Source organism: Oncorhynchus clarkii, chromosome 18, assembly GCF_045791955.1.
Source record: "Oncorhynchus clarkii lewisi isolate Uvic-CL-2024 chromosome 18, UVic_Ocla_1.0, whole genome shotgun sequence".
Taxonomy (NCBI): domain Eukaryota; kingdom Metazoa; phylum Chordata; class Actinopteri; order Salmoniformes; family Salmonidae; genus Oncorhynchus; species Oncorhynchus clarkii.
In genome coordinates, this window is record NC_092164.1 from 51,123,130 (window position 1) to 51,193,089 (window position 69,960).

At 45.5% G+C, this 69,960-nt stretch overlaps 3 protein-coding genes across 7 annotated transcripts; 1 reads left to right on the top strand and 2 right to left on the bottom strand.

Moving 5' to 3' along the window:
• The first annotated feature begins 795 nt into the window (after positions 1–795).
• On the top strand, positions 796–7,980 carry LOC139373649 (zinc finger TRAF-type containing 1). Of its 3 annotated transcripts, none has more exons than XM_071114393.1 (6): positions 796–2,652; positions 3,382–3,476; positions 3,632–3,775; positions 4,303–4,523; positions 4,656–4,834; positions 4,904–7,980. In XM_071114393.1, the coding sequence occupies exons 1-6, from the start codon at positions 2,350–2,352 to the stop codon at positions 5,114–5,116; spliced, it is 1,155 nt and encodes a 384-aa protein (XP_070970494.1). In that variant the 5' UTR covers positions 796–2,349; the 3' UTR covers positions 5,117–7,980. The 3 variants fall into 3 exon arrangements, with proteins under 3 accessions (XP_070970494.1, XP_070970496.1, XP_070970493.1); XM_071114395.1 differs by having other exon boundaries at positions 4,303–4,514; positions 4,904–6,657; XM_071114392.1 differs by having other exon boundaries at positions 3,632–3,790; positions 4,904–5,116.
• A 3,416-nt stretch (positions 7,981–11,396) lies between these two features.
• LOC139373650 (cAMP-regulated phosphoprotein, 21) lies at positions 11,397–29,046 on the bottom strand. The gene is made up of 19 exons (XM_071114396.1): positions 28,628–29,046; positions 24,270–24,416; positions 24,104–24,148; positions 23,873–23,956; positions 23,580–23,752; positions 23,429–23,488; positions 23,166–23,303; positions 22,898–22,994; positions 22,650–22,748; positions 22,551–22,573; positions 22,381–22,434; positions 22,037–22,239; positions 14,589–14,681; positions 14,370–14,503; positions 14,114–14,167; positions 13,831–13,998; positions 13,434–13,521; positions 13,025–13,158; positions 11,397–12,092 (listed from the first exon to the last, which is right to left on the bottom strand). Exons 2-19 carry the CDS (start codon positions 24,402–24,404, stop codon positions 11,913–11,915), a joined length of 1,962 nt encoding a protein of 653 aa, XP_070970497.1. The 5' UTR covers positions 24,405–24,416; positions 28,628–29,046; the 3' UTR covers positions 11,397–11,912.
• A 14,058-nt stretch (positions 29,047–43,104) lies between these two features.
• On the bottom strand, positions 43,105–69,705 carry LOC139373651 (programmed cell death 6 interacting protein). Of its 3 annotated transcripts, none has more exons than XM_071114399.1 (18): positions 69,418–69,705; positions 61,724–61,778; positions 61,486–61,555; positions 54,994–55,121; positions 54,686–54,839; positions 54,494–54,594; positions 53,632–53,748; positions 51,585–51,807; positions 51,139–51,262; positions 50,278–50,455; positions 48,327–48,438; positions 48,026–48,195; positions 47,689–47,937; positions 47,418–47,552; positions 47,116–47,210; positions 46,783–46,900; positions 46,001–46,188; positions 43,105–45,858 (listed from the first exon to the last, which is right to left on the bottom strand). In XM_071114399.1, exons 1-18 carry the CDS (start codon positions 69,621–69,623, stop codon positions 45,633–45,635), a joined length of 2,649 nt encoding a protein of 882 aa, XP_070970500.1. In that variant the 5' UTR covers positions 69,624–69,705; the 3' UTR covers positions 43,105–45,632. The 3 variants fall into 3 exon arrangements, with proteins under 3 accessions (XP_070970500.1, XP_070970498.1, XP_070970499.1); XM_071114397.1 differs by having other exon boundaries at positions 53,632–53,763; XM_071114398.1 differs by having other exon boundaries at positions 45,392–45,858; positions 46,001–46,185; positions 53,632–53,763.
• Between the last annotated feature and the right edge of the window lie 255 nt (positions 69,706–69,960).

Sequence of the window (69,960 nt, forward strand, 5' to 3'; positions counted from 1 at the left end):
GCATGTCCCTTTGGCCAAAGACATGCTACGACCCTACGGTGCCTGATCAGACAACTGATACCATGACATTCTGCCCCTGCACACACACACGCACACGTCTAACAACCCCACCCACCCACTCACGCCGACATACACACACAAAACTGCAATCTCAAGTCAAACCCCTCCACACACTATTCAGACTACCTCCCCTTTCCTGCCCTGAGGATATCCTGGGTTGCTCAGCCATTTTGATTGACAGCTGTCACCCCCCATAAACACCTCACAGCAACTGGATTGGCACAACTGGAAGATGGGGGAAGGGACTGAAGGTTTCACTCTTGTGAATGAATATAGTAAAATACAGTAAAACAACATAAAGCAGTCAAATACAATAAAGAAAATGTATACAGACAAATACAGTAAATAAATGAATACAATCAAATACAGTAAAGAAAAAACAGCAACAAAAGAGTCCCATGATTGAAACTAAAGGAAGCCATAGATTTAACACACACACACCGTCCGCTTGCATAACTCAATTCTCAAACACATAAACCTAAATAGAATGGTCGTAATAACTACCATCGACACTCACAGAATTACACAACAGACAGACAAGGCTTACTCAAACTCTAACCCCACCTGCTCACTTTCTTCTCTGGCTCACAAGTTAATATGGGTGTTTCAGATACAAGACAAACATTTATGGCAAAGTTTTCCTTTGAGAGTCTTTTATTTTGAGTGACCAAATAGTGTAATAACAGTGTAATGATCCTTAACAAGATCACAACACCTGGGTCCTCTGGGGGTGGCCTATCACTGAATGTATCAGTCTATTAGCCTACATAATTTGACAAATGAAGGATAGGCCTATTGTTAGCACTGTTTGTAGGCTAGCCTACACTGTGTGTACAAAACATTAAGAACACCTGCTCTTTCCATGACATAGACTGACCAGGTGAATCCAGGTGGAAGCTTTGATCCCTTATTGAGGTCACTTGTTAAACCAATGTAGATGAAGGGGAGGGGACAGGTTAAATAAGGATGTTTAAGCCTTGAGACATGAATTGTGTATGTGAGCCATTCAGGGGGTGAATGGACAAGACAGAATATTTGAGTGCCTTTGAACGGCCTATGGTACTAGGTGCCAGGCACACTGGTTTGAATGTGTGAACATCCAGCCAACTTGACACAACCGTGTGACGCATTGAACATATGCCAGCATCGCCACATAACGCTTTCGACACCTTGTAGAGTCCATGCCCCAACAAATTGAGGCTGTTCTGAGGGCAAAAGGAGGAGTACAAGTACAACACAATATTACAAGGTGTTCTTCATGATTTGCACAGTGTATATTGTGCAAGGGCAGGGTCAACCAAGGGTTTTCTGGTAGCATGATGTGTCTGGCCATTTCTGGCTGTGTCCAGGAAGGTGACGCCATGCTGGTGAGGTGACGTGCTCCATTTTAGTTAAATTCATCCTACCAGTATATTCAGTCACTGGTCCGACCACGCTGACCCTGCAGACAGCCACTACGCATGCGCATCCCCCCCCCCCCAAGTCATCTGATACAACAAAACATTCCACTGATAGCCAATCCGCGATGCAGCCCAGGGACTGGCAAGAAAGGCCATAACAGCTACTGGCACAATATTGACAGTTTCTCCGAAACTCGGGATTAGTTATTTTGTGACCTTGGCTGAGTAACACCAGTAAGGATCGGAAATCCTTAGCGCCGAGCTAGGATTTAGTGAAGTCGGGGAGAGGAGGAGGCGACCGTCCGGACAGGAGAAAAACAAAGATGGCTGTGTAGTTAGAGAGTAGTCCCAGCGAACTGTCTGAACATATCTCTGCTTTTTCCAAAACTGACACTTCCCGGGGGCCGGTGGATAGTGAGCTGGTACAGGGGTAAAGCCATTAACCGATCTGCCGAACCGGGCAGTTGCTGAACGTCCGCTCACGCGCTGGCACGGCAAATAAAAGAATGGACAACACAAAAACATCTGACGGGGTGTTTTGTTATAGCTAGACAGCGGAGAGAACTGGAGTGTTTTGTGAGCTTGATACCTATAGCCTAGTAGCTAGCTGAATTTCACTTATCTGCCAACATCGCTAAATATCCATCTACAAAAAACGATAATCAAATAACAATTTAGGATATTCCAGAACGTTACGCGAGGGTTCGTGATTCTAAATTCCAAGCGCGTTATTGCGTAACATTGCCTACGAACAGGCACGCTATCTAGCTAGCCAACTGACCCTGAGCTGGGTGGCTTGGTTTTCCCTTGCCTGTGACGTTAAACCTGCCAGCTAGGTAACATTTGTGACGGGTAGCTAGCTAACGCCTGACAATCACCACCACCCACCATGTCCTCGGTGGAAGAGCGGGGAGAGGTGGGCGTCGCGGCCACCCCAGGCTCCTCCTCAGGCGGCCTGGGTGTTGTGGCGGTGGGGGCAGCCCTGGAGGCAGTCGTCGGGGGGCCGTCTATGCTGGAGGAGGTGAGCATCCGGAGAGGAGAGGGGCTCGGTCCCGAGTCGGATCCGGACGAGCCGCCGCCCAAGAAGCGGATGAGACTGCCGGAGGGAGAGTCGGGAAAGCTGGAAGAGAGGCTGTATTCAGTCCTGTGCTGCACTGTATGCCTAGACCTGCCCAAAGCCTCCGTGTATCAGGTAAATACTGTCACAAACACGCCTGTCCCTGGCCTACTGACTTTGGCCCTCTTGTCAATGCTAGCTAACTTCGTATGAAGTAAGCCTAACTAACATGTCTGTTAGTTAGCTAACTAGGCTGTCAGGCAAGAAGTGGGGGTTGAAGACAGTTTGTAGACTGAGCACCACCTGTCATGGACTGTAACGATAGGCGAAGAGTTGTACGGCCCAGGGCCGCAGCCTAGCAGCTACGTTAACTCTGTAGCTAACTTGTTCAGGAGGGTTAGCCAGAGCTCAGCGCAGTGCAGAGAGATGATCTGATCTATAAATCATCTGGATGTAGATAGCTAGGTGTCTGAAATGGCTGCCGATTCTATTCAGATTAGCCAACAACAAGACATGAACAGATACAGATGTGTGGATCCCAGGCTGCCCCCTAGGAGTTAGGAATAGGCAAACCCCAACACATCTGCATGTAACACTGAATTAACTGCCTGCCTCACACCCAGTTTACACCTGTGTCATTACTGTGGTTTGGTACTGAGTAGTATGCCCTCAAATAACACCTGCTCTCCCCACCCCCAAAGACTGGTTAGAAAAGATGGCCATTCACAAACATACACACACCTGTGTGTTTCTCTGTACTATGCATTTCTCTATAGCGTATGAACACGGATTTATAAAGATGACTATCCACAGTATGGACACACCAAACACACCTACATTAACTATTTCCTCTCTGCTCTACAGTGCACCAACGGTCACCTGATGTGTGCTGGCTGTTTCATCCACCTGCTGGCTGACTCTCGTCTGAAAGAGGAGCAGGCCACGTGTCCTAACTGCAGGTCTGTACACACAGTTTATAAATACAGTTGAATTGAGTGAGTGATTGACTGATTTAGGTGACTCTGTTTTAAGTGTGAGATTAGTAACCGCTTCTCTATACAAATATAATTGGATTGACTGGTTGATTGATTACACCCCCCCCCTCTCCCTTTAGGTGTGAGATCAGTAAGTCCCTGTGTTGTAGGAACCTGGCTGTAGAGAAGGCTGTGAGTGAGCTGCCCACAGACTGCCCCTTCTGTCTCAAACAGTTCCCTCGCTCCAGCCTAGAGAGGCACCAGAGAGAGGAGTGTCAAGACAGGTACTCACCTCATTGGTATTCACGCACACACACACTTTGTTTTTCTATCCTCGTGGGGACCTACAATGTATTTGTAGAAACGTGGTTTGCTTAGGCCTTGGGGAGGGAGGGGATATGACTTGCTGCTCTTCTGAAAAGAAAACAGCTGATCTACTTACTGACCAAACTGATTACAGGGTGTGTGTGTGCGTGCCTGTTCTGTTGTTGTTATGACGATCAGATGACCCTGCTGCAGGTGTTACTGACAACCAGCAGAAATGATACAGCCGGTCCCAAATCACTTCTTACCCCTCCCCCTCTGCCCTAACCCCTCCATGTTTGTAGATCTATAGGGTGATGGGTATAAGCAGTGCAGTGGTGGAGATTGTACCATATTCCTTACAGATCTGCAGAAACTAGGGGGTTGGACCAAGGGGGAAGGGTAGGAAGCAATTTGGGACTGGCTGATAGACACAAAACAAATTTGCTTATGGTCTTATTCCTCCTTATGATTGGCCCTAAACTCCCACCTCCTGATATGTTGCCAGGGTGACACAGTGTAAGTACAAGCGGATTGGCTGCCCGTGGAAGGGGCCGTTCCACGAGCTGCCGGCCCACGAGGAGGAGTGCTGCCACCCCACCAAGACTGGCACAGAGCTGATGGGCATCCTGGGGGAGATGGACCAGAGCCACCGCAGAGAACTAACCCTTTACAACTCTATATTCTCCCTGCTCTGTTACGAGAAGATTGGCTTCACAGGTAGGCTAGGTACACAGTACGCACTGTCTTACACACCATACCTGACTACCAGGACAATCGTTCCTATCGTTCTTGAAGGACCAGTCACACACATAGAAAACATGGATCTCTCTAATTCATTCCTCCCTCTCCCCTGCGCAGAGGTCCAGTTCCGGCCGTACCGCACCGATGACTTTATAACCCGTCTGTACTATGAGACTCCTCGTTTCACCGTGTTGAACCAAACCTGGGTTCTGAAGGCCAGGGTCAACGACTCTGAACGCAACCCTAACCTCTCCTGCAAACGCACCCTCTCCTTCCAGCTCATCCTCAAGAGCAAGGTACACACTCACTGACGTACACACACTCACACACACACTCTCTCTCGCTAACCCTCCTCCTCTCTGTAGGTGAACTCCGCTATAGAGTGTTCCTTCCTGCTGTTGAAAGGTCCGTACGATGACGTGAGGATCAAGCCTGTGATCCACCACCACGCGTTCAGCAACGACACCAACGAGACAGACTACGTCCCCCTGCCCATCACCGACTCTGTGGAGTGTAACAAACTACTGGCTGCCAAGAACATCAACCTTCGACTCTTCATCTTCCAGATCCAGAAATAGAGGGGCAAGAGAGGGGTAGAGGAAGGGGGAGAGAGGACCGAGAGAGGGGTAGAGGAAGGGGGAGAGAGGGGGAGAGAGGACCGAGAGAGGGGTAGAGGAAGGGGGGAGAGAAGACTGAAAGAGGGGCAGGGGAAGGGGGGAGGAGAACGAAGAGAGGGAGAGCTTGTTCACCCCGGAAGTTTGAGATTAAAGTGATACACCACTGAACCACTGATACCTCTTTACACAGACACACACACCACTGGCTGACATACTTCTGAGAGTTTTATAGAACCCTAACTTGGGGTGCTTTCATTGTTGCTATGAAGACAAGGTGGTGTTGCCAGGGGAATTTGTCTGTAGAGACTGACATGGTTCTTCCTATGGAGACAGGGATGTTGCTAGGGGAGAGAGGGTGTTGTTGCTATGGACTCGGTGGTGACACCTGAGTCTAAGGTAGCACATACAGTGCATTCGGAAAGTATTCAGACCCCTTTCCACATTTTGTTACGCTACAGCCTTATTCTAAAATAATTATTCTACACACAATACCCCATAATGATAAACCAAAAACATGTTTAGAAATTTTATTATAAATAAAAACTGAAATAGCACATTTACATAAGTATTCAGACCCTTTACTCAGTACTTCGTTGAAACACCTTTGGCAGCGAATACACCCTTAATTCTTCTTGGGTATGATGCTACAAGCTTGGCACACCTGTATTTGGGGGGTTTCTCCCCATTCTTCTCTGCAGATCATTTCAAGCTGTGGAGCAGGTTTTCATCAAGGATCTCACTGTACTTTGCTCCGTTCATCTTTCCCTCGATCCTGACTAATCTCCCAATCCCTGCCACAGATGGTGCCAGGTTTCCTCCAGACGTGACTCTTGGCATTCGGGCCAAAGAGTTCAATTTTGGTTTCATCGGACCAGAGAATCTTGTTTCTCAAGGTCTGAGTCCTTTAGGCAAATGGGCTGTTAGGTGGCTTTTCCTGAGGAGTGGTTTCTGTCTGGCCATTTTACCATAAAGGCCTGATTGGTAGAGTGCTGCAGAGATGGCTGTCCTTCTGGAAGGTTCTCCCATATCCACAGAGGAACTCTGGAGCTCTGGCAGAGCTCCAATCGGGTTCTTAGTCACATCCCTGACCAAGGCCCTTCTCCCCCGAATGCTCAGTTTGGCCAGGTGGCCAGCTCTTGGAACAGTCTTGGTGGTTCCAAATTTCTTCCATTTAAGAATGGAGGCCACTGTGTTCTTGGAGACCTTCAATGCTGCAGAAATGTTTTGGTACCCTTCCCCAGATCTGTGCCTCGGCACAATCCTGTCTCGGAGCTCTATGGACAATTCCTTCGACCTCATGGCTTGGTTTTTACTTTGACATGCACTGTCAACTGTGGGACCTTATATAGATGTGTGTGCATTTCCAAATCATGTCCAATCAAATGAATTTACCACAGGTGGACTCCAAGTTGTAGAAACATCTCAAGGATGATCAATGGAAACGGGATGTTTTGAGTCTCATAGCAAAGGGTCTGAATATTTATGTAATAAGGTATTATATTTTTTTTTAAAATGCAAACTTAAAAAATGTTTTCACTTTTGTCATTTTGGGGTATTGTGTGTAGTAGATTGATGAGGACATGTTTTCATTTAAATCATTTTAGAATAAAGACGTAACAAAATGTTGTTTTTTTTAAAATCAAGGGGTCTGAATACTTTCCGAATGCATTGTACCAACCAAAGCAGGATGGTCCGCGCGTGTTCCAAAGATGTGAATGTGAGTTTTGAATTCTGTTGACCACTCAGTTAGTTTGTCCAATGGAGAGGTAAAGGGTGTATGTATGTGTGTCTTTGAGCCACCTGTATACACACACACACACACTCACTTGCTCCCTGACCTGCTCCTAGTCTGTGTGTTTAGGACAGGTGTTCATTTTGTATCTGAGAGCAGCCAAGACCAGAGCCAAGATGGCTGTGTTTTGCCCTTTGACACACAGGAGAGGTGTTCTGCATGCTCCTTTTTAATTAGCCCTTTAAACATTAGTTGTGATTTATATATTAACGTTATAAGCTAACTTATACCAATTCATATTTACTTTTAACCCTGAATATTTAAATACCTGTGAACTTTTCCTTTGTAGTTAGTTTTTTTTGTGTGTGTGTGTGTGTGTGTGCGTGTGCGTGTGCGTGTGTGTGTGTGTGTGGAGACATTAATTTTGGGCCCAAGTGAACACATCCCTATAAACACACTTGCACACATGTGGACTCCTCCCTCTGCTCTGGTTGGTCTGTACTAGAGACCTGCTAGAATTGGAGAACCCCAGCTTGCTCTGAGAGAGCGGAAGCCCAGGGTTTGAACCCAGTTTGTCTGCGTGCCACGAGACTGTGTTGGTCCTCTGAGCTGAAGTGTAGGCATTAGCTTGGGGAGGTACCCCAAGTCTCAGATAAGGTTATTGGCGATGGGAGGGTGGTTCATCTCAGAGAGAGGGAAAATATAACCTGAATGGTCCACCAGCTCAACCTTGTTCTAGAGGACTAGACCATGACTCCGGTTCTAAAGGGGGAGAACCCTTTGGGGCAGTGTGTGTGTGTGTCTGTATAGGGGGTGGGTGTGGTGCATTACTATGGTGACATGTTTAGAGCGTTAGACTTACTTGAGTGACGCTATGATGATGAGTGACATTACTAAAAGTAGAATCTACTGTGATAGGTCAGGAGTAAAGACAGATCTATCTAGGTTGAGTATTTCGATAGATCTGTCTCACCTCCAGGCCTATCTAGGGCTTGTATTCTGTGTTTTAATGCTTTTTGTCTCTATACCAATAGACTCACTGACTCATCTCACTATGGCTGCCTTTTTATTAAAGATCATGGAAACTGAAAAATACATTCCTCTCCTGTGAGTGAGTGTGTGTGAGTGAGTGTGTGTGAGTGTGTGTGAGTGAGTGTGTGTGAGTGTGAGTGCACGTGTGTGAGAGTTATCCAAATTGTTAACTGCTGAAACTAGTGACAATGAGGATGATAACCCCTTTGGTCGGTCACGTATACTAAGTTTTGCTTTGCTTACTTCAATACTGTGGTGTGTATTATGTCCTTTTATGGAATTAGATGGCAGTGTTTGTGTTCCTGGGTCACTTCCTGGGCTATACTCACCAATGCCGACTGGCCACCTGTAGGGTGCCATGAAGCCAAATTGCCAAGCAGACAGCTTACATCCCTTTGCATTTTGAAAGACGGGGGGAGGGGAGTTGTGAGGTGTCTCCCCCACACTGACAGAAGCCAGGCAGAACGTGTGTGTTTTATCAATTTGTGTTTGTCTCATCATTGGCCATGTTGCATCAGTAAAGGTTTGTGTGTGTGTGAGAGAGTTAGTGATGGAGACCATGAGAGTGAGTGAGGGAGAGACAGATACTGAGCAGAAAGGGTGAACTAAAAAATTGCCACACAAAATGTCTTAATAGAGTGGTTTTGTCTTTTTTTAAACCTCACATCACTCTTTTCCTTTCTGCAAAAGGACAGCAGTGGTTATTATGGTAGTGGGTGTCCTCATCTACTACATATCCTACTGTCCCACAACCACTAACTCCTCGATGGACCCTTAAGAGTGAAGACAAGACTTTGGAGACAGGACCACAACAAAAGGTGTAAATATACTGAAATACAGTGCCTTGCGAAAGTATTCGGCCCCCTTGAACTTTGCGACCTTTTGCCACATTTCAGGCTTCAAACATAAATATATAAAACTGTATTTTTTTGTGAAGAATCAACAACAAGTGGGACACAATCATGAAGTGGAACGACATTTATTGAATATTTCAAACTTTTTTAACAAATCAAAAACTGAAAAATTGGGCGTGCAAAATTATTCAGCCCCCTTAAGTTAATACTTTGTAGCGCCACCTTTTGCTGCGATTACAGCTGTAATCGCAGCAAAAGTCGCTTGGGGTATGTCTATCAGTTTTGCACATCGAGAGACTGAAATTTTTTCCCCATTCCTCCTTGCAAAACAGCTCGAGCTCAGTGAGGTTGGATGGAGAGCATTTGTGAACAGCAGTTTTCAGTTCTTTCCACAGATTCTCGATTGGATTCAGGTCTGGACCTGGACTTGGCCATTCTAACACCTGGATATGTTTATTTTTGAACCATTCCACTGTAGATTTTGCTTTATGTTTTGGATCATTGTCTTGTTGGAAGACAAATCTCCGTCCCAGTCTCAGGTCTTTTGCAGACTCCATCAGGTTTTCTTCCAGAATGGTCCTGTATTTGGCTCCATCCATCTTCCCATCAATTTTAACCATCTTCCCTGTCCCTGCTGAAGAAAAGCAGGCCCAAACCATGATGCTGCCACCACCATGTTTGACAGTGGGGATGGTGTGTTCAGCTGTGTTGCTTTTACGCCAAACATAACGTTTTGCATTGTTGCCAAAAAGTTCAATTTTGGTTTCATCTGACCAGAGCACCTTCTTCCACATGTTTGGTGTGTCTCCCAGGTGGCTTGTGGCAAACTTTAAACAACACTTTTTATGGATATCTTTAAGAAATGGCTTTCTTCTTGCCACACTTCCATAAAGGCCAGATTTGTGCAATATACGACTGATTGTTGTCCTATGGACAGAGTCTCCCAGCTCAGCTGTAGATCTCTGCAGTTCATCCAGAGTGATCATGGGCCTCTTGGCTGCATCTCTGATCAGTCTTCTCCTTGTATGAGCTGAAAGTTTAGAGGGACGGCCAGGTCTTGGTAGATTTGCAGTGGTCTGATACTCCTTCCATTTCAATATTATCGCTTGCACAGTGCTCCTTGGGATGTTTAAAGCTTGGGAAATCTTTTTGTATCCAAATCCGGCTTTAAACTTCTTCACAACAGTATCTCGGACCTGCCTGGTGTGTTCCTTGTTCTTAATGATGCTCTCTGCGCTTTTAACGGACCTCTGAGACTATCACAGTGCAGGTGCATTCATACGGAGACTTGATTACACACAGGTGGATTGTATTTATCATCATTAGTCATTTAGGTCAACATTGGATCATTCAGAGATCCTCACTGAACTTCTGGAGAGAGTTTGCTGCACTGAAAGTAAAGGAGCTGAATAATTTTGCATGCCCAATTTTTCAGTTTTTGATTTGTTAAAAAAGTTTGAAATATCCAATAAATGTCGTTCCACTTCATGATTGTGTCCCACTTGTTGTTGATTCTTCACAAAAAAATACAGTTTTATATCTTTATGTTTGAAGCCTGAAATGTGGCAAAAGGTCGCAAAGTTCAAGGGGGCCGAATACTTTCGCAAGGCACTGTATATATATAAACGCAACATGCATCAATTTCACTGAGTTAGTTCATAAGGAAATCTGTCAATTGAAATCAATTCATTAGGCCCTAATCTGGATTTCACGACTGGAAATACAAATATGCATCTGTTGGTCACAGATGCCTTAAAAGGTAGGGGTGTATATCAGAAAACCAGTCCATATCTGGTGAGACCACCATTTGCCTCATGCAGCGTGACACATCTCCTTCTCATAGAGTTGATCAGGCTGTGGCCTGTGGAATGTTGTCCCACTCCTCTTCAACAGCTGTGTGAAGTTCCTTGATATTGGCGGGAACTGGAAGACACCGTCGATCCTGAGCATCCCAAACATGCTCAATGGGTGACATGTCTGGTGAGTATGCAGGCCATGGAAGAACTGGGACATTTTCAGCTTCCAGGAATTGTGTAGAAATCCTTGCGACATGGGGCTGTGCATTATCATGCTAAAAAAATGAGGTGATGGCTGCAGATGAATTGCACAAAAATGGGCCTTCGGATCTCAAATTGGCATCAATAAGATGCAATTGTGTTTGTTGTTCGTAGCTTATGCCTGCCCATACCATAACCCCACCACCACCATGGGGCACTCTGTACACAATGTTGACATCGGCAAACCGCTCACCAACACAATGTCATAAATGTGGTCTGCAGTTGTGATGCCGGTTGAACGTACTGCCAAATTCTCTAAAACGGCATTGGAGGTGGCTTATGGTAGAGAAATTAGCATTCAATTTCTGCAGTCATGTCAATTGCATGCTCCCTCAACTTGAGACATCGGTGGCATTGTGTTGTGTGACAACTGCACATTTTACAGTGGCCTTTTATTGTCCCCAGCACAAGGTACACCTGTGTAATGATAATGCTGTTTAATCAGCTTCTTGATATGCCACCCGTCAGATCGATTAATTATCTTGGCAAAGGAGAAAAGCTTACTAACAGGGATGTAAATAAATGTGCACAAAATTTGAGATAAATGAAAAATATCTGGGATCTTTTACATGTTGCGTTTTATATTTTTCATAAGTGTAAGACTTGTTATAGATTGCTCTATGTGAATTACATTCTGGATCTATCAACAAAAAAAAAACATCTGTTCAACAATTTAATAATTGTGATACAATCAATGCTAACAATGTCAGCAGTGTGTAGATTAGAAAATCAGATCAAATACTCAATGTGAACGAGACCACAGCCGTTAGAAAGGTGCCCTGTCAAAGCAGCCACATCAGTTTATTCTGCTCAAACACTACAATACATATATATAATCATTTCATATCCATACAAAACTCAACTGGAGTATATAAATGATGCTTTTAAATCAGTACAGTACCTCTGATACAGCTTTGGCACAATACATTGCCTGTGGTATACTGTGTGTGTGACAGCTTGAACACTGGTTGCATCTCAATCAACACAGTCCGGTGGGGTTGTGCAAGTAGAGGTGGGGGGGAAGGGAGGTCAAGTGTGTGTATGTGTGGGGGTTATGTAAGTTTAGGTGGGGTGGGGACGTGTTAGTATTTTCCCGCCCACCCCTGGCTGCTGATGTTGCTACAGCTGGAGGCATGGCAGCCGGTGTGTAGAGGGGGAGGGGGTATGGGACCAGGGGGACAGGTTGGAGATACCATGCAGCAGTAACCCCCCTCACCCCGCGACATGAGACCAGTCTGGGGATACGATACCCCCACACCACCCTGAGGGAGAGATTCAATTTAGGCATAGATTTGATTAGTAGCCTGACAACACTGCAACTTTAATTCAACACTGAGGAATTACTGTGGTCAGTTTATTAGGTACACCCATCTAGTACCAGGCCGGACCCCCCTTTGCCTCCAGAACAGCCGGAACTCTTCAGGGCATGGAAATGTTGCTCATTTGGTCTAATATAAGCCATTTAGCAGACGCTTTTATCCAAAGCGACTTAGTCATCCTGTAGACATTTGACCTTCCACACCATTACACCCCCACCACCAGCCTGTACCGTTGACACCAGGCAGGATGGGCCATGGACTCATGCTGCTTATGCCAAAGCCTGACTCTTCCATTGGTATGACGCAACAGAAACCGGGATTCGTCGAACCAGGCAAGGTTTTTCCACTCCTCAATTGTCCAGTTGGTGATTGCGTGACCACTTGAGCCAGCTCTTCTTGTTTTTAGCTGATAGGAGTAGTACCAGGTGTGGTCGTCTGCTGCAATAGCCAATCCGTGACAAGGTCCGACAAGTGTGTTCCGAGGTGCCGTTTTACATACCACTGTTGTACTCTCACCAAGGAGCTGTTTTCGCCCACAGGACTGCCGCTTACTGGATGTTTTTGTTTGGGCACCATTCTCTGTAAACCCTAGATACTGTCAAACGTGAAAAGCGCAGGAGTCCGTTTCTGAGATACTGAAACCGGCGCGTCTGGCACCGACTATCATACCATGCTCAAAATCACTTGGGCCACTCGTTTTGCCAATTCTAACGTTCAATCAAACAGTTACTGAATGCTTCGATGCCTGTCTGCCTGCTTTATACAGCAAGCCACAGCTACGTGACTCACTGTAGGAGCTCACCATTTCCGTGAACAGGGTGGTGTACCTAATACAATGGCCACTGAGTATATGACACTGTGGTTGTCATAGTTACCTGTGTTACACCACATGGGTGGGAGGAGCCAGGTGGATAAGAACCCAGCAATCTTTGGGCTTGGCTCTGAGGCAGCTGCAAACTCATCATCCCCTGGTAGGTCTGCTGCTGATTGGCTACGACAGGAGAGTAACCTACAAATACACACAGAGACAGATATACAGATAAATGCCCAGCAGATTATTCATAAAACATCAATCAATTGCTTGTTTGTTTAAAGCTAATTCAAAGCTGTATCATTTGCTGTAATATCTGACAAATGGAGGACTAGCAGCTAATCAGGATCTCTCTGTAGAGTAGAAGCAGCAGGAAAAGAGACCGGTTCACTGTGAGACCTCAGACTACATCTCTTACAGTGTAACGGCCCCCCTCCCTACTGCCGCACGCACGCACACACACACGTACGTACCTGTAGGCTGTATGGCCTGGGTAGGTGTGGCAGGTCTTTGGGGTGCTGAGGTAGGATACTGAGTAGTAGAGTAGTAATACACAGGCACCTACAGTACAGAGTTCAACATCATGTCAACACATGGGACTATTCTATTATTCTGTTCTATCATTCTACGATTATATGCTAACACATGGGACTATTCTATTATTATGTTCTGTCATTCTACGATTCTATGCTAACACATGGGAATATTCTATTATTCTGTTCTGTCATTCTACGATTCTATGCTAACACATGGGACTATTCTATCATTCTACGATTCTATGCTAACACATGGGACTATTCTATTATTCTGTTCTATCATTCTACGATTCTATGCTACCATTCTATTATGATTGTGTTGTGCTATTCCTACCTGAGTTGGAGGGGGTTGGCAGTAGCTGGGGGGGTTGTGAGGAGGGGGAGGGGCGGTATAGACATAACTCTGTGTGGGAGAGGCTAAGGGAGGGTATAGAGACGGAGCTTCCCCCAATGGCTGACAGCTCACAGTAATGTGACCAAACTGAGACGACAGGTCCTCGCTCTGAGGACCACAGAGAACATGTTAACAAAGACACGCAGACAGACATAATACATTTATACTGTTCATGCATACACTGTTATATCCACAAAAACACATGCATGAAAAAACTTAGTACCGTAGAGTATTGCAACTGCTGGGGAGGATAAGAGACGGACGAATATTGAACCACCTGAGAGAAAGCATTGTTATTGCCAGTCTTCTATTACAAAAACAGGCTCTGTTTATTGCTATTATCGACACGGCTGGAACACAATTTGGCCAATCGGGTTGCATGGACAGGACTGTTTATACATTTAGTATAACTAATGAATAGGTAGATTATTGTATTTGTATTCAAATTCTATTTGGTTACTGTGCAATCAGTGTTTTACCTGGGGGACTGTGTGGCCAGCCATTGGCTGCTGCGGCAGAGGGGCCTGCTGCTGAGGCTGGCTTCTTGTTGGCTGCTGGGGGTCGGGGGGGTTGTAGATGGCAGGACTTCCGTCTGGGTTCAAGAAGGGCTGGCCTGGGGTTAGAGGTCAAGGTTAAACTCACAATTGCCTTTTCACATATACATGTATGTGTATGTGTGTGTGTGTGTGTGTGTGTACCTGTATGTGGGTTCAGTAATATACTTCCTGGTGGAATCCCGTTCTCCATGGGCACCGTGAGGTAGTTGGAGCCTGTGGTGGGGGCATGGTCATCTGGGAGAGAGAGATACAGAGAGACAGATGACAGATGAGGAGGTAAAGGGAGAGAGGAGGAGAGAAGGTGGGAAAGGGAGAGAGGAGGAGAGAAGTTGGGAAAGGGAGAGAAGGTGGGAAAGGGAGAGAGGAGGAGAGAAGTTGGGAAAGGGAGAGAAGGTGGGAAAGGGAGAGAGGAGGAGAGAAGTTGGGAAAGGGAGAGAAGGTGGGAAAGGAGAGAAGTTGGGAAAGGGAGAGAGGAGGAGAGAAGGTGGGAAAGGGAGAGAAGGTGGGAAAGGGAGAGAAGGTGGAAAAGGGAGAGAAGTTGGGAAAGGGAGAGAAGGTGGGAAAGGGAGAGAAGGTGGGAAAGGGAGAGAAGGTGGGAAAATAAGTTGGGAAAGGGAGAGAAGGTGGGAAAGGGAGAGAAGGTGGGAAAGGGAGAGAAGGTGGGAAAGGGAGAGAAGGTGGGAAAATAAGTTGGGAAAGGGAGAGAAGGTGGGAAAGGGAGAGAAGGTGGGAAAGGGAGAGAAGGTGGGAAAGGGAGAGAAGGTGGGAAAAGAAGTTGGGAAAGGGAGAGAAGGTGGGAAAAGAAGTTGGGAAAGGGAGAGAAGTTGGGAAAGGGAGAGAAGGTGGGAAAAGAAGTTGGGAAAGGGGGAGAAGGTGGGAAAGGGAGAGAAGGTGGGAAAGAAGTTGGGAAAGGGAGAGAAGGTGGGAAAGGGAGAGAAGGTGGGAAAGGTAGAGAAGGTGGGAAAAGAAGTTGGGAAAGGGAGAGAAGTTGGGAAAGGGAGAGAAGTTGGGAAAGGGAGAGGGGAGGAAAGAAGTTGGGAAAGGGAGAGAGGAGGAGAGAAGGTGGGAAAGGGAGAGAAGGTGGGAAAGAAGTTGGGAAAGGGAGAGAAGGTGGGAAAGAAGTTGGGAAAGGGAGAGAAGGTGGGAAAGAAGTTGGGAAAGGGAGAGAAGGTGGGAAAGAAGTTGGGAAAGGGAGAGAAGGTGGGAAAGAAGTTGGGAAAGGGAGAGAAGGTGGGAAAGAAGTTGGGAAAGGGAGAGAAGGTGGGAAAAGAAGTTGGGAAAGGGAGAGAAGTTGGGAAAGGGAGAGAAGGTGGGAAAATAAGTTGGGAAAGGGAGAGAAGTTGGGAAAGGGAGATAAGTTGGGAAAGGGAGATAAGTTGGGAAAGGGAGAGAGGAGGAAAGAAGTTGGGAAAGGGAGAGAAGGAGGGAAAGGGAGAGAGGAGGAGAGAAGGTGGGAAAGGGAGAGAAGGATGGAAAGGGAGAGAGGAGGAGAGAAGGTGGTAAAGAAGTTGGGAAAGGGAGAGAAGGTGGGAAATAAGTTGGGAAAGGGAGAGGAGGTGGGAAAGGGAGATCAGATGGGAAAGGGAGAGAGGAGGAGAGAAGGTGGGAAAGGGAGAGAAGGTGGGAAAGGGAGAGAAGGTGGGAAAAGAAGTCGGGAAAGGGAGAGAAGGTGGGAAAATAGGTTGGGAAAGGGAGAGAAGTTGGGAAAGGGAGAGAAGGTGGGAAAGGGAGAGAAGGTGGGAAAGGGAGAGAAGGTGGGAAAGGGAGAGAAGGTGGGAAAAGAAGTTGGGAAAGGGAGAGAAGGTGGGAAAAGAAGTTGGGAAAGGGAGAGAAGGTGGGAAAAGAAGTTGGGAAAGGGAGAGAAGTTGGGAAAGGGAGAGAAGGTGGGAAAGGGAGAGAAGGTGGGAAAAGAAGTTGGGAAAGGGGGAGAAGGTGGGAAAGGGAGAGAAGGTGGGAAAGAAGTTGGGAAAGGGAGAGAAGGTGGGAAAGGGAGAGAAGGTGGGAAAATAAGTTGGGAAAGGGAGAGAAGGTGGGAAAGGTAGAGAAGGTGGGAAAAGAAGTTGGGAAAGGGAGAGAAGTTGGGAAAGGGAGAGAAGTTGGGAAAGGGAGAGAGGAGGAAATAAGTTGGGAAAGGGAGAGAGGAGGAGAGAAGGTGGGAAAGGGAGAGAAGGAGGGAAAGGGAGGGAAAGGGAGAGAGGACGAGAGAAGGTGGGAAAGGGAGAGAGGAGGAGAGAAGGTGGGAAAGGGAGAGAGGAGGAGAGAAGGTAGGAAAGGGAGAGAGGAGGAGAGAAGGTAGGAAAGGGAGAGAGGAGGAGAGAAGGTGGGAAAGGGATAGAGGAGAGAAGGTAGGAAAGGGAGAGAGGTGGGAAAAGAAGTTGGGAAAGGGAGAGAAGGTGGGAAAGGGAGAGAAGGTGGGAAAGGGAGAGAAGGTGGGAAAGGGAGAGAAGGTGGGAAAGGGAGAGAGAAGGAGAGAAGTTGGGAAAGGGAGAGAAGGTGGGAAAGGGAGAGAAGGTGGGAAAGGGAGAGAAGTTGGGAAAGGGAGAGAAGGTGGGAAAGGGAGAGAGGAGGAGAGAAGGTGGGAAAGGGAGAGAAGGTGGGAAAGGGAGAGAGGAGGAGAGAAGGTGGGAAAGGGAGAGAGGAGGAGAGAAGGTGGGAAAGGGAGAGAGGAGGAGAGAAGGTGGGAAAGGGAGAGAGGAGGAGAGAAGGTGGGAAAGGGAGAGAGGAGGAGAGAAGGTGGGAAAGGGAGAGAGGAGGAGAGAAGGTGGGAAAGGGAGAGAGGAGGAGAGAAGGTGGGAAAGGGAGAGAGGAGGAGAGAAGTTGGGAAAGGGAGAGAGGAGGAGAGAAGGTGGGAAAGGGAGAGAGGAGGAGAGAAGGTGGGAAAGGGAGAGAGGAGGAAAGAAGGTGGGAAAGGGAGAGAGGAGTAGAGAAGGTGGGAAAGGGAGAGAGGAGGAGAGAAGGTGGGAAAGGGAGAGGAGGAGAGAAGGTGGGAAAGGGAGAGAGGAGGAGAGAAGGTGGGAAAGGGAGAGAGGATGAGAGAAGGTGGGAAAGGGAGAGAGGAGGAGAGAAGGTGGGAAAGGGAGAGAGGAGGAGAGAAGGTGGGAAAGGGAGAGAGGAGGAGAGAAGGTAGGAAAGGGAGAGAGGAGGAGAGAAGGTAGGAAAGGGAGAGAGGAGGAGAGAAGGTGGGAAAGGGATAGAGGAGGAGAGAAGGTGGGAAAGGGATAGAGGAGAGAAGGTAGGAAAGGGAGAGAGGTGGGAAAAGAAGTTGGGAAAGGGAGAGAAGGTGGGAAAGGGAGAGAAGGTGGGAAAGGGAGAGAAGGTGGGAAAGGGAGAGAAGGTGGGAAAGGGAGAGAGAAGGAGAGAAGTTGGGAAAGGGAGAGAAGGTGGGAAAGGGAGAGAAGGTCGGAAAGGGAGAGAGGAGGAGAGAAGGTGTTAAAGGGAGAGAAGGTGGGAAAGGGAGAGAAGTTGGGAAAGGGAGAGAAGGTGGGAAAGGGAGAGAGGAGGAGAGAAGGTGGGAAAGGGAGAGAGGAGGAGAGAAGGTGGGAAAGGGAGAGAGGAGGAGAGAAGGTGGGAAAGGGAGAGAGGAGGAAAGAAGTTGGGAAAGGGAGAGAGGAGGAGAGAAGGTGGGAAAGGGAGAGAGGAGGAGAGAAGGTGGGAAAGGGAGAGGAGGAGAGAAGGTGGGAAAGGGAGAGAGGAGGAGAGAAGGTGGGAAAGGGAGAGAGGATGAGAGAAGGTGGGAAAGGGAGAGAGGAGGAGAGAAGGTGGGAAAGGGAGAGAGGAGGAGAGAAGGTGGGAAAGGGAGAGAGGAGGAGAGAAGGTGGGAAAGGGAGAGAGGAGGAAAGAAGTTGGGAAAGGGAGAGAGGAGGAGAGAAGGTGGGAAAGGGAGAGCGGAGGAGAGAAGGTAGGAAAGGGAGAGAGGAGGAGAGAAGGTGGGAAAGGGAGAGAGGAGGAGAGAAGGTGGGAAAGGGAGAGAGGAGGAGAGAAGGTGGGAAAGGGAGAGAGGAGGAGAGAAGGTGGGAAAGGGAGAGAGGAGGAGAGAAGGTGGGAAAGGGAGAGAGGATGAGAGAAGGTGGGAAAGGGAGAGAGGAGGAGAGAAGGTGGGAAAGGGAGAGAGGAGGAGAGAAGGTGGGAAAGGGAGAGAGGAGGAGAGAAGGTGGGAAAGGGAGAGAGGAGGAGAGAAGGTAGGAAAGGGAGAGAGGAGGAGAGAAGGTAGGAAAGGGAGAGAGGAGGAGAGAAGGTAGGAAAGGGAGAGAGGAGGAGAGAAGGTGGGAAAGGGAGAGAAGGTGGGAAAGGGAGAGGATGAGAGAAGGTGGGAAAAGGAGAGAGGAGGAGAGAAGGTGGGAAAGGGAGAGAGGATGAGAGAAGGTGGGAAAGGGAGAGAGGAGGAGAGAAGGTGGGAAAGGGAGAGAGGAGGAGAGAAGGTGGGCAAGGGAGAGAGGAGGAGAGAAGGTAGGAAAGGGAGAGAGGAGGAGAGAAGGTGGGAAAGGGAGAGAGGAGGAGAGAAGGTAGGAAAGGGAGAGAGGAGGAGAGAAGGTAGGAAAGGGAGAGAGGAGGAGAGAAGGTGGGAAAGGGAGAGAAGGTGGGAAAGGGAGAGGATGAGAGAAGGTGGGAAAGGGAGAGGAGGAGAGAAGGTGGGAAAGGGAGAGAGGATGAGAGAAGGTGGGAAAGGGAGAGAGGAGGAGGGAAAGGGAGAGAGGAGGAGAGAAGGTAGGAAAGGGAGAGAGGAGGAGAGAAGGTAGGAAAGGGAGAGAGGAGGAGAGAAGGTAGGAAAGGGAGAGAGGAGGAGAGGAGGAGAAAGGGAAGAGGAGGAGAGAAGGTGGGAAAGGGAGAGAAGGTGGGAAAGGGAGAGAAGGTGGGAAAGGGAGAGGATGAGAGAAGGTGGGAAAGGGAGAGAGGAGGAGAGAAGGTGGGAAAGGGAGAGAGGATGAGAGAAGGTGGGAAAGGGAGAGAGGAGGAGAGAAGGTGGGAAAGGGAGAGAAGGTAGGAAAGGGAGAGAGGAGGAGAGAAGGTGGGAAAGGGAGAGAGGAGGAGAGAAGGTGGGAAAGGGAGAGAAGGTGGGAAAGGGAGAGAAGGTGGGAAAGGGAGAGGATGAGAGAAGGTGGGAAAGGGAGAGAGGAGGAGAGAAGGTGGGAAAGGGAGAGAGGATGAGAGAAGGTGGGAAAGGGAGAGAGGAGGAGAGAAGGTGGGAAAGGGAGAGAGGAGGAGAGAAGGTGGGAAAGGGAGAGAGGAGGAGAGAAGGTGGGAAAGGGAGAGGAGGAGAGAAGGTGGGAAAGGGAGAGAGGAGGAGAGAAGGTGGGAAAGGGAGAGAGGATGAGAGAAGGTGGGAAAGGGAGAGAGGAGGAGAGAAGGTGGGAAAGGGAGAGAGGAGGAGAGAAGGTGGGAAAGGGAGAGAGGAGGAGAGAAGGTAGGAAAGGGAGAGAGGAGGAGAGAAGGTAGGAAAGGGAGAGAGGAGGAGAGAAGGTGGGAAAGGGATAGAGGAGGAGAGAAGGTGGGAAAGGGATAGAGGAGAGAAGGTAGGAAAGGGAGAGAGGTGGGAAAAGAAGTTGGGAAAGGGAGAGAAGGTGGGAAAGGGAGAGAAGGTGGGAAAGGGAGAGAAGGTGGGAAAGGGAGAGAAGGTGGGAAAGGGAGAGAGAAGGAGAGAAGTTGGGAAAGGGAGAGAAGGTGGGAAAGGGAGAGAAGGTCGGAAAGGGAGAGAGGAGGAGAGAAGGTGTTAAAGGGAGAGAAGGTGGGAAAGGGAGAGAAGTTGGGAAAGGGAGAGAAGGTGGGAAAGGGAGAGAGGAGGAGAGAAGGTGGGAAAGGGAGAGAGGAGGAGAGAAGGTGGGAAAGGGAGAGAGGAGGAGAGAAGGTGGGAAAGGGAGAGAGGAGGAAAGAAGTTGGGAAAGGGAGAGAGGAGGAGAGAAGGTGGGAAAGGGAGAGAGGAGGAGAGAAGGTGGGAAAGGGAGAGGAGGAGAGAAGGTGGGAAAGGGAGAGAGGAGGAGAGAAGGTGGGAAAGGGAGAGAGGATGAGAGAAGGTGGGAAAGGGAGAGAGGAGGAGAGAAGGTGGGAAAGGGAGAGAGGAGGAGAGAAGGTGGGAAAGGGAGAGAGGAGGAGAGAAGGTGGGAAAGGGAGAGAGGAGGAAAGAAGTTGGGAAAGGGAGAGAGGAGGAGAGAAGGTGGGAAAGGGAGAGCGGAGGAGAGAAGGTAGGAAAGGGAGAGAGGAGGAGAGAAGGTGGGAAAGGGAGAGAGGAGGAGAGAAGGTGGGAAAGGGAGAGAGGAGGAGAGAAGGTGGGAAAGGGAGAGAGGAGGAGAGAAGGTGGGAAAGGGAGAGAGGAGGAGAGAAGGTGGGAAAGGGAGAGAGGATGAGAGAAGGTGGGAAAGGGAGAGAGGAGGAGAGAAGGTGGGAAAGGGAGAGAGGAGGAGAGAAGGTGGGAAAGGGAGAGAGGAGGAGAGAAGGTGGGAAAGGGAGAGAGGAGGAGAGAAGGTAGGAAAGGGAGAGAGGAGGAGAGAAGGTAGGAAAGGGAGAGAGGAGGAGAGAAGGTGGGAAAGGGAGAGAAGGTGGGAAAGGGAGAGGATGAGAGAAGGTGGGAAAAGGAGAGAGGAGGAGAGAAGGTGGGAAAGGGAGAGAGGATGAGAGAAGGTGGGAAAGGGAGAGAGGAGGAGAGAAGGTGGGAAAGGGAGAGAGGAGGAGAGAAGGTGGGCAAGGGAGAGAGGAGGAGAGAAGGTAGGAAAGGGAGAGAGGAGGAGAGAAGGTGGGAAAGGGAGAGAGGAGGAGAGAAGGTAGGAAAGGGAGAGAGGAGGAGAGAAGGTAGGAAAGGGAGAGAGGAGGAGAGAAGGTGGGAAAGGGAGAGAAGGTGGGAAAGGGAGAGGATGAGAGAAGGTGGGAAAGGGAGAGGAGGAGAGAAGGTGGGAAAGGGAGAGAGGATGAGAGAAGGTGGGAAAGGGAGAGAGGAGGAGGGAAAGGGAGAGAGGAGGAGAGAAGGTAGGAAAGGGAGAGAGGAGGAGAGAAGGTAGGAAAGGGAGAGAGGAGGAGAGAAGGTAGGAAAGGGAGAGAGGAGGAGAGAAGGTAGGAAAGGGAGAGAGGAGGAGAGAAGGTGGGAAAGGGAGAGAAGGTGGGAAAGGGAGAGAAGGTGGGAAAGGGAGAGGATGAGAGAAGGTGGGAAAGGGAGAGAGGAGGAGAGAAGGTGGGAAAGGGAGAGAGGATGAGAGAAGGTGGGAAAGGGAGAGAGGAGGAGAGAAGGTGGGAAAGGGAGAGAAGGTAGGAAAGGGAGAGAGGAGGAGAGAAGGTGGGAAAGGGAGAGAGGAGGAGAGAAGGTGGGAAAGGGAGAGAAGGTGGGAAAGGGAGAGAAGGTGGGAAAGGGAGAGGATGAGAGAAGGTGGGAAAGGGAGAGAGGAGGAGAGAAGGTGGGAAAGGGAGAGAGGATGAGAGAAGGTGGGAAAGGGAGAGAGGAGGAGAGAAGGTGGGAAAGGGAGAGAAGGTAGGAAAGGGAGAGAGGAGGAGAGAAGGTGGGAAAGGGAGAGAGGAGGAGAGAAGGTGGGAAAGGGAGAGAAGGGAGACATTAAAGTACATGGAAAAGGATCAGGATCATAGTTCCATTAAATTAGATTATTTTCTACCTCGTGCGTCCCAGCTGTGATTGGCTGGTCGGGCCTTGGGGGCGGGGTTTGGCCTCTGATAGGCAGAGTCTGAGTCTGTGCTGCTCCAGGGTCGGGGGTCGTTGCTATAGCGACCTGAGTCAGTGCTGCTCCAGTTACTATAGCGACTATAGTCAGTCTCCGTGCTGCTCTGTCGGCTTGAGCCCGAGTTACCCCTGGTACCCCTGAAGGACACACAGACCAGCAACTGATTTAGACTAGTGGTCATAAACTGGTCATTAAAGGCCCGGTAGTGTGTTCAGCTAAACGCTACTAGCACAGTCAAGATTCAGTACCACTCAGCCACCAGTCGAGAGCACACTCACCTAAAGAGCTGCCTTCTCTGAGTCGCAGCATGGGGGCTACCATCCTCTATAGATCTGCAATAACGACACACAATAATCATCACAATGTTATTACAACCGTCCATTGGGGAACATAAAAAAAAAATACGTCAACCCAACTTTATTTACGTCTAACATAAAAACAATATTACCTGGTCTCCTGGGGACAGGCAGGCTGTGGAAGACAGAAGAAAGAATAAGATGTGTGTGTGTGTGTGTGTGTGTGTGGGTGTGTGTGTGTGTGTGTGTACCTCCTGGTTGAATATCCTTTCTCTAGCTCTCTGGTACTCCTCCTCTCGCTCTTCCATTGATTTGCTCCGCCTCTCCTCGCGTAGTGGGTGGAGCCTCGCCTGGTGGGGGCAGGATAAGAACACAACCTCTCAAAATCTGGAACTCTGACAAGGACCTCTAAAAGCTGTCCAAATATGCAAGCTTATATAGTGCTTACATGCTACTAAGAAAGAAAGAAAGAAAGACAGACAGACAGCTAGCTAGCTACCTGGTTGTCTTCAGCGTTGTCTCTCTTCAGTATGGTTCTCCACTGAGTCTCCTCTCCTCTCTCCTCCTGGACATAGTCCATAAACCTCTGCTCTGGTCTACACACATACAGAAATAGAGAATAATACAACAACAATAATATGTCCAAAGACTTATAGTAGTGAGGACACACGTTATTGTATGGGTGTCCCCAGCGGGAATCAAACCCAACTCACGATCCTGTTGTTGCAAGCGTACTGATATACCACAGAGAAGAGAGAGTTACGTACATGCGTGTGTTACTGGTGCTATTGATGATGACAGATTTGCCAGTCTGGTCCACATTGTGTTCCATGCCAAAGTAGGCTGCTACCCGGTGGACCAACATACGATGGTAGGAAGACATGTGAGGGAATTTCTTATAAGGACTGAGAGAGGGAGAGAGAAGAAGATGGGAGGGGATGACAGTCCTGCTTAGACAACACATTGAAGTAAATACAGTAAATCATATTTGCATTAAAAAAAAATTATGGCCACACATACACACACATACCCGTTGTCTGTGATGAAGTCGATCATGTCCTGCTCCAGTTTCAACAGCATCATCCTGTCCCTGAAAGATGACAACACCATGACATCATATTATTACCATGACATCATTGCCAGCTAAGCAGTTACACACACACACACACAGTTTTTTGTACCTGGGATTGCTGTTCAGGGTGGTGATGATAAACTGGTGCAGGTCAATCCCAGTAGAGTCTGTGTATTCCTGACTGGTGTCTGAGATAATTAGCGTGGGCACATTTGGCTCTTTGCTCTGCTCTTCCTCATCGTTGTCATGGCAACCTGGCATCATGGTGACTTCAACAGAGCTCTAAAACATCAAACATCACATGATGTGTGTGTGTTGTGCGTGTTTTGTGTCTGTGTTATGAGAGTGTGTGTGTTGTGCGTGCATGTTTTATATGTGTGTGTGTGTGTGTGTGTGTGTTACCTGGCTGTCTTGGGTGGTGTCAGGAGGGGATGGTGGGAATGACTCCTCACACACAGCCATGCTCCTCACCAACCTGCCTTTGGCCTGAAACAAGCAACAACATTAACCAATGAAATAGCCTCATCTGTGCAAACCCTGCCCACCCGGGGCTAAATCAAGGCTGACACAGTGTACATACACAACAGTGATATATATGGCTCTACGTAGGTGTGTGACAGAAACAGAGTCTACCTTGGTTCTCTTCCTGGCTGGTTGCCCCTGGTTAGTGACGGGTTTCTGTGGGACAAAATGTGACAAATCATCACACAGTGACATCACATGGCATTCCTCAGGGACCACCAGTCATGTCACCTATCTGATCTATAATAACAACACCTCATTCAGTCACAAGTCTTACCTGCTGCTCCACCTTTCTGTTGTCATGGTGACACTCATCCTCTGTGGCAAGGGGGGGTGAGGATGGCAGAGCGGAGGGGCATAACTCGTTACATGACCTCAGCCCTGAGGATTCTGGGACGATCGCTTCAGACATCCTCTCTGAAAACTACAAAACACACACGTCAGTTACTGATATAAACACACACACACCTACTTAATGTCACTTGCAGATCCCATAGAACGGCTTTTACATATGCTGCCTCTCTCTGACCTCCTTCCCCCTGTACAACACACTCCATGGCTGCCTAGTTGGGTCTAAGGGTGTGTGCATGAGCGTGTGTGTACATAGTAAATGTGTGTGCGCAGTGAATGTATGCGTAACGTGTGTATTCTTAGGCTTTTCTTAGTAACAGCAGCTGTGGGAGGCATCATCCGATCTGCCGGCAGCAATATTCCCAGAATTCCGAGCTGAGCTCCTGATCCCACTGGTAGGAAAAACCACATTCCGGCCAGCGCTCCAACCCCTTGGACAGGAACACTTATTCCTGTAACACCACAGTGTCATAGGGAACACTTATTCCTGTAACACCACAGGGTCATAGGGGACACTTATTCCTGTAACACCACAGGGTCATAGGGGACACTTATTCCTGTAACACCCGTGTCATAAGGGTAATTTATATATGGAACACCACCCTATTAGAGTTATGATTAATAATGTTGCGTCTAAAGCAGTTTGTTTAATAGATAGTTTGGGCAGACGTGGTCTACGTTTCAAATGGCACCTATTTCCTTATGTAGTGTCTGGTCCAAAGTAGTGCACTGCATAGGGAATAGAGGTGCCATTTGGGACACAGCCATGGCTACAAAGAAAGTTTATTACATAGATCCAGAAAGAGGGGTAAAGAGATTTAGGGACACGGACAGAGAGAGATGGGAGAGAGAAAGGATACAGAAAAAGATGGGGAGAAGCAGTGATGAAAAGAGAGAGAGATCAGAGAGAAAGCTCAGAAAGAGGGATAGAAAAGAGGGTAGGGAAAGTGTAGAATCAGCAGGAAGAGGAGAGTGGAGCATATGGCTGCTGGGTTGAACTGATCACCGTGGTAACAGAGCTTTATGGGAGGCTTTAAGGAGGGGAGAGAGGAGAGTTTTAGCTGAACAGTGCAGAAACTGTGACACGCTTGTTGGAGTGTGACAGATGGAGGCGGGACACAGGGACCTGTGTCTGTGTGTGTTTAGGCCTGTGCACCATCATTCATCTGCTGATCCAACTGCCCCTGTGCCCGAGGAGAGAAAAGTTTAGTTACCAGTTCTTCACCTGCAGAAAAAGTGGTTTTGCACACCATATCGAGTAGCCTACTAAACTACACTGAACAAAAATAGATATATTTTTTTTACTGACTTACAGTTCATATAAGAAAATCAGTCAATTGAAATAAATGAGGCCCAAATCTATGGGTTTCACATGAGTGGGCAGGGGCACAGCTATGGGTGGGCCTGGGAGGGCATAGACCCACCCACTTTGGAGCCAGGCCCACCTAATGGGGAGCCAGGCCCAGCCAATCTGAGTTTTTTCCCCCACAAAAGGGCTTTATTACAGACAGAAATATTCCTCAGTTTCATCAGCTGTCCGGGTGACTGGTCTCAGACGAAGCCGGATGTGGAGGTCCTGGGCTGGCGTGGTTACACGTGGTTGGCGGTTGTGAGGCTGGTTGGACATACTGCCAAATTCTCTAAAATTATGTTGGAGGCAGTTTATGGTAGAGAAATTAACATTCAATTCTCTGGCAACAGCTCTGGTGGACATTCCTGCAGTCAGCATGCCAATTGCACGCTCCCGCAAAACTTGAGACAATTGTGGCATTGTTGTGTGGCAAAACTGAACATTTTAGAGTGGCCTTTTATTGTCCCCAGCACAAAGTGGACCTGTGTAATGATCATGCCATTTAATCAGCTTCTTCATATGCCACACCTGTAAGGGGGATGGATTATCGTGGCAAAGGAGAAATGCTCACTAACAGGGACGTAAACAAATTTATGCACAACATTTGAGAGAAATAAGCTTTTTGTTTGTATATAACATTTCGGGGATCTTTTATTTCAGCTCATGAAACATGGGACCAACACTACATGTTGCGTTAATATTTTTGTTCAGTGTAGTTCTGGGGGGAAAAAGTAAAAAAAATCTGTATAACGTTGTGTCCGACTTTGTACGGCCAACCCGAGTCTGGAACCTTACAACAACAACAACACTTCGTACCTGCAGTGGGCTAACCACTGGTCAACCAGAGTCATGGTTAACTGGGGGCCACACATGTACGTACAGTGCACTCAAAGTATTCAGGCCCCTTGACTTTTTCCACATTTTTATTACATTACAGCCTTATTCTAAAATAGTTTTTTTTCTTCATTAGTGTACACACAATATTTCATAATGACAAAGCACAAACAGGTTTTAAGAATTATTTGAAAATGTAAAAAAATAAACAGAAATATCACATTTACATAACTATTCAGACCCTTTACTCAGTACTTTGTTGATACACCTTTGGCAGCAATTATAACCTTGAGTCTTCTTGGATATGACACTACAAGCCTGGCACACCTCTGTTTGGGGAGTTTCTCCCATTCTTCTCTGAAGATCCTCTTAAGCTCTGTCAGGTTGGATGGGGAGCGTCACTGCACAGCTATTTTCAGGTCTCTCCAGAGATGTTCGATCGGGTTCAAGTCCGGGCTCTGAATGGGCCACTCAAGGACATTGAGACTTGTCCCGAAGCCACTCCTGCGTTGTCTTGGCAGTGTAATTAGGGTTGTTGTCCTGTTGGATCAAGGATCTCTCTGTACTTTGCTCCGTTCATCTTTCCCTCGATCCTGACGAGTCTCCCAGTCCCTGCCGCTGAAAAACATCCCCACAGCATGATGCTGTCACCACCATGCTTCACCGTAGGGATGGTGTCAGGTTTCCTCCAGACGTGATGCTTGGCATTCAGGCCATAGAGTTCAATCTTGGTTTCATCAGACCTTCATAGAGCCAGCTCTAGGAAGAATCTTGGTAGTTTCAAACTTCTCCCATTTAAGAATGATGGAGGCCACTGTGTTCTTGGGGACCTTCAATGCTGCAGAAATGTTTTGGTACCCTTCCCCAGATCTGTGCCTTGACACAATACCGTCTCGGCGCTCTACAGACAATTCCTTCGACCTCATTGCTTGGTTTTTGCTCTGATTGTGGGAACTTATATAGACAGGTGTGTGCCTTTCCAAATAATGTTCAATCAATTTAATTTACCACAGGTCGACTCCAATCAAGTTGTAGAAACATCTGAAGGATGATAAATGGAAACAGGATGCACCTGAGCTCAATTTCTAGTGTCATAGCAAAGGGTCTGAACGCTTAAGTAAATAAGGTATTTGTTTTTTATTTGTAATACATTTGCAAACATTTCAAAAAACTTGTTTTGGCTTTGTCATTATGAGTGTTTATTATTATTATTATTATTATTATTATTATTATTATTATTATTATTGAGTGTAGATTGATGAGGGAAAAAATTTATTTAATCCATTTTTAGATTAAGGCTGTAACGTAACAAAATGTGGAAAAAGTCAAGGGGTCTGAATACTTTATGAATGCACTGTATGTGTATGTGTGTATCATATTTCTCTGTAGAATCCACTTGACCCACTGAGACAAGGCTGATATAACTATAGTGGCCAGTCAAGCTACTATTCAGGGTGTGTGTGTGTGGCATTCCTGTGCCCTGGCTGAGCTAAGACACATGATATTTTTACCCCTATAGACCTCCTGCTCACAACCTTCATTGGGCTGTCAACTAAACCTCTCTCTCCTTACCCCCCACCCCCTCTCTAACTCTCTCCCTATCTGTCTCTACTTCCCCCTCTCACGCTCTTTTTCTTTCTTTTTTTCTCTCTCTGGGAGGACAGGAGCACACACCGTCACTGCCAGTTCACCACGTATTTCAGTTGCTGTTTGACCTCATTTTCCCTCTGGTAAACCGAGAAGGTAGCCTGCGTACAGGGCCCATTTAACAAAACTTGTCCAAATAAATGAATTGTCAAGGACAAAACCAGTATCTGGTGTTCGTGGACATTTAGCACACATTTAGTAAAAATATCTGACCATGTGGACTTGTCTGTCAGCCCTCCGTATGAAAATAGGTAAAGCCATTTGGCCGGGGGATGACTAACCCATGGATATAGGTTTATCTATAAAAACTGCAACAACCCGAAGGCGAAGACACAGCACAACTCGATAGCACAGCGACATAAACAACAATAACATCATCATCATCATCATCATCATCAACCACAACATCAACAGCCACTTCAGTAAACAGTGGGAGTGTGTGTTTATTTTACCTCGCGGGAGATGATTCGTAAACCAGGAGCTCCTCGAGCGCCGTGTCCGTGTCAAATCTCCCCTCAGACGCTCGGGTCGGCTCTTTTTAGAGGTGTATTTTTGAGTGAGTCACGGTTGGTTTCCACTACGCGCCTTTCGCTTTTCTAGCTGTCAGACACCAGCACAGTGCACGAGCTGCCTCTCTCTCCACCCACACGCTGTATCTCCAACACACACACCAGCTCTGCTGCCTGACACTGAAAGGCACGCGCACAAAATTCTCTCTCTCTCTCCCTTTCCCATCTATCCATCCATCTCTCGCACACACAGTAGCCTAGTTGTCACCTGCTAGTCTAGGTTTAGGCGGTATGGCTGGCACGGCGTGCAGAGATGGAGACTGGGTGTCGGCCTCATCTCCCCATGGCACACTGTCAGAAATAGACCCACCTATTATATAAAGTATATTAGAAAGAGGACAGCTGTGTGTGTGTGAGAGAGACACTCAGCTGGTACATCAGCTATAGCTCTCTAGCGCGTCTGTACTGTGAGGTGTTTACTGTAAGTGTAAAATTGCTGGAGCTTTTGGGGAAGAGAGCAGAGCAGCCTAATACAATTTACTGTATGCTACATATTAATGTACTCTACTTAACTTGGTTTGTAAGGACATCCTTTGAATACTCTGTGTGTGTGTGAATGCGTGCGTGTGTGCGCGCGTGTGTGTGCGTGTGTGTGCATGCATGTGCGTGCGTGCACCTGCTATAACACACCTGTCTCATTGTGGCTTAGTGGTGGGTAACGAACGTTTGCATAGAACAGCTAGAGGTTTTCTTACTCCCTTTTAATCTCTCATTTCCTTCTCTGCTTCACTCCCCCACTTGGCTATTTATCTAGACAGAGGGAAAGAAAGAGAGAGAGAGAAAGGTATAATTATTGTTAACTGTCCTGGACTAATTTGCAGAAAGAAGCTGTAAAAAAGTCCTTCTCAAGTGTGTGAAAACAGCACTTTAGACGCTAGAGAGACAGCGAATGGGGTGGGGGGTGAGGAAGAGAGAGAGCTCTCAAGCTTACACATTTTAGGCCAACAGGTCTCAACACTCTCAGATGTGGGTATCATGAAGATGATGGTGGTGATATGATGATGATACGACAAACACGATGATGGCTATTTATATTTGTTCCTAATGAATTGCGATTTTTCGCCGACATAGCAACAGTCTCTATGGATACTCAGCAGTTAGATACCAGAGCAGATCAACCTATTTAGTCTTCTGAACTCTCTTATTATGGGCTGCGGTTCCCAGAGCCTGACCTGTGTGTGTGTGTGTGTGTAAGCGCGCACGCATACGTGTGCGTGTTTAACCAGAAGTCCCCACAAGAATAGTAATCAAACAAAAATTTGACCAACTGGGGACATTTTGTTTATCCCGAAAAAAATGCTTTTCTTTCAAAAACAAGGACATTTCTAAGTGGTAGTGTGTGTGTGTGTGTGTATATATATATATATATATATAAATATGTATTAACCCAAACAATATATGGGGGATTGGAAAGCTACAATCTATCTGCAATATTAAAGCTCATCTAACCCCTGAAAAAATAACATTTGTATTTGATCCCCATACAGTCCAATACCACTTCTAGGGGGTTTAGGGTTAAGAATTAGCTTCAGGAACTAGGGTTTGTTTTGGGAATTTATCTTTACTTAACAAGGCAAGTCAGTTCTTATTTACAATGACGACCTACACAGGCCAAACCCAGATGATGCTGGGCCAATTGAGCGCCGCCATACGAGACTCCCAATCATGGCTGGTTGTGATACAGCCTGGATTTGAACCAGGGTGTCTGAAGTTACACCTCTAGCACTGAGACACAGTGACTTAGACCGCTGCGCCACTGGGGAGGTTAAGTTTTTGGGTTAAGGTTCGTTTTTTGGGTTACGGTTAGGGAAAATAGGATTTTGAATAGGACTGAATTGTGTGTCCCACAAGGTTAGTTACACAAGAAGTGTGTGTGTGTGTGTGTGTGTGTGTGTGTGTGTAGGCCTGACTATGAGTAACAGGTCATCACAGACACACGCAGATTAATTAACATAGAGTAGGCAGTTTATCTTTTTCTCTGTTTCCCTATTTCTCTATCACTGTTTCTGTATCTTTCTCTCTTCATCTCTGTCTCTCTACCTTCCTCTATACTGTATCTATCTCTTCAATCTGTAGGAGGAAACAAGTTAAAAGGGAAAGGAGAAAACAATATTGTGTGTGTGTTAGTGTGTGAACGTGCATGTGTGTGAGAGTGAGGGAGAGAGAGAAAGAGAAAGATGGAGCTGACTATAGTGTAGCTAACCTAAGTTAGAATAAGATCCTGTATGTAATTTAGGCTACTGTATGAGCCTTTTCTAGGTTTATGTTTCTGATACTAAAGACGGGTCAGTCAGCTGTGTGTCAGTGTTTCTGCTTCTAAAGACAGGTCAGTCAGCTGTGTGTCAGTGTTTCTGATACTAAAGACGGGTCAGTCAGCTGTGTGTCAGTGTTTCTGATACTAAAGACGGGTCAGTCAGCTGTGTGTCAGTGTTTCTGATACTAAAGACGGGTCAGTCAGCTGTGTGTCAGTGTTTCTGATACTAAAGACGGGTCAGTCAGCTGTGTGTCAGTGTTTCTGATACTAAAGACGGGTAAGTCAGCTGTGTGTTAGTGTTTCTGATACTAAAGACGGCTCAGTCAGCTGTGTGTCAGTGTTTATGCTACTAAAGACGGGTCAGTCAGCTGTGTGTCAGTGTTTATGCTACTAAAGACGGGTCAGTCAGCTGTGTGTCAGTGTTTCTGATACTAAAGATGGGTCAGTCAGCTGTGTGTCAGTGTTTCTGATACTAAAGACGGGTCAGTCAGCTGTGTGTCAGTGTTTCTGATACTAAAGACGGCTCAGTCAGCTGTGTGTCAGTGTTTATGCTACTAAAGACGGGTCAGTCAGCTGTGTGTCAGTGTTTCTGATACTAAAGACGGGTCAGTCAGCTGTGTGTCAGTGTTTCTGATACTAAAGACGGGTCAGTCAGCTGTGTGTCAGTGTTTCTGATACTAAAGACGGGTCAGTCAGCTGTGTGTCAGTGTTTCTGATACTAAAGACGGGTCAGTCAGCTGTGTGTCAGTGTTTCTGCTACTAAAGACGGGTCAGTCAGCTGTGTGTCAGTGTTTCTGATACTAAAGACGGGTCAGTCAGCTGTGTGTCAGTGTTTCTGATACTAAAGACGGGTCAGTCAGCTGTGTGTCAGTGTTTCTGATACTAAAGACGGGTCAGTCAGCTGTGTGTCAGTGTTTCTGATACTAAAGACGGGTCAGTCAGCTGTGTGTCAGTGTTTCTGATACTAAAGACGGGTCAGTCAGCTGTGTGTCAGTGTTTCTGATACTAAAGACGGGTCAGTCAGCTGTGTGTCAGTGTTTCTGATACTAAAGACGGGTCAGTCAGCTGTGTGTCAGTGTTTCTGATACTAAAGACGGGTCAGTCAGCTGTGTGTCAGTGTTTCTGATACTAAAGACGGGTCAGTCAGCTGTGTGTCAGTGTTTATGCTACTAAAGACGGGTCAGTCAGCTGTGTGTCAGTGTTTATGCTACTAAAGACGGGTCAGTCAGCTGTGTGTCAGTGTTTCTGATACTAAAGACGGGTCAGTCAGCTGTGTGTTAGTGTTTCTGATACTAAAGACGGGTCAGTCAGCTGTGTGTCAGTGTTTCTGATACTAAAGACGGGTCAGTCAGCTGTGTGTCAGTGTTTCTGCTACTAAAGACGGGTCAGTCAGCTGTGTGTCAGTGTTTCTGATACTAAAGACGGCTTAGTCAGCTGTGTGTCAGTGTTTCTGATACTAAAGACGGGTCAGTCAGCTGTGTGTCAGTGTTTCTGCTTCTAAAGACGGGTCAGTCAGCTGTGTGTCAGTGTTTCTGCTTCTAAAGACGGGTCAGTCAGCTGTGTGTCAGTGTTTCTGCTTCTAAAGACGGGTCAGTCAGCTGTGTGTCAGTGTTTCTGCTTCTAAAGACAGGTCAGTCAGTTGTGTGTCAGTGTTTCTGATACTAAAGACGGGTCACACAGCTGTGTGTCAGTGTTTCTGATACTAAAGACGGGTCACACAGCTGTGTGTCAGTGTTTCTGATACTAAAGACGGGTCAGTCAGCTGTGTGTCAGTGTTTCTGATACTAAAGACGGGTCAGTCAGCTGTGTGTCAGTGTTTCTGATACTAAAGACGGGTCAGTCAGCTGTGTGTCAGTGTTTCTGATACTAAAGACGGGTCAGTCAGCTGTGTGTCAGTGTTTCTGATACTAAAGACGGGTCAGTCAGCTGTGTGTCCGTGTTTCTGATACTAAAGACGGGTCACACAGCTGTGTGTCAGTGTTTCTGATACTATAGACGGCTCAGTCAGCTGTGTGTCAGTGTTTCTGATACTAAAGACGGCTTAGTCAGCTGTGTGTCAGTGTTTCTGATACTAAAGACGGGTCAGTCAGCTGTGTGTTAGTGTTTCTGATACTAAAGACGGGTCAGTCAGCTGTGTGTCAGTGTTTCTGCTTCTAAAGACAGGTCAGTCAGTTGTGTGTCAGTGTTTCTGATACTAAAGACGGGTCACACAGCTGTGTGTCAGTGTTTCTGATACTAAAGACGGGTCACACAGCTGTGTGTCAGTGTTTCTGATACTAAAGACGGGTCAGTCAGTTGTGTGTGTCAGTGTGTCTGCTACTAAAGATGGGTCAGTCAGCGTTTCTGCTACTAAAGATGGGTCACACAGCTGTGTGTGTCGGTGTTTCTGATACTAAAGACGGGTCAGTCAGCTGTGTGTGTCAGTGTTTCTGATACTAAAGACGGGTCAGTCAGCGTTTCTGCAACAAAAGATGGGTCACACAGCTGTGTGTGTCAGTGTGTCTGCTACTAAAGACGGGTCAGTCAGCTGTGTGTGTCAGTGTGTCTGCTACTAAAGATGGGTCAGTCAGCTATGTGTGTCAGTGTTTCTGCTACTAAAGACGGGTCAGTCAGCTGTGTGTGTCAGTGTTTCTGCTACTAAAGACGGGTCAGTCAGCATTTCTGCAACAAAAGATGGGTCACACAGCTGTGTGTGTCAGTGTGTCTGCTACTAAAGACGGGTCAGTCAGCTGTGTGTGTCAGTGTGTCTGCTACTAAAGATGGGTCAGTCAGCTATGTGTGTCAGTGTTTCTGCTACTAAAGACGGGTCAGTCAGCTGTGTGTGTCAGCTACTAAAGATGGGTCAGTCAGCTGTGTGTGTCAGTGTGTCTGCTACTAAAGATGGGTCAGTCAGTGTTTATGCCACTAAAACGAGTCAGTCAGCTGTATGTGTTAGTGTTTTTGCTACTAAAGACAGGTCAGATAGCCGTGTGTGTCAGTTTTTCTGCTACTAAAGATGGGTCACTCAGCTGTGTGTGTTAGTGTTTCTGCTACTATAGATGGGTCAGGCAGCTTTATTTCAGTGTTTCTGCTACTAAAGACAGGTCAGGCAGCTGTATTTCAGTGTTTCTGCTACTAAAGACGGGTCACACAGCTGTGTGTGTCAGTGTTTCTGCTACTAAAGACGGGTCAGTTAGCTGTGTTTGTTAGTGTTTCTGCTACTAAAGACGGGTCAGTCAGCTGTGTGTGTTAGTGTTTCTGCTACTAAAGACGGGTCAGTCAGCTGTGTGTCAGTGAGAGGGACAGTTAAGCCCTCAGATATGATAAGTGAGTTTCAGGCACGGCAGAATCCACAGAGACTGACACTGGAGAACAGACAGCAGAGTGTGTGTGTGCATTGGGGAGACAGTACGTCAACAGTGCCACCTGCTCCAGAGGGACGAAGGCCAGAGGAACACACGCACGTACACTGTTGGTTTTACTATCCAAGTGGGCACCAAAAAATGTATTCCCATTCAAAATCCTATTTTCCCTAACCCTTAACTTACCCTAACACCAAACCTCTAAAATGAAACCTAACCCTTAACTTACCCTAACACCAAACCTCTAAAATGAAACCTAACCCTTAACTTACCCTAACACCAAACCCCTAAAATGAAACCTAACCCTTAACTTACCCTAACACAAAACCCCTAAAATGAAACCTAACCCTTAACTTACCCTAACACAAAACCCCTAAAATGAAACCTAACCCTTAACTTACCCTAACACAAAACCCCTAAAATGAAACCTAATCCTTAACTTACCCTAACACCAAACCCCTAAAATTAAACCTAACCATTAACTTACCCTAACACCAAACCCCTAAAATTAAACCTAACCATTAACTTACCCTAACACCAAACCCCTAAAATTAAACCTAACCCCTAATTTAGCCTAACACCAATCCCCTAAAATTAAACCTAACCCCTAACTGTAACCCTAACCCAGGGGTTATTCAACTTTTTCAGCCTGGGACCCAAATTAGAAATTCTGTGTTTTCCTGGGACCCAAGCTTATGAAAACATGCAACTATACGTAAATATCGGTACTTTTCATATTGCCCTTATGCCTAAAACAAATGCAAAATAGACAAATAGTAAATAACAATGAAATATAATAATACAGTTGAAGTCAGAAGTTTACATACACCTTAGTCAAACAATTCCTGACATTTAATCCCAGTAAAAAATTCCCTATCATAGGTCAGTTAAGATCACCACTTTATTTTAAGAATGTGAAATGTCAGAAAAATAATAGAGAGAATTATTTATTTCAGCTTTTATTTCTTTCATCACATTCCCAGTGGGTCAGATTAGTATTTATACACTCATTTAGTATTTGGTAGCATTGCCTTTAAACTGTTTTACTTGGGTCAAACTTTTCGGGTAGCCTTCCACAAGCTTCCCACAATAAGTTGGGTGAATTTTGGCCCATTCCTCCTGACAGAGTTGGTGTAACTGAGTCAGGTTTGTAGGCCTCACACATGCTTTTTCAGTTCTGCCCACAAATGTTCTATATGATTGAGGTCAGGGCTTTGTGATGGCCACTCCAATAACTTGACTCTGTTGTCCTTAAGACATTTTGCCACAACTTTGGAAGTATACTTGGGGTCATTGTCCATTTGGAAGACCCATTTGCGACCAAGCTTTAACATCCTGACTGATGTCTTGAGACGTTGCTTCAATATATACACATAATTTTCCTTCCTCAGGATGCCATCTATTTTGTGAAGTGCACCAGTCCCTCCTGCAGCAAAGCACCCCCACAACATGATGCTGCCACCCCCGTGCTTCGCGGTTGGGATGGTGTTCTTCAGCTTGCAAGCATCCCCCTTTTTTCTCCAAACATAACGATGATCATTATGGCCAAACAGTTCTATTTTTCTTTCATCAGACCAGAGAACAATATTCCAAAAAGTACAATCTTTGTCCCCATGTGTAGTTGCAAACCGTAGTCGGTCTTTTTTTACGGTGGTTTTGGAGCAGTGGCTTCTTCCTTGCTGAGCGGCCTTTCAGGTTTTGTCGATAAAGGACTTGTTTTACTGTGGATATAGATACTTTGGTACCTGTTTCCTACAGCATCTTCACAAGGTCCTTTGCTGTTGTTCTGGGATTGATTTGTACTTTTCACACCAAAGTATGTTCATCTCTATGAGACAGAACATGTCTCCTTCCTGAGCGGTATGACGGCTGCGTGGTCCCATGGTATTTATACTTGCGTACTATTGTTTGTACAGATGAACGTGGTATCTTCAGGCGTTTGGAAATTGCTCCCAAGGATGAACCAGACTTGTGGAGGTCTACAATGTTTTTTATGAGTTCTTGGCTGATTTCTTTTGATTTTCCCATGATGTCAAGCAAAGAGGCACTGAGCTGGAAGGTAGGCCTTGAAATACATCCACAGATACACCTCCAATTGACTCAAATTTTGTCATTTAGCCTATCAGAAGCTTCTAAAGCCAATTTTTCAAGCTGTTTAAAGGCACAGTCAAATTAGTGTATGTAAACTTCTGACCCACTGGAATTGTGATACAGTGAATTATAAATGAAATAATATGTCTGTAAACAATTGTTATAAAATTCATGCACAAAGTAGATGTCCTAACCGACTTGCCAAACCTATAGTTTGTTAACAAGAAATTTGTGGAGTGGTTGAAAAATTCGTTTTTATGACTCCAACCGAAGTGTATGTAAACTTCCGACTTCAACTGTAGCTATTCATGTTTATGTTTCCCCATTAAAAACACTTACAGTGCATTCAGAAAGTATTCATACCCCTTGACCTCTGGAGCAGGTTTTCATCAAGGATCTCTCTGTACTTTGCTCTGTTCATCTTTGCCTCGATCCTGACTAGTCTCCCAGTCCCTGCCCCTGAAAAACATCCCCACAGCAAGAACAAATTTGTTCCTAACTGACTTGCCTAGTTAAAAAAAGGTTCAATAAAAACATATATTGGTTAAAGGGAAAGGGTCTGAATAGTTTCCTAATGCACTGTACTCATCTGTCTAGGTTGGAACTGCTGCTGTTAAAATATAAGAAATCATTTTAATTCTGAACTGGAATAAGCTGATTGATCACATCACACAGATGTAGACCAGAAAACACAGACACGGGGTCAGTTTTTGATAGTGCAACCCTAAGTAACAGTACAGAAGAAACATGATCAGGCCTACTTACTGTAGAAATTATTGTTGAAAAAAAATTAGGTTGGAACTGTTGTTAAAATACAATAAATAATTAGCATTCTGAATTGGAATACACTGACTGATCACATCACACAGATGTAGAGCAGAAAACACACATGGTCCTAATGAGAGGTGTGTGGCTGGTTGAAGCTTTCAACAAGCATTTCTATTCTGGGCTCAGTTTTTAACAGTGCAACCCTGAGGTCATGCTCGGCATGGAATCTGTTTCTGTACTTGTTTTTTAAGTACACCAGAGTTGAGAACCCTGACTCACTGCCAAACTGGATCAGAACATCTACTGCTTTCTCAGTCAGGTAGGAGACTGCTTCCTGCTGTAGATGAGCAACCCAGAACTGTGTGTGAGTTTGCCTCAAAAAGCATCTTGCTTCAATCAGTTTACTCCAGTTCAGAATAACAATTATTACTTGTATTTTAACAGCAACAGTTGTTTATACCAATCCTTTCTACAGTAAGATGTACAATAGGCCTGATCATTTTATCTTCATATGTACTGTAACTTAGGGTTGCACTATTAGTATAGCAAGCTAGCTTGCTTACTTTGGCTAATATTAGCAATCTACGTTAATAGCTGTGTACAAGGGAATTATTTGAAAGAGAAATTCACAACTACTACTTTGATAGTATTCCATTGTTTCTGTTTATAAAACAACAACAATGCCTTGCAAGTTGACTTACTTTTCCACTGTCGAGGCACTGTTACCTGAAGCATTCAGTCCTGCTCTGAAAGAACTCCCTGGGTTTTACTGTCATGCTGTGGATGTTTGGTCAGGACCTGTCGTTTTTAATTTGTTTGTTTTGAGAGACTCATTACTAAGCACTTCCCCGCACAAAACACATTGTGGGTGCACCTCGTTATATCTCAAAGTTTGTATGAAACCAAGAGAGAGAAACTCATCGCTGTATTTGCGTTTCATGACGATTGAGCTGTCAGAACTTGTGGCTAGCTTGACTCCATTTGATGACATCGGCGAGTGAGATAGCGCGTCATCTGCTGCTGAACTACAGCGCTGCATCGTGTGCGTCGCGGGGTGATCTTCAAGAAAACTTCATTTAAAGAAATCTGGTAAACTGCGAAGCACACGGGCATCTCCCTCCCACCGCGCAGTTGACAAATTTACACCGCTGCTAAGCAGAAAGCGCAATGAACAGAATCCATTTGCACTTGGCCAAATCAATTCCAGTAATAATGAAATAATTATACATTTACTCTTACACGTCGCGAATTACTGACGGACGACATGCCGACACTTTAGATCAGGGGTGTCAAACTCAAATACCCAGTGGGCCAAAATGTAAAACCTGAACAAAGTCACGGGCCAACATTGAATAAATTAACCTTTTAATATGGACCCAAACAAGTTTTGCTTTAACATTGAATATGGAACAAGCATCGCTTATTACCATACAATATATAATTTAATAGTGGAGACATACAAAATCGAATTTCAAATGAAAAAACACATCAATGGCATTCATTTATTAAATAAATACAATTTAAATAAAAATTGTATGCCTCTTTTCTATTTGCAGCCTTCTGATTTAAATACCAAAATAAACTTTTTCCACTGGCTAATAATTTTACAAATAAAATGATAATAAATCAATCAACCATTCAAGCCCATGCCTTGTAGCAAGAAAAAGTGCATAAAGAAAACGTTAATTATTGCACACTGGTCTAATCTGATGTGCCCAAGCCAGTTACCTGGCATCTCTTCTTGGATGCTAGTTCATCAATGTCTGGGCTCAAGCTCTGAGCTGAAGAAATCCTCAGTATCGAGCGAAGATGTTCATCAGTCAGACGTCTCCTGTGAGTTGTTTTGGTCATCTTCATCGAAGAGAAAAGTTGCTCGCATAGATAAGTGCTGCCGAACATGGAGAGCATCTGAGCAGCTTGGGTGCGGAACTGAGGCATTGTGTCAGGGATGAACCGTGGAAACTGTGCGGCGCCCACAGCATCATACTTTGACTTCAGCGTGTCGTTGCACTGGAGTTCAATCAGCTCCATTTGGATGTTGGTTGGTGCATTTTCCACATCAACTGCGAAGGGATTACTAAGCAGTTCAAACTTGCATTTCTGGGCATCGAAGTCGGCAAATCGCCGGCTAAACTCAGCGGCGAGAACACTGAGTTTTTCAGCAAACTGTGCGCATGGGAACACGGCGGTAGAGATCTGCGCTTTTATGGATTGGCAGCAGGGAAAATGGCAAGGGTTTCCTTACAGCATCTGATTCTCCCACAGGCACAGTTTAGTTTTGAAGGCCCTCACTGCAGCGTAGATGTCTGTAATGATGCGCCCCCGCCCCTGAAGCTGCAGGTTCAGCGCATCGAGATGGCTCGAGATGTCACAGAGAAAGGCCAGCTCACACAGGAACTTTTGCTCCCGGAGCTCTGCTGTATCCTTCCCTTTGGTTTCCAGGAATTGACATATTTCCTCACGCAGCTCGAAACATCTGTTCAGTACTTTTCCTCTGCTTAGCCATCTCACCTCTGTGTGATACGGCACGTCTGCGTATTCCGAACCACACTCCTCCAGAAAAGATTTAAACTGGCGGTGATTTAGACCTTTGGCTCTTATAAAGTTAACTACCTGTGTTACTGTGGTCATAACATGTTCCATCTTTAGGGCTTTGGCACACAGTGCTTCCTGATGTATGATGCCGTGGTAAACAGTTAGCTCACCTGCACAGTTCTCTTCCCGCATCTTCTCCCGAACCATGCCCACCAGTCCACTCTTTTTACCGCACATCGCTGGCGCACCATCTGTCGTTAATCCAACGAGTTTATCCCACGGCAGCTTTATTTCAGTTACACATTTGGAAACCTCCTCAAAGATTTCCTTTCCTGTGGTTGTGCCATGCATTGATTTGAATCCTAATAGCTCCTCCGTAACACACAGATTTGAGTCCACTCCACGGATGAAGACTGACAGCTGAGCAGTATCAGATGCGTCGCAGCTCTCATCCACAGCGAGGGAGAACGCAACAAAATCTTTTCCCTTTTCCATCAGCTGGTCATACAGATTGGTGGCAAGATCACATGTGCGATCAGCTACTGTGTTCCTGCTCAGGCTCACGTTTGAAAATGCTTGTTTTTTCTCTGGGCATAGAGGTCACAAACCTTCATCATGCACTTTTTCATGAACTCTCCCTCATTAAAGGGCCGGGCTGATTTTGCGATCTCTGCTGCCACTATATAACTAGCCTTTACAGCAGCCTCGCTTTGTGATGTGGCTTTTTTAAATATATTCTGTTGTGAAACCAAACTTCTTTTCATCTCCTCTACTTTCTGGCTCCTTTGAGTCATGTCCAGGTCCTTGTATTTGTCATGGTGTTTCGTTTCATAGTGTCGTCTAATGTTGTACTCCTTACTTACAGCCACGTTGACTCCACAAACAAGACAAACAGGTTTGTCTTTTACACATGTAAACAGATATTCTGCCTCCCACTTGTCCAGAAAGCTCCTGTTTTCTGCCTTTCTTTTCGCCATTTTTGGGAAGGGTTAGCTCGCTGACAGTTGTAGCGTCTATGTTGCTATGACTACTGTCACAGAGGAGAGAGCGTTTCTGGGTCCTGTCCTGATTGGCGCGCGAAAACAGCAGAGCATTATGGGATTCGTAGTATTAGTGGTGAATGCGCTGTATAATACCGGCGGGCCAGCTCTAGTAGTAATTTGGTATTGTCTCGCGGGCCAAATATAATTACCCCACGGGCCAAATATAATTACCCCACGGGCCAGAGTTTGACACCCATGCTTTAGATGAACACAGTGAAACTGTCCTTCTCTACATTCATCCTGTCTGAGAGATGGAGGTAGAGCGAGAAGTAGAAGGTCAGTTTTACTGAGCTGACCTCTCTATCTCTCCTCCCAGACCTCAGACTTGACACCCATCTGTCACACACACTCAGTGGAACATCATTTGCATAATAATTTACTTGGAGATGCCCAGAGCTCAGGGGTGTGATTAGTGGAACAGAATTAACCTCACAAATAAAATTACGGTCTTTTGGGCCTCCCGGGTGGCGCAGTGGTTAAGGCAGCGCCAGCTGTGCCACCAGAGACTCTGGGTTCCCGCCCAGGCTCTGTCGTAACCGTCCGCGACCGTGGGGCGACACACAATTGGCCTAGCGTCGTCCGGGTTAGGGAGGGTTTGGCCGGTAGGGATATCCTTGTCTCATCGCGCACCAGTTTTATTCACTGTTTTAGCACACTCCGCCAACCCGGATGTCCTAGCTGTGTCTGAATCCTGGCTTAGGAAGGCCACCAAAAATCCTGAAATTTCCATCCCTATCTATAACATTTTCCGACAAGAGGGGCGGAGTAACAATCTACTGCAGAGATAGCCTGCAGAGCTCTGTCATACTATCCAGGTCTGTGTCCAAACAATTCAAGCTTCTACTTTTAAAAATCTACCTTTCCAGAAACAAGTCTCTCACCGTTGTCGCTTGTTATAGACCCCCTTCAGCCCCCAGCTGTGCCCTGGACACCATATATGAATTGATTTCCCCCATCTATCTTTAGAGTTTGTACTGTTAGGTGACCTAAACTGGGACATGCTTAACACCCCGGCCGTCCTACAATCTAAGCTAGATGGCCTCAATCTCACACAAATTATCAAGGAACCTAACCTAAATCCGTAACCATGGGCACCCTCTTAGATATCATCCTGACCAACTTGCCCTCTAAATACACCTCTGCTGTCTTCAACCAGGATCTCAGCGATCATTGCCTGCCTGCGTAATGGGTCCCTGGTCAAACAACCACCCCTCATCACTGTCTAACGCTCCCAAAACACTTCAGCAAGCAGGCCTTTCTATTCAACCTGGCCCGGGTATCCTGGAAGGATATTGACCTCATCCCGTCAGTAGAGGATGCCTGGTTGCTCTTTAAAAGTGCTTTCCTCACCATCTTAAATAAGCATGCCTCATTTCAATAAGCAATTTTCTACGGCTGGCCATGCTTTCCACCTGGCTACCCCTACCCCGGCCAACATCTCAGCACCTCCTGCAGCAACTTGCCTAAGCCCCCCCCCCCCCCCAACATCTCCTTCACCCAAATCCAGACAGCTGATGTTCTGAAAGAGCTGCAAAATCTGGATCCCTACTAATCTGGACCCTCTCTTTCTAAAACTTTCAGCCGAAATTGTTGTAACCCCTATTTCTAGCCTATTCAACCTCTCTTTCGTATCGTCTAAGATGCCCAAAGATTGGAAAGCTGCCGCGGTCATCCCCCTTGGGTTGTGTATCGGAGGACGCATGACTTTCAACCTTCGTCTCTCCCGAGCCCGTACGGGAGTTGTAGCGATGAGACAAGATAGTAGCTACTACAACAATTGGATACCACGGGGATACCACGGGGAAAAAGGGGTAAAAATTAAACAAAAAAATAAATAATAATAAAAGCATCTCCAATCCAAAATTAAACCTAGAATCGGGATCCTATATCGCAACAAAGCGACTGGAATGAGTTGCAACAAAATAATGTTTGTACCATGTTTTGTGTTGCTACCATCCTGTGTTGTCATGTTTACAGTTGCTACGTTGTTTTCTTAGGTCTCTTTATGTAGTGTTGTCTCATATATATATATATATATATATATAGTATTTCTTTTAAATTTTGAATCCCTGGCCCCCGGCCCCGCAGAAGGCCTTTTGGTAGGCCGTCATTGTAAATAAGAATTTGTTCATACCTGACTTGCCAAGTTAAATAAAAATACCTGCCCTCTGTTGGCTACTACCTTTAACTACAGCAACATAATGTAGAATATTGTATCAGTAGCTTTTAGCAGACTGGGCAAGGATGTATAAATGTCTATGGTGCTGAAGACCAAAGAATATGTTCAGCAGAAAGTAAAATACCCAGACCCACACACACACACAGGTGTCTGGTATGCAGAGGTGTTTTAATCACATTAGAACCAAAGAGAAACACTGTCTTTGGGTTAACCACAGTCTTTATATATAATAACCTTTATCCCAGAAAAACATCTACAGCCATTTACAGCTTTACTCTGATTGTAAAACAGAAAGACACATCCCCACAGAGAGAGAGAGAGGAGTGATGGAGAGAGGGGAGTGATAAGAGAGAGAGGAGTGATAATTGAGAGGGAGACAGAACAGAGACAGCGAGAGTGCATCTCCAACAGTCCTTATCTAAATTAGAAAAACCGACAGCCATTTTTATTGGATTAATACATAAGTATTATACATTAAAAAAATATGATATAGTTGTTATAGAAGCGCCAGGCGTTAAGCTGAGTGATCGTAGCTGGGCCGTATTCAGTAGCAAAACGGTTTGAAAACAGACAAGGAAGAATTGCTTCTCTTATTGCAAAAGTTCAAGCTGTAAACCCCCATTTCATTCCGTTTCTAAACGTTTTCTCCCTACTGAATACAACCCTGGGTCCTCAGGTTCTTCATTCAGTGACATTGAATGTGACGCCTCCCACTTTCTCCCAAATAAGGAATCATGCCACGCCCTCCTCATCCAAGAATGACATGCAGCTCCTCTAGTGTTCTATATCTAGGCCGAGTATATACAGGTTAGGACAACGCAATAATCAATAATTCCATGCGGCAGCATTTGAAAATAAACAAATGAATTGGACCAGTGCCACTGCTGATTCTACAGGATTAGCTTTGAAAATGTGACAATCGGTCGGAAAAATAAAGGGTCTGTAGATAACTAGAAACACATTTAAATGAATAGAATGACAGTAAAACAGTTATGCTATGTGTTTGCTGACTAGTTCGCTGAAATTCACTACAATTGTGTTAATTTTCCACTTGATGGCAAACTTTCTGTACTGCTAAAATTCACTTCCAGTCATTTTGGCTCGCATTGCTAGTCCCATTGTTTAGAATTCTTCTGCATTTATGCAAAGACTTATGGAATCCTCTTATCCTAACCTGTATATTTTTGACCTAGGCCCATACCAGGAAGTCAGGTATAGCAGGAAGAAAAGTTAGGACTTAAAGAATTAAAGCAATAATTAGAAAAATAATATGAAAAAAATAAAATAAATAGAGGAGCTGGTTCGTAGATGAGTATGTAGAGGGAGTAAGTGTAGAGGGAGGGATGGAAGAAGAGCGAGAGGGTAGATGAGGGAGGGAGAGAGAGAGGGAAGAGGAGGGAGAGAGAGTAGAGGAGAGAGGGTAAGAGAGAGGGTAGAGGAGAGAGGGCAGAGGAGGGAGGGAGAGGGTAGAGCAGAGAGGGAGAGAGGAGGGAGGGAGAGAGAGGGTAGAGCAGAGAGGGAGAGAGGAGGGAGGGAGAGGGTAGAGCAGAGAGGGAGAGAGGGTAGAGCAGAGAGGGAGGGAGGGAGGGGGAGAGAGGGTAGAGCAGAGAGGGAGAGGGTAGAGGGAGGGAGAGAGGAGGGAGGGAGAGAGGGAGAGGGTAGAGCAGAGAGAGGGAGAGGGTAGAGCAGAGAGAGAGAGAGGGTAGAGCAGAGAGAGAGAGAGGGTAGAGCAGAGAGAGAGAGAGGGTAGAGCAGAGAGGGAGAGAGGGTAGAGCAGAGAGGGAGAGAGGGTAGAGCAGAGAGGGAGAGAGGGTAGAGCAGAGAGGGAGAGAGGGTAGAGCAGAGAGGGAGAGAGGGTAGAGGAGGGAGGGAGAGAGGGTAGAGGAGGGAGGGAGAGAGGGTAGAGGAGGGAGGGAGAGAGGGTAGAGGAGGGAGGGAGAGAGGGTAGAGGAGGGAGGGAGAGAGGGTAGAGGAGGGAGGGAGAGAGTGTAGAGGAGGGAGGGAGAGAGGGTAGAGGAGGGAGGGAGGGAGGGGTAGAGGAGGGAGGGAGGGAGGGAGGGAGGGAGGGAAGATAGAGGAGGGAGGGAGGGAGGGAGGGAGGGAGAGAAGGTAGAGGGAGGGAAGGTAGAGGGAGGGAAGGTAGAGGAGGGAGGGAAAGAATGTAGAGGAGGGAGGGAAAGAAGGGAGGGAGAGAGGGTAGAGGAGGGAGGGAGAAAGGGTAGAAGAGAAAGGGTAGAGGAGGGAGGGAGAGAAGGTAGAGGGAGGGAGGGAGAGGGGGTAGAGGGAGAAAGGGTAGAGGAGAAATGGTAGAGGAGGGAGAGGGAGGGAGAAAGGGTAGAGGAGGGAGAGAGGGGGTAGAGGATGGAGGGAGAGAAGGGAGGGAGGGAGGGAGAGAAGGGAGGGAGAAAGGGTAGAGGAGAAAGGGTAGAGGAGAAAGGGTAGAGGAGAAAGGGTAGAGGAGGGAGAGAAGGTAGAAGGAGGGAGAGAAGGTAGAAGGAGGGAGAGAGCAAAGGTGGAGTGCTAGAAGTGCAACGTAAGTAAGGCAGAGGAAGAAGGGAGAGAGAGAGAGAGAGAGAGAGATTGAGGAGTTATTGCTGGGCGTAGTAGCATGGTTTCTGCTGTCGGTCGGAGTAGCAATAGCAGAGGGGAGGGATGGAGGAGAGGAGTGAGAGAGTAGTTATTGTTGTGGGTAGTATGGCTGTGGTGGTGGTTGCTGGGGCTGCTGTTGGTAGGTGTAGGGGTGCTGCTGTGTGGGGGGGACCCCAGGGTAGCCCCCCTGTCCGGGTGCTGGGGCCTGCTGATAGGGGACGTAGGGCTGCATGTTAGGCTGCATAGCAGGGGGCATGTTGTACTGGCCGTACGCTGCATACGGGTTATAACCCATAGGCATCTGGTAGGCATACCTGAGGATACAGAGAAAGAGAGGTTAGTGAGTATGAAAATGAGAAGACAGGGATAGTGAGATGAACAACAGACAGGCTACAGTTGTGCAACGCACACAGCCAACTGGGACAATAAGGATAATGATTGATTTGATTGACTCACCCGGGGTATCCCTGGTATGTGGGGTAAGGCGGTCCCTGGGCCTGTGAGGGAGGGGCCATAGGTGGGGGGTTTACTGGTTGAGGCTGGTTACTGGGAGGGTTGCCTGGTGCGGAGGCGGCCTGGGGGGTGAAGGCAGGGGGAGGGGGCCGCTCGGGAGGCTGGGCCTTCGCCTGGGGCTGCTGAGGCTGCTGGAAACGGAAGAGGGAAAGATCAGAGGTCACTAAAAATCAGTCAAAACAGATCAATAGTAAACCTTGTGACAACTGCAGATGTAAAGTGGTCACAATAAGAGACAATATTACGGTCATGTCTCTGTCGTGATTGAGGGAGTTCGTCAGGCTGAACCGGGATATGGCCCGTCAAGACCAGGTAAAACTGCTCAAATCAAACAGTCATTGTCAACAAGGCAGCATGGTGCATCGTTCAGAAACATACAATATATGTTTCAATTTTCAAACTAGTTTTCCTTGGTAAGATAAAGCACATATGTTTATTTTATCAAAAGCAAACACTTTAGCATGTGAAAATGCAAAACGTAAGTCAATACTCCACGTGCCTCACATACGTCACTCTGTTGAGCCAACTTCGCCATCGGCTTTGAAAGGGGCACACAACTCACACCCGGGAGACACCTCGGTTACCAATGAATGCAATCACTTTCACCCGATGCAAATTTCGCCCACCAAGTGAACCGGGCAAGTTTAATTGAATCGTCATTGGCACAGAGCTGCCCTCTGATTGGGCTGGAGAGAGGAGCCACCCAGCTGTGATTGGCTACTTACGAAGACAGTCCTTGGTGCGGGGGTTGGTCCAGTGGCGGTGGGGGTGGGGTTAGTCTGGTAGGCGGGGACAGAGAAGGACGGGGCACTGGGCTCCCTGGCGATGCTCTGCTGCAAATCCCTGGGTGGGTAACCACAACAACAGAAATGTCAGTCATTGGTCACCAAGGCAACCCCAACATCAGTTGCTCGTCATGGTCACTTCTAGTTCACATAAATTACCAATCACATAAAAACATAATCAATGATATTTCACTAATAACACAATACAGTGATTATTACAAATATTCATAACAACTGAAGCATCGTTATTGAGACGACATCACCACCACATACTTCAGCAGTTCATCCCGTTCTGTCTTGCGGGCGAAGACGATGTCACTGCACTTGTTCTGGAACTTCAGCAGGATCTCGGTGAGGTCATTGTAGAACTACAGAGAGCGAAAAGGTGATTGGTCAGATTGAGAGACAACCAAAGTCATCCAATAATCAAGCCCTTGTAAAGTTCAACCTGTTGTGTTTTTCAGGGGGTTAATAACAAAAATGTGTATTGTTGGGTGACACCGTATTAGAAACAGTCCTCAACCCACCCATTCCCTAGAAACAACCCTCCCTGACGTTCCCTAGGCGACAGTTACCTTGGTGCCCTCTCTGAGGTTGCTGGTGATCTCAACGTAGCTGTCGTGGGCCGAGGCCAGCTTCTTCAACACCTCCTCACGATCATTAGCCTCCGAGTTGGACTGCTTCAGACTGGAGAACTCCTGGTGAGATGCCTGGGGGGAGACAATCAACAGGTGGAGATGGAAGGAGAGAATAGATAAAGTAACATTTCTCGACATCTGAAAAAGTATTTGTGGAAATTGCGTATAGGGGTGTTTAGGCGAGTGTGTCTCTGTGTCTGTATCCTACCTGCACGTTGCCCAACAGCTCTTCCTGAGAGCGGAGGCTGGCTTGAACCCTCTGGCTGTAGCTGCCGTATGATTGGTCCAGCTGGCTCATTGACAGTGCCTCCTCATTGATGGCCCCGTCCTGAGCCAGAGCCGTCAGGAAGCTGGAGGACATGTCAAAGGTCACGCCCTTAATCTCCGTCTCCAGCCCCTCCCTCTCTCTCTTCACCACCTCTAGCTGGGACAGCTGGGAACGCAACACACTCACAACCTAGAGGGAGAGAGAATACATAGTTAGAACACACACACACACACACACACACACACACACACACACACACACACACACAATCCCTCACCTCGCTGCCCTGCAATGTCTTAGCAGGGTTGGCTGAAGGTATGGCAGCGGTGAGTTCAGCCTCAGGTTTACAGAGGAGAGCGATCATCTCACAGTGTGCATTATAACGCTCCCTGACCACCTGGTCAGCCTGCACTGCCTTGTCCAACACGCTACGGAAGTTACCCCCCTCTGGACCGCCGGAGGTAGAGAAGCAGAAATAATTATCATTTGATTCCAAGGTAGTACACAACACCACACATATCAGTATGTTTGTTTTTGGATGTGTGTGTAGGCATGAATAGGTGTGTGAGTGTGTGTACCCGCTCTGAGTGGTTTGTAGAGGTCTACAGAGGGAGTTCTGTTCCAGCGTTGGCTGAACTTGGATCTCAGCTCGCTGTCTGTCGACTCCTCATCATCCAGCATCTTCAGAGACTACAAACACACATATTACACATCATGGGTATACGAACTAGAGGTCGACCGATTAATCGGAATGGCCGATTAATTAGGGCCAATTTCAAGTTTTCATAACAGTCGGAAATCGGTATTTTTGGGCGCCGATTTGCCCAATTATTATTATTTTCAATGACGGCCTAGGAACGGTGGGTTAACTGCCTTGTTCAGGGGCAGAACAACAGATTTTTACCTTGTCAGCTCGGGGGATCAAATCTTGCAACCTTACAGTTACCTAGTCCAACGCTCTAACCACCTGCCTCTCATTGCACTCCACGAGGAGACTGCCTGTTACGCGAATGCAGTAGAAGCCAAGGTAAGTTGCTAGCTAGCATTAAACTTATCTTATAAAAAACAATCATAATCACTAGTTATAACTACACATGGTTGATGATATTACTAGTTTATCTAGCGTGTCCTGCTTATAATCGATGCAACGCTGGGGGATGATTTAACAAAAGCGCATTTGCAAAAAAAGCACAATCGTTGGACAACGTGTACCTAACCATAAACACCAATGCCTTTCTTAAAATCAATACACAGAAGTATATATTTTTCAACCTGCATATTTAGCTAAAAGAAATCCAGGTTAGCAGGCAATATTGACCAGGTGAAATTGTGTCATTTCTCTTGCGTTCATTGCACGCAGAGTCAGTGAATATGCAACAGTTTGGGCAGCCTGGCTCATTGCAAACTAATTTGCCAGAATTTTACGTAATTATGACATAACATTGAAGGTTGTGCAATGTAACAGGAATATTTAGACTGATGGATGCCACCCGTTAGATAAAATACCGAAAGGTTCCGTATTTCACTGAAATAATAAATGTTTTGTTTTCGAAATGATAATTTCCGGATTCGACCATATTAATGACCAAAGGCTCGTATTTCTGTGTGTTATTATGTTATAATTAAGTCTATGATTTGATAGAGCAGTCTGACTGAGCGATGGTAGGCAGCAGCAGGCTCGTAAGTATTCATTCAAACAGCACTTTCATGCGTTTTGCCAGCAGCTCTTCGCAAGCACAGCGCTGTTTATGACTTCAAGCCTATCAGCCTAATGGCTGGTGTGACCGATGTGAAATGGCTAGCTAGTTAGCTGGGTGTGCGCTAATAGCGTTTCAAACGTCACTCGCTCTGAGACTTGGAGTAGTTATTCCCCTTGCTCTGCAAGGGCCGCGGCTTTTGTGGAGCGATGGATAACGATGCTTTGAGTGTGGCTGTTGTCGATGTGTTCCTGGTTCGAGCCCAGGTAGCGGCGAGGAGAGGGACGGACGCTATACTGTTACACTGGCAATACTAAAGTGCCTATAAGAACATCCAATAGTCAAAGGTATATGAAATACAAATGGTATGGAGAGAAATAGTCCTATAAATACTATATTAACTACAACCTAAAACGTCTTACCTTGGAATATTGAAGTCTCATGTTAAAAGGAACCACCAGCTTTCATATGTTCTCATGTTCTGAGCAAGGAACTCAAACATTAGCTTTTTTACATGGCACATATTGCACTTTTACTTCTCCAACACTTTGTTTTTGCATTATTTAAACCAAATAGAACATGTTTCATTATTTATTTGAGGCTAAATTGATTTTTATTGATGTATTATATTAAGTTAAAATAAGTGTTCATTCAATATTGTTGTAATTGTCATTATTACAAAAAATAAAAAAATAATAATAAAAAGAAATCGGCCGATTAATCGGTATCGGCTTTTTTGGGCCTCCATAATCGGTATAGGGGTTGAAAAATCATAATCGGTCAACCTCTAATACGAACACGTGTGTGTGTGTGTGTGTATATATACACACACCTCATCCAGGATCTCTCTGTTGCGTGTCAGTAGTTCCGGCAGGTCTCTGATCAGCTGCTCTATGCTCTGCAGCCCCCCCTGCTGGACGATGGCATGGGCCTTTTCAATAATGGATTGTGGGATAGAATCTCCAGACAGGTCCTCCAGAGCCGCAGGCAGGTTCAGAGATGCCAGGACACTGTTGTTAAATGATCAATACATGATCAATATAGACATGCCAACACACTGTTAAGTTATTAACGCCATTCACCACCAATAAATATGACCTACACAGTGTACAAAACATTAAGAACACCTGCTATTTCCATGACAGACTGAACAGGTGAAAGCTGTGATCCCTTATTGATGTTAAATCCACTTCAATCAGTGTAGATGAAGGGGAGGAGACAGGTTAAAGAAGGGTTCTTAAGCCTCGAGACAATTGAGACATGGATTGTGTGTGTGTGCCATTCAGAGGGTGAATGGGCAAGACAAAACATTAAAGTGCCTTTGAACGGGGCACGGTAGTAGGTGCCAAGAACGGGGCACGGTTTGTGTCAAGAACTGCAACACTGCTGGGTTTTTCACGCTCAACAGTTTTCTGTGTGTATCAAGAATGGTCCACCACCCAAAGGACATCCAGCTAACTTGATACAACTGTGGGAAGCATTGGAGTCAACATGGGCCAGCATCCCTGACATATTGAGTCTGTTCTGAGGGCAAAAGGGGGGATATTAGGAAGGCATTCTTAATGTTTTGTCCACTCAGTGTATGATGACTTAACCGGGTGCTGTTGACTGTGTTGATAATGTAATGTATTGAAATCAGTAGAGTAGAAAAAATAACGATTCAATTGTTAAATGATCAAAGTAACATCCATACCCGTTGCAGAGGTTAGTAGCTTCCCTCATGGTTCCTACCAGTCTGTTGACGGTCTCAGCCTTCCTCTGGCTGTACACACTCATACTCTGCTGCACAGCCATGGGCACCATCTTCTCAAACAAGTCTATACAGACACACACGTCAGAAACTAACCCACACGTTTACAAACTCTTTTAGACATCTACACAAAAAGCAAAAGTGTGTCCCCCCCCGCACCAGTGAACTTGGTGCTGAGTGGTTGTGTGTGTATTCGGTCTCTCACCAGCGAACTTGGTGCTGAGTGGTTGTGTGTGTATTCGGTCTCTCACCAGTGAACTTGGTGCCGAGTGGTTGTGTGTGTATTCGGCCTCTCACCAGTGAACTTGGTGCCGAGTGGTTGTGTGTGTATTCGGTCTCTCACCAGTGAACTTGGTGCCGAGTGGTTGTGTGTGTATTCGGTCTCTCACCAGTGAACTTGGCGCTGAGCGGAGGTGTGATGGTGGTAGCCTTGACCAGCGCTGCCTTGCCGATGTGTTCCAGGTCTTTGACCTCAGGGACGCGGTCGTGGTAGATGAAGTCGTTGTCCTTCTTAGCTGCGGTCAGAGCACGGCTGATCTTATCACTAAGGTCTTTCACACTGACGTACTCATCATAGCGAGACGCTACCGTCTTCACCAGCTCTGAAGCATGCTGCAGGGATGGAGGGAAGGAGAGAATAGAGGAGTGAATGATAGTCTTCACACTGTCAACCATAAAGCAGGGCTAGACTCTTCACTAATTAGTTTGCTGAGGGATGGAGAGAACGAGAGAATAGAAAACAATGTATGAGGAGTGGTTGTGTTTACAGTGGGAAGAAAAAGTATGTGAACCCTTTAGAATTACCTGGATTTCTGCATAAATTAGTCAGAAAATCTGATCTTCACTTAAGTCACAACAATAGACAAACACAGTCTGCTTAAACTAATAACACAAACAATTACATGTTTTCATGTCTTTATTGAACACACCGTGTAAACATTCACAGTGCAGGTAGGAAAAAGCATGTGAACCCTTGGATTTAATAACAGGTTGACCCTCCTTTGGCAGCAATAACCTCAACCAAACATTTTCTGTAGTTGCGGATCAGACCTGCACAACGGGAGGAATTTTGGACCATTCATCTTTACAAAAAGGTTTCAGTTCAGCAATATTCTTGGGATGTCTGGTGTGAACCGCTCATTTGAGGTCATGCCACAGCATTTTAAATCCGGTTTAGGTCAGGACTCTGATTGGGCCACTCCAGAAGTTGTATTTCCTTCTGTTGAAGCCGTTCTGTTGTAGATTTACTTCTGTCTTACGGGTTGTTGTCCTGTTGCATCACCCAACTTCTGTTAAGCTTCTATTGGCGGACAGATAGCCTTACATTCTCATGAAAAATGTCTTGATAAACTTGGGAATTCATTTTTCCGTCGATGATAGCAAGCTGTCCAGGCCCTGAGGCAGCAAAGCAGCCCAAACCATGATGCTCCCTCCACCATACTTTACAGTTGGGATGAGATTTTGATGGTGGTGTGCTGGGCCTTTTTTCCTCCACAGTGTTGTGTTCCTATAGTTTCATCTGTCCACAGAATATTTGGCCAGTAGCGCTGTGGAACATCCAGGCGCTCTTTTGCAAACTTCAGACGTGCAGAAATGTTTTTGTGGGACAGCAGTGGCTTCTTCCGTAGTGTCCTCCCATGAACACCATTCCTGTTTAGTGTTTTACGTATCGTACTCGTCAACAGAGATGTTGGCATGTTCCAGAGATTTCTGTAAGTCTTCAGCAGACACACTAGGATTCTTCTTAACTTCATTGAGCATTCTGTGCTGTGCTCTTGCAGTCATCTTTGCAGGATGGCCATTCCTAGGGAGAGTAGCAACAGTGCTGAACTTTTTCCAATTATAGACAATTGGTCTTACCGTGGACTGATGAACATCAAGGCTTTTAGATATACTTTTGTAACCCTTTCCAGCTTTATGCAAGTCAACCATTCTTAATCTTAGGTCTTCTGAGATCTCTTTTGTTCGAGGCATGGTTCACATGAGGCAATGCTTCTTGTGAATAGCAAACTCAAATATTGTGCGTGGTTATTTTTTTAAACGGGGCAGGGTAGCTCTAACCAAAATCTCCAATCTCATTTCATTAATTCAACTCCAGGTTAGTGGACTCCTGACTCCAATTAGCTTTTGCAGAAGTCATTAGCCTAGGGGTTCACATACCTTTTCCAACCTACACGTGAATTTTTTTATTATGTATTCAATATAGACAAAATACAACAATTTGTATGTTTTTAGTTTAAGCACACTGTTATTGTGACTTAGATGAAGATCAGATCCAATTTGATGTCAAATGTATGCAGAAATCCAGGTAATTTCAAAGGTTCAACATACTTTGTCTTGCCACTGTATTTGGTCATAGGAAAATCACTACATTTTCAGGTGGGCTACACTGGAAACACCACTGGGTTAGAGTGCTGTGTGTGTGTTTGTGTGTACCTGCAGGCGAGCGATCTCCTCCCCAAAGTGTTTCTTCTGCTTGGCGAGGATAGACTGGTGTAGCTCAGCGTTGGCCTGCATGATGCAGTGTTTAGCTGCCAGCACCGGCAACACCTCCTGGAAATAAATACACTGACCAGGGAGAAGCAACCACAGAGCAGTGCGCACACGCACACACACGGGGCAAACCAAAACACATACATGCAAACAAAGGGAAAACCAAAGAACAACACCGCCAAGAGCAAATCAGGAATGAGTTTCACGTCACAGAAGCCAAATCAGGAACACAGGCACACACACCACCACGAGGGATGCAGAGAGCGGAGGATAACGGGAGAGAGAACAGAAGTGAGTGATTAATCTTTCTGCCACATTCACCCAAACTTTATTACAAAGTAGTGTGTGTGTGTCTGCAAAGTCTGGCCCATGTATTCCCACCCCAGAACGTGTGTGTGTGTGTGTCTGCAAAGTCCAGCCCATGTATTCCCACCCCAGAACGCGTGTGTGTGTGTCTGCAAAGTCTGGCCCATGTATTCCCACCCCAGAACGTGTGTGTGTGTGTGTGTCTGTGTGTGTCTTTTAGTAGTAAGACAGGTCAGTCAGATTTCAAACACACATAATTTCAGAAGCTCATTATTAGGTAGTGAGAGACCAATAAGAACGGGGGTGAGACGGTGAAAGCGCCACTGAGAATACAGCCAAAGTAGTGAACAAGCACAACCAATGAGAATACAGCCCAGGTAATGAATAACAAATCAGAATGGAGACTGTATGGTAAACAACCAATCAGAACAGAGATAGTGAAATGAGAGAAATGGGGAAAGTTCCACACCCTGAGTGTTATCCCCACACACACACACACCTTGGGCAGGTTCTCTTTGTACTGACACTGCTTGAAGGCATCGCTGTAGAAATCTGCCGCCTGATTGGCCAGTTTAGCGATGATGGCGTCCTTCATCTTATCTGTAGGGCAAACGATACCATGGTTACTTGATTTATGCACACACGTGTAATGTGTGGGTATAGCATGTGTGTGTGTGACGTATGTGTGTACCTGAAGTAGCCTTGAGAAAGAAGACTTCCTGTGCCTGAGCCAGCATGATGAGACTGAGGGTTCCTACGGTCTCAGGAGAAATGTCCATTGTAGGCTCTCTGTTTAGAGCCGACAGCACTGTGTCCTTAATGTGACCAAATGCTCCACTTGCCAACTGGAGGGGGTGGAGGAGGGAGAGAGAGTGTATGACAGAGAGAGACGGAAAGACATTTGGCTGTAGTATTTGTAGTACTGTAATAATTAGATGTGGTATAAATTGTAGTGTTACTATAGAACCTGGTAGTATTGTAGCATTACTATAGTAGTACCTGGTAGTATTTGGCTGCGGCCTTCAGTCCTTCATCGCTGTCCAGGTTTTGTTCTGAAGCGATCTGACTTGCCAACGCTGCTCCATTGAACAACACACATGTCTTCTCATAGCCCAGACTGGCCAGGGCTAAAAACACACACACCTGTTCATCAGGCTGACATACCTCACAATAGGGTTACAGAGGTTACCTCTCGCTGAAAGATAGCACACGCCGGCCCAGCTCTACACATGCCACAGACAGGTAATCATTTAGGTTGCAGGGTTTCCATTAGGAACATTTGGCACCGGACAAGTGACCTGAAAGATGACATTTGAGAACTGTACCGGTTCTCATCTGCATTGGGAAAGTAACCCATTAGGGCATCCATCCACGCAGCCAGCACAATCAATAAACAAGGGATATTGGCCAAATGAGCCACACTTACGTGTCCTTAAAACCAGCCTTTTAACAAATTACAAATACACTATCCTTTGTGTTTCGATGTTTAGCATATGCAGAACTCAAATATCAATTGTCCACCTTACGGTTCAGCTGTCAGAGATCTGATCACTAAATGCATCAGGGCATTGCATGCATAGGCCTATAGGCATCTACTGTATGAAATTAATATTAAATTAATATTAAAAAATATCAAATCAAATTTGATTTGTCACATGCGCTGAATTAGACCTTACAGTGAAATGCTTTCTTACAAGCCCTTAACAATCCGTTTAAAAAAAGTGTTAAATGATTTACTAAAATAAACTGAAGTAAAATATAAATAAAAAGTAAAATAAAAAAAGTCTTCAATATTCCCAGGTAAGAAGTTTTAGGTTGTAGTTATTATAGGACTATTTCCCTCTATACCATTTGTATTTCATTAACCTTTGACTATTGGATGTTCTTATAGGCACTTTAGTATTGCCAGTGTAACAGTATAGCTTCCGTCCCTCTCCTCGCTCCTCCCTGGGCTCGAACCAGCAACACAACGACAACAGCCACCACATCGAAGCAGCATTACCCATGCAGAGCAAGGGAAACAACCACCCCAAGGCTCAGAGCGAGTGAAGTTTGAAACGCTATTAGCGCACGCTAACTAGCCAGCCATTTCACTTCGGTTACACCAGCCTCATCTCGGGAGTTGATAGGTTTGAAGTCATAAACAGCGCAATGCTTGACGCACAACGAGGAGCTGCTGGCAAAACGCACGAAAGTGCTGTTTGAATGAATGTTTACGCGCCTGCTTCTGCCTACCACCGCTCAGTCAGATACGTGTATGCTCAGTCAGATTATATGCAACACAGGACACGCTAGATAATATCTAGTAATATCATCAACCATGTCTAGTTAACTAGTGATTATAATTGATTTTTTTTTACAAGATAAGTTTAATGCTAGCTAGCAACTTACCTTGGCTTACTGCATTTGCGTAACAGGCAGTCTCCTTGTGGGGTGCAACGAGAGAGAGGCAGGTCGTTATTGCGTTGGACTAGTTAACTGTAAGGTTGCAAGATTGGACCCCCCGAGCTGACAAGGTGAAAATCTGTCTTTCTGCCCCTGAACGAGGCAGTTAACCCACCGTTCCTAAGCAGTCATTGAAAATAAGAATGTGTTCTTAACTGACTTGCCTAGTTAAATGAAGATTAAATAAAGGTGTAAAAAAACTTCAAAAAACGGCAAATCGGCGCCCAAAAATACAGATTTCCGATTGTTATGAAAACTTGAAATTGGCCCTAATTGGCCCTGATTAATGGGTCGACCTCTACTTTAGATAGTGCGGATGTTGCCTGTAATCCATGGCTTCTGGTTGGGGTATGTGCAGTACCAGTCAAAAGTTTGGACACACCTACTCATTCAAGGGATTTTCTTTATTTTCACTATTTTCTACATTGTAGAATAAAACTAAGTTCATTAGAGTTAACTGCACCTCAGAAATTGCAGCCCAAATAAAAGCTTCAGAGTTCAAGTTACAGACATCTCAACATCAACTGTTCAGAGGAGACTGCATGAATCAGACCTTTTTGGTCAAATTGTTGCAAAGAAACCACTACTAAAGGATACCAATAAGAAGAGACTTGCTTGGACCAAAAAACACAAGCAATGGACATTAGACCGGTGGAAATCTGTACTTTTGTCTGATGAGCCCAAATTTGAGATTCCAACTGCTGTGTCTTTGTGAGACGCAGAGTAGGAGAACGGATGAGGCGGCAGGGTAGCCTAGTGGTTAGAGCGTTGGACTAGTAACCGGAAGGTTGCAAGTTCAACCCCCCGAGCTGACAAGGTACAAATCTGTCGTTCTGCCCCTGAACAGGCAGTTAACCCACTGTTCCTAGGCCGTCATTGAAAATTAGAATTTGTTCTTAACTGACTTGCCTGGTTAAATAAAGGTAAAATAAAATGATCTCGGCATGTGTAGTTCCCACCTTGAAGTATGTGGTGTGATGGTGCTTTGCCGATGACACGGCATCGGCAAAGCCGATTATTTAGAATTCAAGGCACGCATATCTACCACAGCATTCTGCAGTGATACCATCCCATCTGGTTTGCGCTTAGTGGGAAAAATCATTTGTTTTTCCAACAGGACAATGACCCAACACATTTCCATGCTGAGTAAGGGCTATTTGACCAAGAAGGAGAGTGATGGACTGTTGCATCAGATTACCTGGCTTCCACTATCACCGGACCTCAACCCAATTGAGATGGTTTGGGATGAGTTGGACCACAGAGTGAAGGAAAAGCAGACAACAAGTGTTCAGCATGTGGGAACTCCTTCAAGACTGTTGGAAAAGCATTCCAGGTGAAGCTGGTTGAGAGAATGCCAAGCGTGTGAAAAGCTGTCAAAGGCTAAGGCAGGCTACTTTGTCTAACAGTTTTTTGGTTACTACATGATTTCGTATGTGTTATTTTATAGTTTCGATGTCTTCACTATTATTATAAAATGTAGAAAATAGTAGAAATAAAATGAAAACCCTTGAATGAGAAGGTGTTCTAAAACCTTTGACTGGTCCTGTATGTACGGTCATTGTGGGGATGACGTAATTGATTCACTTATTGATGAAGCCAGTGACGGATATTGCGTACTCCTCAATGCCATCGGAAGAATCCAGGACCATATTACGGTCTGTGCAAGCTAAAACAGTCCTGTAGCTTAGCACGTGTGTCATCTGACCACTTCTGTATTGAGCGAGTCACTGGTACTTCCTGTTTTAGTTTTTGCTTGTAAGCAGGAATCAGGAGGACAGAGTTATGGTCAGATTTGCCAAATGGAGGGCAGGGGAGAGCTTTGTACGCTCTGTGTGTGGAGTAAAGGTGGTCTAAAGTTTTTTTTTCCTCCTCTGGTTATACATGTAACATGCTGGTAGAAATTAGGTAAAAATTGATTTAATTTTTCCTGCATTAAAGTCCCCGGCCACTAGGAGCACCACCTCTGGATGAGCATTTTCTTATTTGCTTATGGCCTTATATAGCTCGTTGAGTGCCGTTTTAGTGCCAGCATTGGTTTGTGGTGGTAAATTTACAGCTACGAAAAATATGTATGAAAACTCTTGGTAAATAGTGTGGTCTACAACTTATCATGAGATACTCTACCTCAGGCGAGCAAAACCTTGAGACTTCCTTAATATTTGACTTCGTGCACCAGCAGTTATTTACAAATAGACACAGACCACCACCCCTGGTCTTACAGGAGGCAGATGTTCCGTCTTGCCGATACACGGAAAACTCAGCCAGCTGTATGTTATGCATGTCCTTATTCAGCCACGACTCAGTGAAACATAAGATATTACAGTTAATGTCCCATTGGTAGGATAGTCTTGATTGGAGCTCATCCAGTTTATTATCCAATGATTGTACGTTGGCTAATAGGACTGATGGTTGAGGCGGACTACACACTCGCCGTCGGATCCTTACAAGGCACACCGACCTACGTCCCCGAAATCTCTGTCTCTTCTTCATGCGAGTGACGGGAATTTGGGCCTTGTCCAGTGTCTGAAGTAAATCCTTTGCATGTAGACACGTTAAAGAAATAAATATTTGTCCAGTACGAGGTGAATAATCGCTGTCTTGATATCCAGAAGCTTTTTTTGGTCATAAGAGACGGCGGCAGAAACATTATGTACAAAATAAGTAACAAATAACGTGAAAAAACACACAAGATAGCACAATTGGTTAGGAGCCCGTAAAATGGCTGCCATCTCATCCGGCACCATAAATAAAGAAGAAAGAAAAGCTTAGTCTTAGAGCGAGAGAGATAATGGCAGAATGATGACAGGACATGGATTTCTTTATCCTTGTCAGATAGGCTACAGCGTCTGCTATTCAGATATATACAGTCGTGGCCAAATGTTTTGAGAATGACACAAATATTAATTTTCACAAAGTCTGCTGCCTCAGTTTGTATGATGGCAATTTGCATATACTCCAGAATGATATGAAGAGTGATCAGATGAATTGCAATTAATTGCAAAGTCCCTCTTTGCCATGCAAATGGCACGTGCCGTCATCATTGCTTTGCACAAAAAGGGCTTCACAGGCAAGGATATTGCTGCCATTAAGATTGCACCTAAATGAACCATTTATCGGATCATCAAAAACTTCAAGGAGAGTGGTTCAATTGTTGTGAAGAAGGCTTCAGGGCGCCCAAGAAAGTCCAGCAAGCTCCAGGACCGTCTCCTAAAGTTGATTCAGCTGCGGGATCGGGGCACCACCAGTACAGAGCTTGCTTAGGAAAGGCAGCAGGCAGGTGTGAGTACATCTGCACGCACAGTGAGGCGAAGACTTTTGGAGGATGGCCTGGTGTCAAGAAGGGCAGCAAAGAAGCCACTTCTCTCCAGGAAAAACATCAGGGACAGACTGATATTCTGCAAAAGGTACAGGGATTGGACTGCTGAGGACTGGGGTAAAGTCATTTTCTCTGATGAATCCCCTTTTCCGATTGTTTGGGGCATCCGGAAAAAAGCTTGTCAGGAGAAGACAAGGTGAGTGTTACCATCAGTCCTGTGTCATGCCAACAGTAAAGCATCCTGAGACCATTCATGTGTGGGGTTGCTTCTCAGCCAAGGGAGTGGGCTCACTCACAATTATGCTTAAGAACACAGCCATGAATAAAGAATGGTACCAACACATCCCCGGAGAGCAACTTCTCCCAACCATCCAGGAACAGTTTGGTGACGAACAATGCCTTTTCCAGCATGATGGAGCACCTTGCCATAAGGCAAAAGTGATAACTAAGTGACTCGGGGAACAAAAGATCGATATTTTGGGTCCATGGCCAGGAAACTCCCCAGACCTTAATCCCATTGAGAACTTGTTGTCAATCCTCAAGAGGCGGGTGGACAAACAAAACCCCACAAATTCTGACAAACTCCAAGAATTGATTATGCAAGAATGGGCTGCCATCAGTCAGGATGTGGCCCAGAAGTTAATTGACAGCATGCCAGGGCAGATTGCAGAGGTCTTGAAAAAGAAGGGTCAACACTGCAAATATTGACTCTTTGCATCAACTTCATGTAATTGTCAATAAAAGCCTTTGACACTTATGAAATGCTTGTAATTATACTTCATTATTCCATAGTAACATCTGACAAAAATATCTAAAGACATTGAGGCAGCAGACTTTGTGAAAATTAATATGTGTCATTCTCAACTTTTGGCCACGACTGTACAGCTAATTCGTACATGTTCTATCAGAATTTTTTTTATAAAGATAAGCATTATTGTTAGATTACAGGAGTAACTATGGTAGGCTTAGAACATTCTTCCTCGCCTCAAGTTCAAGGAGTGTTGGAGTCAGTTGGACTGCCGGAACGCAGTGCCTTCATATCATAGGCCGGCAGTGTAAAAGCCAGACCAAAAGTAATTAAGTCTAGCCATTGTTCATAGGGAAAATACAAGCAGGATATTATATTGCGGCAAACACAACATTACAGTTGGAACTTAATTTAGCTAAAGAAAATTACAACAGAATGTAACAAAACATGTTTGGCATATTTAAAGAACTGGTTTAGATTACTAAATAGGCCTAAAATAATAACAATGAGCGAGTTGCACAGAAGCCACACCAACATTTCTCTCGTCTTTGACACCTACAATATTAAAACTTGTCCATACGGAGGACATTCCCCCTCGTAGGCATACTCTCTAACTTTAATTTTACTTAAATTAAAAAGGTCTCCATCTTCGCAATCAACAGTAGCCTAGGCCAAAGCTCCTCTCTCCTTAGCAGCAGGTGCATGTACATAAGGCAGAGTGTAATGAGTGAGAGAATGGTGCTGAAGCGCAAAATCTGGGTTTATGATAGGCAGCCCTGGGCAATTTGGCCGCATACGATTGAATTTATCGTCTTTTAATTGATTTGATCGGCCAAAATCCGGGGAACGGAAACCTTGATATGTTGAAAAAGACAAGGAGCGAACACACATCATACAATAATACTGCTTCCTACACCTACTGGAACAACCATGCCCGCAAGCCTTGTGTGTGTGTGTGTGTGTGTGTGTGTGTGTAGCGTACCTAGTTTGACTGAGCCCCCGAACAGTGAGCCCTTATCAAAGGCATCTTTCCATGTGAAGGTTAGACACAGCTGCAGGAACACAGAAAGAGAGATTAGCAACATTATCAGACAAACCTTATTTTTTATTAGCGTTTCATGTGTGACGTGATTCTCTGTACCACGCAGACACATACTGTATTCTATTGTTTTCAGCAACAGTGTGTATTTTGTATTGAGTGGATGAGAGGTTATATGTACCTGGTTTTCAGAGAAGGGAAACTTTGGCTCCACGGCACACAGCTGATCATAATACCTACAGAAAAGAGATGTAATTGACTGTGTTACTGACCAACTACACTTGGGCGGAATCCAGATTCTCATACCTGCCTTGTGCCATACCAGGATACTCTGGAATTTTGTATTTTTATTTAACCTTTGTTTAACTAGGCAAGTCTGTTAAGAACAAATTATTATTTACAATGGATGGCCTATGAACAGTGGGTTAACTGCCTTGTTCAGGGGCAGAACAACAGATTTGAACCTTGTCAGCTCAGGGATCTTTTGGTTACTAGTCCAATGCTCTAACCACTAGGCTACCTGCTGAATGCTTATGTAAATGTGATGTTTCAGGGTTGTTTTATTTATACTCAGTAAGAAACTTTGGCAGCCACTAGTTTTCTTGGCACACCTGTACTTGGGAATTGTCTCCCATTCTTCTCTGCAGATCGTCTCAAGCTCTGTCAAGTTGGATGGGGAGCGTTGTTGTACAGCTATTTTCAGGTCTCTCCAGAGATGTTTGATCGGGTTCAAGTCCGGGCTCTGGCCGGGCCATTCAAGGCATTCAGAGACTTATCCTGAAGCCACTCCTGCGTTGTTTGGCTGTGTGCTTAGGGTCATTGTCCTGTTGGAAGGTGAACCTTCGCCCCAGTCTGAGGTCCTGAGCAGGTTATCAAGGATCTCTATGTACTTTGCGCCGTTCATCTTTCCCTCGACACTGACTAGTCTCCCAGTCCCTGCCGCTGAAAAATATCCCCACAGCATGATGCTGCCACCACCATGCTTCACCGTAGGGATGGTGCCAGGTTTCCTCCAGACGTGACGCTTGGCATTCAGGCCAACGAGTTCAATCTTGGTTTCATCATACCAGAGAATCTTGTTTCTCAAGAATGATGGAAGCCAATGTGTTCTTGGGGACCGTCAATGATGCAGAAGTTTTTTGGTACCCTTCCCCAGATCTGTGCCTTGACACAACCCTGTCTCGGAGCTCTACGGACAATTCCTTCGACCTCATGGCTTGGTTTTTGCTCTGACATGCACTGTGAACTGTGGGAACTTATATAGACAGGTGTGTGCCTTTCAAAATCACGTCCAATCAATTGAATTTACCACAGGTGGACTCCAATCAAGTTGTAGAAACATCTGAAGGATGATCCATGGAAACAGGATGCACCTGAACTCAATTTCAGGTCACATATTTGTATTTATTTATTTCACCTTTCTTTAACCAGGTAGGCTAGCTGAGAACAAGTTCTCATTTACAACTGCGACCTGGCAAAATAGTCTGATTATTGAATACTTGATTTATTTGTATACATTTGCAAAAATGTCAAAAAAACGTTTTTTTTCTCGCTGTGTCATTATGGGGTAGTGTGTGTAGATTGATATGGAACATTTTTTATTACACATTATAATAAATGTGTAACGTAATAAAATGTGGAAAAAGTGAAGGGGTCTGAATACTTCCGAATGCACTGTATTAGACAGCAAGGCTCTTGATTCATTCTCTACTGTTTCCAAGCGAAGCTTGATTTTGGAAGAAGCTAACCACTTAGCTAGATAGCTACTAAATGAACAAACCAAATGGACAACTGCAGAGCATTTAGTGAATTTTAGACAGTTAACTTAATAGATAAGATACATAGTTGGAGAACATTTGTGAACTCTATACTGTAACTAGACCACCTGGCACATGCTGTGAGTGACTCACAAGGCTCCAGTCTTACGTCCTTGTGTGCTTGTAAACAAACACCACGAAACTGGGGACTACTAGTAAGCTTCATAATGAAAAATTGTGACAGGTGAAATTAAGAGCGCAATCTTCTTTATCTCCTAATGTATTGCACAAGTTGAGTGCAGGTGTTTACTTAAAAAGTAGCTACAAATATTTAAATGTGTAAAAATAAATAAAAACCCCAGATGAAATAGTTTCAACAGTATTGACTAGAGGTCGACCGATTATGATTTTTCAACGCCGATACCGATTATTGGAGGACCATAAAAGCTGATACCGATTAAATCGGTCGATTTTTTATTTTTTTATTTGTAATAATGACAATTATGACAACTTAATATAATACATCAATAAAATAAATTTTGCCTCAAGTAAATAATGAAACATGTTCAATTTGGTTTAAATAATTCAAAAACAAAGTGTTGGAGAAGAAAGTAAAAGTGCAATATGTTCCATGTAAAATGTGCGCCATGTAAGAAAGCTAATGTTTCAGTTCCTTGCTCAGAACATGAGAACATATGGTGGTTCCTTTTATGTGGTTCCTTTTAACATGAGTCTTCAATATTCCGAGGTAAGAAGTTTTAGGTTGTAGTTATTATAGAAATTATAGGACTAATTCCCTCTATACCATTTGTATTTCATTAACCTTTGACTATTGGATGTTCTTATAGGCACTATATTATTGCCAGTGTAAGAGTATAGCTTCCGTCACTCTCCTCGCTCCTCCCTGGGCTCGAACCAGCAACACAACGACAATTAGCGAGGGTTAACTAGCTAGCCATTTCACTTCGGTTACACAAGCCTCATCTCGGGAGTTGATAGGCTTGAAGTCATAAACAGCGCAATGCTTGACGCACGAGGAGCTGCTGGCAAAACGCACGAAAGTGCTGTTTGAATTCATGTTTACGCGCCTGCTTCTGCCTACCACCGCTCAGTCAGATTATATGCAACGCAGGACACACTTGATAATATCTAGTAATATCAACAACCATGTGTAGTTAACTAGTGATTATGATTGATTGTTTTTTTATAAGATAAGTTTAATGCTAGCTAGCAACTTACCTTGGTTTACTGTATTCGCGTAACTCCTTGTGGAGTGCAACGAGAGAGAGGCAGGTCGTTATTGCGTTGGACTAGTTAAAGTTGCAAGATTGGATCCCCCGAGCAGACAAGGTGAAAATCTGTCGTTCTGCCCCTGAACAAGGCAGTTAACCCACTGTTCCTAGGCCGTCATTGAAAATAAGAATGTGTGTTTGCTTGTTTGTTGACTTTTTTTGTACAGATTTAACTGTACTACTGTATCATTTTGACACGCAGAGACTCAAACGGTGTTCCATAGCACACTGCTCAAAAAAATAAAGGGAACACTTAAACAACACAATGTAACTCCAAGTCAATCACACTTCTGTGAAATCAAATTGTCCACTTAGGAAGCAACACTGATTGACAATAAATGTCATATGCTGTTGTGCAAATGGAATAGACAACAGGTGGAAATTATAGGCAATTAGCAAGACACCCCCAATAAAGGAGTGGTTCTGCAGGTGGGGACCACAGACCACTTCTCAGTTCCTATGCTTCCTGGCTGATGTTTTGGTCACTTTTGAATGCTGGCGGTGCTTTCACTCTAGTGGTAGCATGAGACGGAGTCTACAACCCACACAAGTGGCTCACTTGTGGTTCCTTTTAACATGAGTCTTCAATATTCCGAGGTAAGAAGTTTTAGGTTGTAGTTATTATAAATTATAGGACTATTTCCCTCTATACCATTTCTATTTCATTAACCTTTGACTATTGGATGTTCTTATAGGCACTATATTATTGCCAGTGCAGCTCATCCAGGATGGCACATCAATGCGAGATGTGGCAAGAAGGTTTGCTGTGTCTGTCAGCGTAGTGTCCAGAGCATGGAGGTGATACCAAGAGACAGGCCAGTACATCAGGAGACGTGGAGGAGGCCGTAGGAGGGCAACAACCCAGCAGCAGGACCGCTACCTCCGCCTTTGTGCAAGGAGGAGCACTGCCAGAGCCCTGCAAAATGACCTCCAGCAGGCCACAAATGTGCATTAGTCTGCTCAAACGGTCAGAAACAGACTCCATGAGGGTGGTATGAGGGCCCGAAGTCCACAGGTGGGGGTTGTGCTTACAGCCCAACACCGTGCAGGATGTTTGGTATTTGCCAGAGAACACAAAGATTGGCAAATTCGCCACTTGCGCCCTGTGCTCTACACAGATGAAGGCAGGTTCACACTGAGCACACGTGACAGTCTGGAGACGCCGTGGAGAACGTTCTGCTGCCTGCAACATCATCCAGCATGACCGGTTTGGCGGAGGGTCAGTCATGGTGTGGGGTGGCATTTCTTTGGGGGGCCGCACAGCCCTCCAAGTGCTCGCCAGAGGTAGCCTGACTGCCATTAGGTACCGAGATGAGATCCTCAGACCCCTTGTAAAAGGCTACATAGGACAAAATATTATTATTGATATTACTTAAAGGAGTATGGTTATACTTCATGCTCTGCTCTGTTAAACCTATCCTTTAGAATGACTTCGATAGCAACAGTCAATTATGTAGTTATTATGCTGGTGTGGTTGGCCCTGGGTTCCTCCCAATGCAAGACAATGTTAGACCTCATGTGGCTGGAGTGTATCAGCAGTTCCTGCAAGAAGAAGGCATTGATGCTATGGACTGGCCCGCCCGTTCCCCAGACCTGAATCCAATTGAGCACATCTGGGACATCATGTCTCGCTCCATCCACCAACGCCACGTTGCACCAAAGACTGTCCAGGAGTTGGCGGATGCTTTAGTCCAGGTCTGGGAGGAGATCCCTCAGGAGACCACCCGCCACCTCATCAGGAGCATGCCCAGGCATTGTAGGGAGGTCATACAGGCACGTGGAGGCCACACACACTACTGAGCCTCATTTTGACTTGTTTTAAGGACATTACATCAAAGTTGGATCAGCCTGTAGTGTGGTTTTCCACTTTAATTTTGAGTGTGACTCCAAATCCAGACCTCCATGGGTTGATACATTTGATTTCCATTGATCATTTTTGTGTGATTTTGTTGTCAGCACATTCAACTATGTAAAGAAAAAAGTATTTAATAAGAATATTTCATTCATTCAGATCTAGGATGTGTTATTTTAGTGTTCCCTTTATTTTTTTGAGCAGTGTATATATGTCGTGAAGCTCATAGCAGTGATGCTATTACTGTGTAACTCCAGTAGGGCAACATCGGAAAAAATTGCACACTTGGTATTGTTAATCGGTGCTCGACCAGTTGGCGAAAGCCAACATCACCCACGACAGAGAACGTTTGATTATCAAGGGCAATGAATTCCATTATCTTGGCTTTAATGGATTTCACCTTTGAGTTGTTACGCTGAAATTTTGACTTGTTGACTGCTCGAACCATACAGCAGACATTGTGGGCTAGTTTAGGAATGCTGTGTTGCACTTATAGCTCAAAATTGTACGTGGCATCATTACGTCATGTACCTTCGTTATATAGGTATGCACATCAGCTGTGACATGGTTTTGCACATCGGGTGTTAAACTAGACATCGGCCGATTCCGATATGTTCACCAATATATTGTGCATCCCTAATTGCGATACTGGTATCGTCTCGGACAAAAGGCACCTAATTGGCGGAACAAACCTGGTACTATAGTTGACTCTCAGGTCAGAGAGGCAATGAAGGAATGAGAAGGAAGGAGGGAATGAGGAGTACTTACAGAAGTGCAGTGAGATAATGGGAAAATAAGGAGAGGGAGGGTAGAAGAGTAGGGAGAAAGGGAGAGGGAGGAGAAGAGTGGTCACTAGGTGGGTGCACTGAAGGTTTTTAGGTACAAACAATGGTTACCATGGTTACACTAAGATTAGCAAGGCTGTGACTACTTGGTAGGGAACAAAGTACATCCCTGGTAGGGACCAAAGTACATATGGGACCAAAGTACATACAGAGTTTGCATTTTTGGGTACATTTCCATTGGATCCATTACACCGGGGTAGTTCATGTGGAACATGCAAACCTCAAGTATTTGATGGAAAACAAATAATTTTTTCCAGTTTAGAGTTCTGTCCTAGACAGGTCTGCTGGTGACTAGACTACTGCTGCTGACACAATGGCAGTCTGTCTGCAGAGCTGTGAAAGGGATATGGAATACAAGGCCCGTTGCCATAGCTACCTGGCACATGGCTCACTCTGTACATGAGCTGAGAGCTAAGAGGCTCCAATGCTAAGATTCACCTCCTAGGCATCTACCCACTCTGTATAGCAAAGCGTAGCCAGAACGTTAACATACTGTAGGCCAGCAATAGCATGTCCCTATCCCATCTTGTAGTTAGGAAGCCTATGCTAACATTGAATAAGTTCCTCCAGCAAACACTCCTTACAGCAAACAGAGATGCCAAGGCTCTATTGTAACTATTGTAATGCACTAGTATTAAATAATGCTCTGTGGACAATACAATGCTAAACTATTAGTCAATTGATTCTATACAGGGGAGCAAAGTCTAAATCCTGCTCATATCACTAGTAGCCTACTGTATAGAATAGATGACTGGCTGGAGAAACTGAGGAAAGAAAATCAGAAAAGTCAATAGGTCACCACTCCAAGATACGTGTGGTGATATCACACAGGACTGGAGACACATCTTTGGTAGGGTAGAGGTTTGTTAACCAAATAACAGTCCAGTTTCCTCCATGGAACTCTATGCAAAACATTCCTACCATCTCCCAGTGTGGGTATTCTTTTTAGATGAGATGGCTCGGATTTAGCTGAATAATGCCTCCGAGGCAGGCAGACTATATTGAATGTACATTATATAGCGTAGCCTACTTCTACTCTGAAAGTTATGTAGTGTTGCATCCTCCCACCTAGATCTTGGATCAGTGGAGTATCTATCAAGAAGCGATAGTGAGGGACCTTCCAAGGGGTCCGAGTCTTTATGGCACAGGAGGTAATGTTAGCCATCCTGAAACCACCCCCACATAACCCTCCTGAAACTAACATTACTTGTATAATGTTGTAATAACATATCAATAAACACTAGCTAGAAACATGGAGATTTTGATGACGTTAGAAAATTTGACAATGACACATTCAAATTTGATATTGGGGCCGGTCAAACTGACTCATGAGGATGCCAGCTGGGAAATACCCGTCAGAAAATACATACCCTACCATTACGCTTGTTTACACATCTGCACTGTAGTCTGAACGGTTACATTAAGACACTGTGGAGAAGGCGCAAGATATGGGTCAGAAAAAGTACCTCAATGCAGGGATAGGATATGCCACTGTAATCCACACTGCTCAATCAAGAAGATTTAAATACTGCTTGTTTCCCACAAAACTGCCCTTTCATCCTCTGGCTAGTTAACAAAATGACTGCGGTGGCATTTTTCAATCTTCTCAATGGAGCATGTGGATAAAGGTACATTTGAGTACAATGGTATATCCCATCCCCATATCTGCGCAGGCTTTATGGTGTCTTAATATAACCATGATTGCGTTCTGACCACAGTGCAGTGCACTGTGAACAAGCATAACTGTAGGGTCGGTAACTTCTGGCAAGGAAATAGCCATTACTTAATTGTCACTGTTTTAAGCTAATGTTTATTGGAATTGGCTAACATGGAAGTTAGTAAACAAGCTAGCTAGTTACTTTACTAATTGACAGCAGGTTCATTTCACATGTAGAAATCGTTATTGAGCCATTACAGTAGCATCACATGGACATTGATTGTCAATGCGTTAACTTTTCATAAATTGTTAAACACATGACTCAAAAGGAAAAACTGCTTCCGAGAATTTCAGGGTGCGGCAATGGAGTTAACTAGTAGCCCAGCCATTTCCAAACAGGTGAAATAGCTAGTTAACTGTTAGGTGTCTAGCTGGAGTTAGCTAGTTACGTCAGTGCGGCAGTATTTCAAACCTCAGGAGGATTTCCAGCGAGCTTTCGTGTTTGTCGAGCGGCCTCCCCAGAGCACTCTTGCGCAGCTTGTTCAACTCCTCCACGGATCGGATATACTCAGCTTGATCCTCGCCCGTTGGGTATGTCGCCGTAACGAATTTCGAGAGCGGTTTAACTAGTTCGACTTCAGACGACTTCTTTAACGGGACAGAAATAAAAGTCGCCATTTTTGGCCCGCGAAAAGTAACAAATAAAATGTGAAAGGACTATCAATCGGCAAAAACAACAAGCGACTCCTCACTTCCTGGATTCTGCTGCAAACGTCAGAAGACGTTGACGCATAGAGCGAGCTGCGCAGACGCAGTGAGGGCTGGACAGGGGCAATACAGGTTTCTGATATCTCGATGTATTTTTTTCTTCATGTTATTGGATGCTTACATTAAGGGCTTTATTTAGACAGGACATGTCTATGATTATTTATATTTAAAGGTGCTCCGCCATTTCCTGGTTGCTAAAATTCTAAAAGTTTGCATAATTTCAGTTATGTAGTGTAGTGAATCATTG

What these genes read in the sequence shown, in the direction of transcription:
- LOC139373650 (XM_071114396.1), bottom strand. Translation starts at nt 24,404, where the DNA reads ATGTCTGAAGCGATCGTCCCAGAATCCTCAGGGCTGAGGTCATGTAAC. An exon ending in CAGCCAGGAAGAGAACCAAG is followed by an intron (nt 23,957 to 24,103) that starts GTAGACTCTGTT and finishes TGCTTGTTTCAG; the next exon opens with GCCAAAGGCAGGTTGGTGAG. An exon ending in CAGAGAAGGCAGCTCTTTAG is followed by an intron (nt 22,240 to 22,380) that starts GTGAGTGTGCTC and finishes TGTGTCCTTCAG; the next exon opens with GGGTACCAGGGGTAACTCGG.
- LOC139373649 (XM_071114392.1), top strand. Translation starts at nt 2,350, where the DNA reads ATGTCCTCGGTGGAAGAGCGGGGAGAGGTGGGCGTCGCGGCCACCCCA. An exon ending in GACAGGTACTCACCTCATTG is followed by an intron (nt 3,791 to 4,302) that starts GTATTCACGCAC and finishes ATATGTTGCCAG; the next exon opens with GGTGACACAGTGTAAGTACA. An exon ending in AGCTCATCCTCAAGAGCAAG is followed by an intron (nt 4,835 to 4,903) that starts GTACACACTCAC and finishes TCCTCTCTGTAG; the next exon opens with GTGAACTCCGCTATAGAGTG.
- LOC139373651 (XM_071114397.1), bottom strand. Translation starts at nt 69,623, where the DNA reads ATGGCGACTTTTATTTCTGTCCCGTTAAAGAAGTCGTCTGAAGTCGAA. An exon ending in ACAGAGAGATCCTGGATGAG is followed by an intron (nt 48,439 to 50,277) that starts GTGTGTGTATAT and finishes GTGTGTTTGTAG; the next exon opens with TCTCTGAAGATGCTGGATGA. An exon ending in ACATACCAGGGATACCCCGG is followed by an intron (nt 45,859 to 46,000) that starts GTGAGTCAATCA and finishes CTGTATCCTCAG; the next exon opens with GTATGCCTACCAGATGCCTA.